This window comes from Eublepharis macularius, chromosome 5 (genome assembly GCF_028583425.1).
Source record: "Eublepharis macularius isolate TG4126 chromosome 5, MPM_Emac_v1.0, whole genome shotgun sequence".
NCBI lineage: Eukaryota > Metazoa > Chordata > Lepidosauria > Squamata > Eublepharidae > Eublepharis > Eublepharis macularius.
In genome coordinates this window covers 134,583,965-134,656,053 of record NC_072794.1, presented here as the reverse complement: position 1 = coordinate 134,656,053, position 72,089 = coordinate 134,583,965, and positions in this window count along the sequence as shown.

The following is a 72,089-nucleotide window of genomic DNA, read 5'->3' as shown; positions in this document are numbered from 1 at the left end:
CGAGCTCTCGCTTGCCGCTTTTGGAGAGAGAAAGTGCAAGAGAGAGAGAGAGGGAGTTTTAGCTTTGGGCTTCAGTGGATAGGGAATTAGGGAATAGGGAGCTATCTCCTCTGGTTCCCCCCCCCGCCCCGTGACAGTACCGGCACACTCCCATGGGGACTGACCCCCCCACCCCCTGAGGGGAGGCAGCTCGCCGCCACCTCCACGGGCCTGCCAGGCCCGGCGGCCACCATCTTCCTCACCTACCATTCCTTTAGCTCTGGAAACCGCGGGGTGCCCTCCCGCGTCGGCCTTCCCGATTCCCAATTTCCAATTCCCGATTCTGTATCGGAAATGGGACTTGATCAGTGAGGTTCAGGTACCTGGGTTCGGCACCACCGCAGAATCACGATCAGCTAAATCGGGATTAATTTTTGGATCGTGCCCATGTCTAGTGGTAAGTATAAATGCAGCTCATGGAATATGTCCATGCTAGCATCTGTTGGTGCTGCTATGAATCTCTAGCAATGGTATAGAGAGACGCATGATGCGGTGTGTAAGATCCATATGTTAAACTGCACTCTGCATCACAGAAGCCAACAAGCAGAAGCAGTTTTGGCACCACAAGGATTACATTTTATGATTTTCAAATCTTCTGCTTCCATTTCCTGACCATTATACAGATAAAACCTACAAAACCAGGATGCATATTTTAACTTTAGCAGTTGTTTAGAATCATATTCCAAAATGTGTGCTAAAAAAAATGAAGATGTATCCTACTGCCATGCTTTAAGGCTGCAGAGCAGATTGTAAGTTATTGTTATATCGTGCTCTATTTATAACTTTTAAAGTAGCAATGTTTTGCTTAGTCTGCTACCAGAGGAGTTAGGGTCAAGAAAAGTAGTCTGCTTGGCAGCTTTTGCATTTTCATTTTAATTAACTTGCAGAGCAGCTGAGGTTCTACAATGTATTTTGAACTTGCAAGCTCAGCTCTTGCAAGGTTTTCTTTAATTTCCAGTGGTGTTGTTTAAAGTAACTTAGTAAGACTTGAAAAGAAGCTACTAGATGAGATTTCAAAGGGGTAGGCAGTGGATTATTTCAGGTAAAATAGCTGCTTCGTGGAGGCTGCTAAAATTGCTCCTGCATGGTAACAACTTCAAGCAATGAATCATTGCAAGCTTCGCTTGCACATCAGTCTCCTGCTGTTGTAGCCTGCAGCAAGAATGCTTGATGGTGATATGGAGACAGTCCACAGGGCAGACATACATGTAAATCACTGTATGTAAAATGGTATGCTTCTGTGTGGAGGCCAGCTTCCATAGCTGTATCATATAAAATGACCCTTAGGGTCACCACATGCCCTGACCTGGATAGCCTGGGAAAGCCCCATATCATCAGATCTGGGAAGCTAAGCAGGATTGGCCTTGGTTAGTAATAGGATATGAGACCTCCAACAAAGACCAAGGTTCCAGAGGCAGGCAATGGTAAACCACCTCTGTTAGTCTCTTGCCTTGAAAACCCCATCGGGGTCACCATAAGTCAGCTATGAGTTGATGGCATTCTCCACCACCAGGGTCACACATATAATGCAGAGGAAAATCCAAGTTTACTATTAACAGTGCAAACCTAAACAAAGTTACAATGTTCAAAATCCATTAAAGTCAATGTCCTTAGAAGGGTGTAACTTTGCTTAGAATTGCACTGTTAATATACACTTGATAAATATCTTGTATCAAATGTGGATTTTGTGCTCTTAATGAGTGTGCATCTAGTACCAAACTTTGGTTTTCCTCTGCATAATGTACACTATGACCCTAACATTTATTTCATGTGAAACAGTGATGGTAGTTGGCCCACATAATAAATCATATCATTCTTCATGCACCCAATAATCATAGTTCCCTGAGAAACATCTTTGTATGACACACATTTACAAACATGGGTTGTTTTATTCACTCTTAAGAGTCCCCTTAGTACCTTTTCGGTGTGCACCAAGACTGCACTATGTGTGAGATGGCCTTTAGTCCTTTCCTGGAAGTTAGACAGTTAATGTTTCTGAAGTTATGTTGTTTATGTCCTACACTGGGCTGAGGATGAAGGAGATAATTTGCTTTGGTGGGGGAGCCAGCATTTGTGTCCTTCTTGATCCAAGCTCTACTAGGCTGTTTAGCTGGACTCCTTCTTGAGACACTGCAGCAGGACTTCATAGTCTCTCATTTAGTTTCCTGAGCTCTATACCAAATAGTTTCAGGTGGGTAGCCGTGTTGGTCTGCAGCAGAAGAGCAAGATTAGAGTTCAGTAGCACCTTAAAGACCAACTAGATTCCAAAATATGAGCTTTCAGGACTCAGGAGTAGAGATGGGCATGATCCGCATTACGAATGTAAAAACCCACAAAAATGGCGATCGCGCAATTGTGACCCGGCGGATCGTGATCGTCCGTGGCCTGCGATCCAGTGGTCAGGAGAGGTCTGGATCGTGGCGTTTGGGCTCGTTTCGGGGATCCAGACACTCAGGCGCCAGCAATCTATTCCCCTGGCAACAGAGCCAGCGGAATGACTGAGCTCCATTTGCCCTCCTTCTGTCGCCCTGGAAACCCGAATGGAAGCCCAGCTTACCTTGATCATCAGGTCTTCCTTCCAACCACAGGGCAGCAAAGCAGTCACAAGTTGAGAGAAGACACCCAGGAGAGGGAGGGGGAAGGCGGTGTTCTGTAGCCATGGGCACTCCAATCTCATCCCTGCAAACCCTGATAGGCAGCTCTGATGGCCAAACACAGACCTCCTGTGTTGCTGAATGGGACCCATGCTTATAAATAGCCATGGGTTCCCAGACTGGGTTTCACGACCCACGATCCACGATACGGGTTCGGGAACGGGACATGTTTGTTGCTGTTCGGGAATTTGGGATCGTGGTCTGCACCGAACCACAATCCTCTGGTTCTGTATTTTTTTTTATTCGTGCCCATGTCTACTCAGGAGTCAACGTGACCTTCTTCAGATACAGCGCACACTCTGGAAATCTAGTTGATCTTTAAGGTAATACTGGACTTGAATCTTGCTCCCATTCTAAATAGTTGAAAAGGCAGAAAACGATCAATTATCTGGGAATTAAATGTAGCAGTAATTCTTAGTTGTGCTACCAACAACCCTGTAACATGATAAACTAAGGGGGGGGGAACCCACCCTATCCAGAAAATAGCTGGGAAATCTAAGAAAGCAATTAACATGCACGCAAAGCCCTGTAATTTTTCTGATACTAGTCTGTCAAGGTAAATGCATAATTCATTGACAGTTGCTTTCTCATTACCATCTGGAAACTGGAATGTAAAATCATGATCAGAATGGTGGCCTTGTGTTCTACCCAGCATGGTGGGTGGTTGCAGCAGACCTTGGCTGAGATTACATGGATCTAGTGATCCATTGCTGTTCATTGCCCTGACATTTTTTCTGAGGGTTAAGGAGATTCTCTTGTGGCTCTTCTTCATTTGTTTTTTAAAAAAGTATTCTCAGCATAGGTATAAAGGAAAACAATAGGAATCAACTTCCTCTGGATTATGAAATTGGTTTGAAATTACATCAAATTTTTTCCTACAGGGATTGTTACCATTTGCTGCCTCCTGCAAACCCATGCTCTCATTTCAAGTTCTCTCTTAGGAGGCTATTAAGAATATACCCATATATGCTTCTCTTGTTACATAAAAAGGTTAAGCAAAGAAACAGTTCAATTTTTCTCATATAGTTGATATGCTCTATAGGAAAGGTCAAAGTCTTTCCTGATACACTTAGTAGTTGTCAGGCTGGTAATAGTGGAACTGTTGTATATAACCTCTGCTCATGGAAGGAGTCCTTCCATCATCAGAACTCTTTCTGTGAGTGGAAGTATACCTTGTGCTAATTTCAGAGCTACAATATGCAAGAATGCTATGATGTTCTTTAGACATTTAGCTGCTATGTATTACACAGAGGTGTAAATGCAAATATATATTGGCCACAATATATATTGTGCCACCTTCATTATGACTTTTGAGAACATGGGTAATGTAGGGCCATCCTAAGCAGAGTATATCCTCCTAAGCCCATTGACTTCAGTCTGTCAATATGAAATGCATATATTTGTGATCTGGTTCTGGTATTGTGGCTTAAAAGTGTCTGGTTTGGTGAGAGGGTGGCACTTTGGTGCCAGAGGTCCTTTATCTTGGACTCACGTCCCTATTTAAAAGATGGATGTAATGGGGAGATTCACTGAGTGACAAACACAGAGCTTGGTAGTAGTTCATCTATGATTGCTCAAAGGTCAATGCCAGCCCCTTCCCAGCCCTATGCTATTAGCAGAAATCCATTGCTGGTTTCTGTGCTTCTCATACCAGAAGCTGCTGCAGCAGTTTGAAAGCAAAGCTGTCTTTGTCTCTGACTGACATATTTTGCTTCAGCTGTCACGATCATAAGGTTATTTCCGTGCCAAAACTGAGAGGCAGTATATGTAATACTGTCAGGCTGATTTACAGTTTGCCCTGCTAGCCTAATATGTACCCATCAATTATTTTAAGTTAAAAGGGGGGGGGACTCAAATGACTCCCACAATAGAACTAGGGAAAATAATATTGAGGAAACTTGGTCAAAAAGTGCAAATTTACCTTGAAGGCTTATTATATAATAGACTTCATTTTCAAATGTATTTCCTGATGTGTCTTGTATTTATATCTCACCTTTCTCCCACTCCCGCAATAAAAACTCAGGGCAACCAGCCAAACCAATGTAAAGTAGAAATGAGACAAAACAGACCCATGAAAGTGTTTCACTGCCTCTCCCTCCTTTGCTTGCACAATGACTGTCCACTAGGAGGTCACAGTGGAAAGATATTCTCCTAATGATTGTAATGCACATGGAATACAGTGGTGAAAATGGCACATAGCTAAATGGGTTCATGAATACCAGCTCGGACTGATCTTCTCTACCACCACTGGGCTCCGGCATCCTCTAGTTCTTCCTTTCTTCTTGGGGGCCCCAAGGCCCCCCAAGTGATTCCTCTGAGCCATCTTCACACTGCTCAGATCCAACAAAAACTTCATGTGAAAGCAAATTATATGACTTTCCTACCTCTATGGCTCCTCAAGGTAGCCAGGAACATCATAATTTTGTCCCCCTAATACTGCTTCTCAGCATCTCTGTCTTCTTGGCTGTTCCGCTTCACCTACAGCTGAGCTGTCTCCTTCCTTGAGGTTCTCCCCTTCACCTCCATTGTTTTGCATCCTCTTTATCATCCTAAGCCACTCCACTGAGGATTTTTTTGGACTATTTTGCCTTCCCCTGCTATTTAGTTAGCCCTCTCACCTGTCTTCTTGGGCTTCTCATTTTAAACTTTATAAATAGTCCAGTGGCACTTTAAAGACTAACAACATTGATTCCAGCATAAGATTTTGTGAGCCAGAGCTCACTTCATCAGAGGCAGATTCATTTTATGCTTCTGGCTCCCTCCCCCCGCCCATCTGATTTATTTAGCTACTGACAGGGATTTTGTTATCCCATGAATATTTTTCAGTGAAGGGATGGGATTGGTCTATCAGTTGCTGGTGTCACACAGGGATTCAAGGCTACTGATTGTGTCTGCCTGGCTCCATTCTTCCCTACTGCTGTTCCTAGTAGACCAGAAGGAACTTCTGATGTGGTTTTCTCCTGGTGAATATTTATAACCTTCCCCTCCATCTCAGCTCTCTGAATGTATTTCTACCACCGATGTCGACCCAAAAGCAGGGATATATGAGCACTGAGCAGACAGAACACATTGATTTCTTTATTATTTTTAAGTGAACAAAATGCCAGTAATAAATTCTATTTTTCTTCATTAGACTCCTATGACCTAAGTTAGACTGTGACATAGTGGACTGCTCATGAGCAGAATGATCTTAATAGATGAACAGAAATTTGATCCTCTCACAGTGAAATCCAACTTTTACATGCTGTCTCTTGCACTCTTCAAAACGACTTTGCACCTGTATTGGAAGAATGCACCATTAATCCCCACCCCCCATAGATTTCATAGATAATTCTTTGCTTTTTTGGTGATATTTTAAGATAGAAGACATGAAAATCAGAATGATGCCTAGCCAGTAAAGTTATAGGGCAGTAAATTGCAGGCCACTTTGTCCGGGGTCTGAGTCCCAGCCCCCAGACTTGCCAGGAGGGAGCAGTGAGAGGCAACCGGGAGGCAGTGGCCCTACCACCCCAGCCAGCAACCAGGTCCAGAACCTGCCCACTCCAGGGGGAAGGGGCGAAAGGCCAAAGCCTCAGAGGGCTGGAGGGAACAGGGAGAGACCAGCCAGTCCCACCCTCCAGGAGGAAGAGAGGGGGCTAAGCAGGACAGAGGAAAAGGGCCAAGGCAGGGGGAATAGGGACCCAGCAGCAGCCCAAACAGAGCCCTTACCAGCCAAGGAGGAGAAGCAGCCACTACAGCCCAGAACCACACCCCGGCTAGAGGACAGCAGTCTGGCTCAGGAGTTGCTAGGAGCCAAGCCCCTCCAGGTGGAGCTGCCACAGGCATTCTGGGGGAGGAGATGGGCAGCCCCACCCAGCATCAATGAGCGGGCAGCCCAGAAGCTGGCCAGGGCAATTCCTCATGAACAAGGCCAGGCAAGCTCAGCAGCGCAGAAGCCGGCTGGGGCAGCTCCTCGCAAGCAAGGCCAGGCATGCTCAGCAGCACAGAAGCCAGCTGGGGCAGTTCCTCATGAGCAAGGCCAGGCAAGCTCAGCAGTTCAAAGGCCTACTGGGGCAGCTCCTCATGAGCAAGGCCAAGAAGACCTCAGTTGGGGATGGCTCACATTCAACCCCACAATTCCAGCAAGGCAAGGAAGCCAAGAAGGGATTAGTGGTAGGAGGGAAACACCTGAGGGAAGGCACAGCTGGGCCAAGTCAGGAGAGGGAACAAGCCTGGAAGGAGGGCGGGGCGAGGAAAGGAAACCCTGTATAAGGTGGCTAGGAAGAGCTCTGAGGTGGTGGGTGTGAGTAAGGAGTGATGGTGTGGAGTGAGAGCAGAGCAGTGCGAGAGCAAAGGGGCGGCGGCGGCGGCGGCGGCGGCGGCGGCGGCGGCGGCGGCGGCGGCGGCGGCGGCGGCGGCGGCGGCGGCGGCGGCGGCGGCGGCGGCGGCGGCGGCGGCCAAAGAGCATGAGTGGCACCGGTTGAGCAGGCCAGCGAGTGGATTGAGAGGGAGTCTGGGTGATGTATATCGCCCCTCCTTCCACAGAGCAGGGTCCTGCAGAATCCCTGGCCCCCCTTTGATGTCAGGAGCAGACCGCCCAGCACCCCGCCCAGCGGCGGCCGCTGCAAGCCCTGACACACTTTTCATATCCGTATAATACAACCCAATGGAGACCCAAAGTAGCTTACAGAATTCGCCTCTATTTTATCCTTGCAACAACCCCATGAGGTAGGTTAGGCTGAGAGTATGTGATGGGCCCAGCAAGCTTCCATGGCAAATTGGGAATTCGAACCTGGGACTCTGAGATCCCATTCCCTCTAACTACTATACTACACGTCAAGAAAGTTAGAGACTGCGGTGTCACATATAGCTTTGGTAGTGCCTGAAACCTTTTCTAGGGAAACCTTGCCCCTTCTTCTATATCTTGACTAGTCAGTGCCACTTGTCAGACTTATTTGCTCCTGCTTCACCCTCTCAGTAGTCTGTCTCATTGAAAGTGGTGTGTGTGCAATTGTTATTCTCGTTTCCCTGTCCCACATCCCTCTAGCATGGTCTGGTGCTTGTTTTCTCTGCATGAACAAGCAGACAGGCACATGAGTAAGAGTTTTTCTCACTAGCATTGACATCATCTTTCTTTTGCCATCATTTCCATATTGTGCTTCTGCTTTTGCTGCTACCTTATTCCTGACTGTGGAATCCTTCCTTGCCTTTAGGTCTTTTTAGATAACTGAAAGGGGGTGATGTAATGGCTCAGTGTTTGAGTATCTACTCTGCATGGAGACAGTTCCTTTTTCAGTCATTGGCACCTCCAGTCAAAAGGATTTGACAGTAGGTGATATGGAAGTCCTCATTGTAAGACATTACTGATCTTGACAGACCAGTGGTCAGACACAGTATAAAGTGTATACTACAAAGGTACAATAAACATCCCAGCCAGTTTGGGCATCTACAAAGGCAGTTCATCATGGCCACAAGGGCTAAGAGCACCTTTAATAGGAAGGAAACAAAAGTTTAGTTTGGATAGTCCACAGCTAGTGGCCTTCCCTCCATTACGGGGAGTCAAGCTCTGTGTTGTGTATGTTATCTGCTTCTGGATGTCTTTTTGGAAGTCCAGGATGGGTAAAGAAACTGTCTATTTGGTGGGAAGAGTTGATGAGATTTGGGAAGAATTTTGTTTCCAGTTGCTCATACACTGTCCATGCTTTCTGCTGATATGTGCCCTGAGCTTGGGGATTTTCTCTTTTTGAATGAGATGCGGAACTCTATTTGCATGTTAGTGTAACCTTTCAATCTTCTTTAATTTGCTGGTTCAACACATACAAAGGGACCCTCAGTCCTGAATTTCCATCAGTTCTATATATATAAAAAGGAGACTCTGTCTGCTTGGCATGGACATGAAAGATTCCAGACTACATTTCATGAAGATTTCATTACAAAAATCTTGTATATTTCTGTGACATTCATCATCTGCTCCCCCACCCTATTCATCTCTCCTTTGTAAGCTCAAGTGTCCTAGTTTTTTGTGTCTCTTCTTATACTTTGACATCCTCTAATCATTTCTTCTGCTCGTTCTGTATCATCTCTAGTATTAATGCAGTTTGGAGGTGGGGTGCCTGAACAAGTACTATGTGCAGCATTCAAAGGGACATTAAAATGTTTTCATTTTTGGCGCTGATGTCAGAAATGAGTGAAACCTACCCATCTCAATTCAAGATGGGCTCCTTCTCTGCTTTTTCTGAGAAGGAAAAGTCAGGCTTTATTCTGAGAATACTCTGAAAGCTTTGACAGAATGGTCCCACTCAGAAGCTGTTTCCCAGCCTTTCCTACAACCAGTTTCCCTCAAACTTGCAAAAAGGATATTTGAAGAAGTAAGCTGTGGCTCACAAAAGCTCATATCCTACACATATTAGTCTTATAGGTGCTACTGGACTTTTGCTCTTTTCTACTGCGAAAGAAAGAAAGAAAGAAAGAAAGAAAGAAAGAAAGAAAGAAAGAAAGAACCAAACCGAGTTCTCATGCCTTATTTAAAATTGGGGCCTGGTACAAAGTTGCACATCAGCCTATTAAGGCTGAGAACTATGTTGAAGTAGGTTAGGTTGCAACAAACTGGCCTGGGTAGTTTTATGTGCCTGAGTAGATTTGAACCTGCGTTTTCCAAGTTCAATGCTCTAGATACTGTGCTATAACAAACACAGAGGTGAGCCATATGTGTGAAAGGGACAAGAACAACATATTTTTCTTCGTATCCTGAGACTACTGTATGATCAGTATCACTTCTTGAAAAGAAGAAGGCCTCTGTAATTTACACCCTGGATTAATTCAGCGATGAAGAATGTACTGTTTGTGATTATTAAGGTGCCTTGGTTTTCTATTTCCTGCTTAATAGGAAGATACTTGCAGCATAGACTGTGCTGCAGATAACTAGGGAGTGCCTGTAATGTTTAATAATGGATTCCAAGGGTAGAGATGAGGATAATATTTTATCCAGCAACGAAGCTATTTTCTTTGCTCTATGTGGGCTTTTCCTTGTATTTTTACATTGTAATTTCCTCATTCTGCAAGTAGCTGGTCCTGTTCTGCATCTCTTTATAGCATTTGGTCACCTAAGTAGCCCAATGGAAGTCACACAGGCTACTCTGCATAAATAACCATTTAGTTTGAGGGGAGGAGGAAAGCTCAGGAATGAGCATCATATTGTGTTCCGCATCTAAAATGCAAGATGCAGGAATTATTATCTTTTAAAGCCGGGATATAGTTTTTTTTCCACCTCTAAATAGACACGAGAGCAGAAATGTCTGAGGTTGCAACAAAAGGGAAGCAGAAATGATATGCAAAATACAAGATGTCAGAGTATGACATTTATCACCACTTTTATGAAGATATCTAATAACTTCTAAGTAGGCGTAAATGTCACATCACAGTGAAAACACTTCCTTGCCATCATCCAATATAATAAATGTTTACAAACACCCCTGCACATAGAATACCAGCAGAAGTGAAATGCAAAATCAAAGAAGTCAGAGAGAACATAAAGATAATACTGCTGTGAACTGCCATGCATTCAGTTTTAGAAGCAAACTTCTAGGGAGATGTCAGTTCAGGTGGGATAAGGGGCTCCAAGATGAAAACCAAAGGAGTTTGAGGGAAAAGGTGTACCACTGCCCCTGCTTTGCTCTGGAGGATTGCATAAACACTGATGTAACAAAATGGTAGAATCCAATCCCCTAAATCTTTATATGCAGAACTTATTCTTTGATGTCTGCTATTCTCACCATCCATCTATGAAGTGGTACAAGAGAGCAGTGTGCCCAAATAAACATATCATGTATCAATATCATAAGTTATAACATACAATGACTCATATTGTATAATACCTTTCTACATAAAATTGAAAGTTTGTTTGAAAACTAAAACATGAGGATGACTAATTATCAAATACTCAATATAAAATCCTGTTTATTGATCTGACAATATCAGATAAATCAGTTTATTCTGAATGGTAGTGCCTGGCAATTTAAAACATCTTGCAGCTTACAAAACTCATGTTGACCTTTTTTCTCTATGTGGAAGGGGAAAAAACAAGATAAGGGGAAAAAACTTTTCTGCATTACAGTTTAAGGTCATACACAAGTATCTTCTGTTAAAAATTGAGATAAACTGTAAAATGCCTGGAAATTGCATACTGTAAGATGACACGCAGTGGCTCTCACGGGAAAAAATGACAAGATGAGACCATGGATAGGAAGGGCAATGTTGATATTTGTTCTGACCCCCAACCAAGTGAATTTCGCAGCAGCTCCTTGAGCTAACGGGCCCAGTGTCTTTCCTGTTGTACTGCTGAGCACCATCATACTGCATCATTGTCATCTCAATATTTTTTCTATAAATGGCATTATTGTTGTTGTTAATAACTATTGTTCCAGCAAGTTACCATCTTTGACCCTGTTTCTGAAAACAATCTTTACAGAATACTGTAATACTGAGATGAAGAAGTACATCTATAACTTTCTGGGGACAATTATGATGCTGGTGAAGAAGACAAATAAGAGGATGAGGTCAAGAGACTGAGAATTTTAGTTACTCCTTATCTATGTATGTTTTATACTGGGTTAAGGTCGGGTTTTTGTGGGCCTGAGAGATGAGACTTGCAATGGATCCAGACAGTCACATGGCACTCAGAGCCTCGCTACAAGTGACATCTTACACGTGAACGGCACTTGATCATTTTCGCAAGTCTTTCTGGGAATTGAAGTCCCTCTCCCCCACCCCTTTTCTTTCTGTTCCTTCCCCTGTCTGTTAGAATGGCTGCCTGAAGAGATGGAGAAAGCCTGCTTTTGCAAATCGCTCCTCCAGTCACAAGCCTGCTCTCAATGATCTTTGGGGGTGGGCAGCTGTGACTTTCTCAGCTTTCTCCAGAGCATCTCCCCCACAGCAAGACGATTAGCAAAGTTGCAGCTGCCCACCCCCAAAGATCACTGAAAGGACACTAGGACTTCACCGACAGTCAGCTTTCTCCAGAGCATCCCCCACCCCCCAGCAAGACGATTTGCAAAAGCTGCTATCATAGGCTTTCTCCGTCTCTTCAGGCAGGCATTCTAACAGAGAGGGGAAGGAACAGAGAGAAAAGGGGTGGGGGAGAGGGACTTCAATTCCCAGAAAGACTTGCAAAAATGATCAAGTGCTGTTCGCGTGTAAGATGTCACTTGTAGCGAGGCTCTTAGACATAGAACAGGAAATATACAGATAATCTCTCTCTCAAGAGAATTAGGGAGATGTGCAGGCAAACCATGATTTCTCCTCACTACTGCTTGCAATTTGCTTGAGCCTCCAGACCAGCACCACTGTGCCTGGCACAAGAAGCTAAGTGCAAGCAGCCGAAGTAGGTTTGTGCTGGGCTGTGAAGCACCTTCTGAGGAGCGGGACCATTTTATGATCACTTTTATTTCTGACGTTGCTCGGGTTGCCAACCTCTTAATGGGAGATCTTTTGGAATTACAACTGATCTCCAGATTACAGAGGTCAATTTCCTTGGAGAAAATGGCTGCTTTGGAAGGTGGAATCTATGGCACTACATCTTGCTGAGGTCTTGCAGATCGTGCTGGGGAAAACGTGAAATATCGTGTTTTCTCGCTTGAGTTTTGTGCGACGTCACGCAAAACTCGCATGAGAAAATGCAATATTTCACATTTTCCCTGGCACGATCTGCAGTGTTGCGGCATGGCACGGCTTCAGGTAAGCCATGTGGAAACGGGTGAGACCAGAGTATGCACTGATGAGTAATAGCACATAGAATGGTTGTCAGATCATTAGCACCATCTGGGTACCTTTTCCCTACCCCACCTTACTTTCTGTTGTTTGTTGTTTGTTGTTTGTTGTTTGTTGTTTGTTGTTTGTTGTTTGTTGTTTGTTGTTTGTTGTTTGTTGTTGTTGTTATGTATCTGATCCTTTCACTTCTTCCTGTACTGGTACTCACTTTTTTTTTCTAAAATCAAATAAATAAAAAATATTAAAGTTTTCACAGGTGATAAACTAACCTTAGAATTGACAAATGAGACTCTGCACATATGATGAGGGGTGGGGGTGAGCTTTATTCACAGCTTTGTTCATGGCTGATACCTCCAAAAATCCATCTGGGAGATTATACCTTTAATAGTAAAGCTCAGGGGAAATCTGCAATTCAACCCCAGATCATTTTAACTCCAGCCAAGAATTCACATTGGGAAAAGAGAGAAACCTTTGAAATCCCCTTGTAGTGTTGCCAAGTAGGCCCCCTCCCCTGCTTTGAAGCCTGCCATGAACTGTGCTAAAGTTTCCTGCGTTGCTGTTTTACTGCTACACCAAAGACTGCTTTGCACGTGTGTGTTCTGGTACACGTGTCAGTTTCCTGCCTGCGTGTCAATTACCTTGCTTCTGCTATAGACTGTGTAGTTTACTGACTCCATGTTTGGGTAACTGCACAAAGGACTCTCTTTCTGGGCAGCCCTGCCCTGACCTGTATCTGGAATTCCCAGTGTGTGTTTGGACTGTGTTCCCCGTGCCTGCATTGCCATCTGCCACGGACCGTGCCTGTTCCCTGCTTTGGACTGTGTTTTAAAGTGTTGTTCCCGCTGCCTCCATGGAAGCCTGCCTCATATGGGCCCAAGCCGCTGCTAGCAGCCGGGCGCCTGCCGGGGAAACCTCCAGCGAGCCTGGCTAGGCGCTCCCTGGTCAGTTCCCGCCTGGAGCCTCCCGCGAGCCGGTCGCCAAGCTTGCCCTCGCTACCGGGCAGCCTGCTATCCAGCCCCAGCTATGCCCAGCCGGCATCCATGTTCCCAGGCAGCCAGAAGACCCTGAGAGGAAGACTGCTTTGAGAAGCCATTTCGGCGAAGCGGGCACACCACGTCCGCAGCGAGAGCACCTCGCCCCGCTCTGCATATCTTAGGAGCCGCCCCGGAGAAGAACTAAGTGCCGACCATCCCAAGCACTTAGAGAATGCATCTCAAAGAAACCTCCGCATTCCAGAGCTGATGACATCAGGACAAGCCCTGTCCGCTGGAACATCCTTTCAGCCCACTTGGATTTCCCCCTCCCTCTTTTGTCCCCTCTTCCTGAGGTGTCACTTATCACAATCTGATTACCAAAGTGGCCCATCCAAGCCATTCAGTAGCCCATTAGAACCTTTGTTTTAATCTGTGAGAACCACCAAGTACAGCACCAGCCCCAGGGTACGTTTTGGGGTATTTAAGCTGGTCTCCCAGACCACTCGGTGCCTCGGCCATTCCCTATCCAGACCTCCTTGCTGTCCGTCTGTGGTTCCAGTGCTGGCACTGGGCCACCCTCGCTGCTGTGTCTCTGCTTCGCTCCAGGATTGTGAGTATTTCCCTTATCATCGTTGGGAACCAGCTAATGCGAACGTCTCTGTATTTCATACTCTATGTTTCTTAGACCTTGTATGTTCTTTGTATGATTGTGCAAGCTAGGCTTACGCTACACTCAATACACGTGTTTGGACCTTACTCCTTGTCTGCCTCTTTTTCACTAGAGTGTCTGGGATCGGGACCTCCGTAAACATAGGTTATGATCCTCGCTTAATATTAATAGTTACAGACTGCTACAGCTAATTCCCCATTATAATAAAAGAGCAGTTCTGGTAACAGTTTACTGGTGGAGAATGCGGGCAGAACCCAGTTCGTGTGAATACACGTGAGTCGACACGCGTGTCTTCGGCGATCTGACTTAGAGGAAAATTTTCCAGACCTCTGTGTAAAGAGTGCAATTTAGCTCAGGGAATTAAAAGTGTGAGTGTGTGTGGCTCCAGCGAGCATTTCTATCTTGTGGGTTGGCTTTTCCCCATTTCCTCCTTCAGCCAGCTTTGGACTACTTGCCTTTTGTGGTGCACCGCGAGGCCCTCCAGCCGTTATAACCGGTGTACTGTGGGTGAGGACCTCTGAACTGGTGAAGTTCCTGGCCACCTTCCGGGCCGCCTAAACGCGTCTATGTGGGTGGGATCCCAGAAGTAGGCTCTATAGATATATATATATATCCTGAAGCAGCACATATAAAATCTTTTCCGCCCTCCCCCGTCTCTCCTAAGTCCGTCCAAACCCCGTTCCTGCCAGCACTTAGGCTTCAATCCCCGCTCCGGAGGAAACGTGAAGGGATTGTTAGTCCGTTTGGTTGTTCAGTCAGTTAGCTTTGGGAATCTAAAGCCAGGTTCCTGAAGCCCCGCGGCAGCCGGCCGCACCGTGCTTGAGAGTTTTAAGTTAGACTCTTGAGCGCTTTTTGCCTGAGAGTTTTAAAGTAGACTCTTGGGCGCCTTTCCGCTTGCGAGTTTTAAGTTAGACTCGTGAGCGCACCTCGCTTGGGAGTCAGTGGGACTCTTGGGCACACTTTTGCTTGGGAGTTGTTAGAACTCTTGAGCGCACCTCGCTTGGGAGTACAGTAAGCTTTACTCCTGGGCACTTTTGCTTGGGGACTTGCAGAGGCAGTCCTTGAGCGCGTTAGTCTTTTGGTCTTGGCTTGGAGACAGTTTAATCGTTTGTCTCTGAGCACGAGGCCTGGGGACACTTTGAGCACAGTTCTTGGGCAGAGAGCTTGAGAGCATTTGTGGCTTCTGAGCAGAGGCTTGGGAGCATTTCTGGTTGCCTAAGCAGAGGCTTGGGAGACCCCTTAGTTGCAGTTTCCAGGCAGAGGCTTGGGAACACTTTTTGGTTTTCTGAGCAATAGGCTTGGGAGACCCCTGAGCTTTGGTTTTCCGAGTATAGGCTTGGGAGACCCCTGAGCTTTGGTTTTCCGAGTATAGGCTTGGGAGACCCCTGAGCTTTGGCTTCTAGGCAGAGGCTTGGAAGCACTGAGCGTTTTTGGTTCTTGGGCTTAGAGAGCTTGAGAGCACCTTCTGAGCCAGTAAACTTTTTCTGGTCCCGTGGCTTGTAGGCAAGCTTGAAACGGGAATAGGAATTTTCCCCTCTCCCCCGGAGGAGAAGAATTGAGTGTAGAACCCTTAGAAATACCCTTGTGAACCTAAAAGTAGAACCTTAAAACCCCCTGGTAAAAACCCTTGAGGACCTAAGGGAAGGATAAACCTCCCAAAAGGAACATAGAGAGGAAGAAGTTGTTAAAACCCTTGAGCAGCTTTAATCGCCCCACCCCTGGTATCGCTGATCCACTCTTTAACCTCCCCCGAGATCAGCCTTAAACGAAAGTAAAAATGTACCGGGCAAACCCCACCGTGCCCCGCCTGGAGAAGTGGCTAGTTAAGAAGGGAGATTGCCCTTGGGAAGCAGGTTCCTTCAAGGGACCCGACCCACTCCAGATAGTTAGAAGTGCCTTCCAAGATTTTTGTGAGAAAGAGAAGCCCAAGTCGAGCAAGAAGGACAGATACGGAGCTTGGGCACTTTTTACTGCCTTACAGGACAGCGTGTCCCTGATAAATAAATTACATATTGCGCAGGAAGATAGTGAGCAGGAAACAGAGAGGCTCAGATTAGCCCAAGACAAAGAAAGGAAGGAGCTAGAGGAAAAAGCAAAGAGAGAACAGGACGCCTTGCACCTAGAAATCCAGAGTCTCAGGGCCAAACTAGTCGAACAGGAGAGAGACCATGAGGAAAAAGCAGTTGAGTGGCGCGCTGAACGCGTCAATTTCATATTGGAAAAACAAGGATTAACCACTGCCCTTCAGGACGCCCAGCACAAGGCTGAAGCGGCCTCCGCTCGTGCCGATATGGCTGAGCATGCAGTAATCGAGGGACAGGAAAGAATTGCTAAGCTAACCCATGCCGCCCAGTTCATGGCAGAACACAATCACTCCAAGGTAGCTTCTGCGGACCACTCCGCTTGTAAGAGGGAGCTAGAGGCCCTAAAGCAGCACCTGGGGATGCAGCAGGCCGTAATTTCCGCCGTGCATCCCGCAGCCCTCTTGGCCCTCCCCGAAGGTAGTACCGACAGTTGGTCACCTCCTTCGCCCCAGCCCGAGGAAGCTCCACAGCCCCTCCATCCGATAGCTACCAAAGAAATTGTCACCACAGACGATGATGGCAGGAAGACAGACCGAATAGTTAAGGAGACCCGCAATTGGAGGCCCGATGAGCTCCAAGCCATAGCGGACCGCATGGGACCCCTGAACCGAGACTCAGCTATACAATGGTTTGCACACGTGACCATGTCCCAGCCCTCCGCCAGTGGCTCCGATGTAGCTCAGCTGGCTCGCCATTGTGCCAGCCCCGAAATAGTCACCTCCCTCAACGCATATATTTCTAACCGGAGACTAGCCACTCGAAGTCAGTATGGTGCCATGAAAGAGTTGTGCGCCTTCCTGTGGCCCACCAAGAGTTTAAAAGCCCTGTATATTGCAGAGTCTCAAAAACCCGGAGAGGATCCAGAGGCATATTTAGCCAGGAAACAGCTCCTAGCCGAACTAGCAGACGAGGTAGATTTAGATTTGAGCGACATGCCGGACTTCGACGACTTAGAATTCAGGAGGGCAGTCATAGATGGACTCAACAGCACCACTCGCCTAGCCCTAGCAGGAGTCGAGCCCGGGAGCATTACATGGGGAGAGCTGGAATCCCGCATCAGGAGTATTGCTGGCCTGTTGCGAGAGACCGGCGCCATCCGCCATGTGAAGTCCCCGGCCTCTCGTAGAAAGGAAAGCGAGCTGATAAGTGCAGTCACCTATGCCAATCATGGCCCCCACTCTCAATACCGACCGCAGGGACGCAGCCCGTACCCGGAGGCAAGGGGAGGGATCCTGAGGGGAAGGAGCAGTAGCTTTAACCGGGGAAGAGGACCAAGGGACTACCGCCCGGGAGTTTCCTTTGTGCCCACCCCGAGTTACAGTTCCTCCTCCCAGCAGGGACCCCACGAGCCCCGATTACAGGAGGCACCCCTAGCCCCTTCTCACTCGCGAGCATCACACCCGTACAATCATCAGGTCTACCCGCCTCCAGATCAGTCTAACACTTGGGGAGCATCGCAGGGCGACCACGAGGGCTACCGGGACCGCGGCAGCACGCCCCAGTCCAGGGACTCCCTCCGTTGGGAGCTATGGATGCGCCTCAAAAACATTGGAGCGAACATGGAGCTATTCGATGGAAAGCCCACGTCCGTTCTAATGAAAGCGATCATGGAGTGGGAAGACCAGCAACAGCCCCCAGTACCTCCGTCAGCGCCCCCTTTACCGCCGGACCCTCCCTTCTCGAGTCCCCCGATAGCTGCGGTCCGGGAACGACCGAGCCCCAACAACCCCTTTAGAGGAAGCGCCGCTTCCACCGACCAGTGTGCAGGATCAGAATAGGGTTGCCCCGAGTCCCAGTCTCCCTCCGTGGGCATAGTTGCCAAACTAAAGCCGGACACATGGGGGAGACCGACAGTGAAGGCAGGGATCGGGACTCCCGGGGAAAAGAAGAAGCCTGCCACTCTCCTCATAGATACCGGAGCTTCACTTAACATACTCCGGCCCACCTTAGTCACGAAGGGCACCCAGACCCCCACAACCATGCAACTCGCCGGTTTTGGAGGCGGCATGCAGGAATCCCAGGTCTGGCAGGATATCCCCCTCTCCGTTGGGAACCTGGCCACCAGGATTTCGGCATGCGCAAACCGGGGAGAAGATGATGGACTTTTGGGCATGCCATTTTTCCGTGCCGAGGGACTGACCATTGACCTAGCAAATGGGCTCCTGTGGCGCATCCCAGGAGGCCCAGACTTCGTCAATGCAATCCATCGGTGCGCAGCCCTTAAGGCCCCCCTCCCTCTCGCCCCCATCACAGGAGACCCCTGGGTTCAGGACTTTCCCGAAGTGTGGGTGACAGATAAGGCCGAGTGTGGGATAGTGAAGGGCGCCTGCGTCCTGATTGAAGGAAAGGACCCCCCTCCCCAACGACAGTACAAGTACCCAGCGGAAGCTGAGGCAGGGATAGCCAAAACTATAGAAGGACTCCTTGAGTGGGACGTCATACTCCCGATGCAGTCCATCTGCAACGCCCCATTGTGGCCAGTTCTAAAAGCAGATGGAGTGACCTGGAGAATGACGGTCGACTTCCGTGCCCTGAATGCCACCACCCCTCCAGTTGCCCCGGTTGTGGCCAAGTACAATGAGATCCTAACGGCCATTGCCGCTGGGTCCCGGTTCTACTCGGTCATAGACCTGGCCAACGCTTTCCACTCCATCCGGTTGCATGAGTCTTGCTGGTACAAGTTCGCGTTCACTTTCCGCGGCCAGCAATACGCATTCAAACGGACACCCCAGGGATTCCACTCCAGCCCCAGTATTTGTCATGCCCATGTAGTCCAGATGTGGGAACGCCTCCAACCCTCCTCGAGGCCCCACGTACTGAGCTACGTGGATGACATTTTGGTCCACGCCCCCACGGAAGAATTAGCCCGCCAAATCACCAGGGAAGTCCTGGAACTCCTCCGCGAGACTGGGTTCAAGGCAAGCAGGGAAAAGGCCCAATTGGTTCAGACCAGCGTCAAGTACCTGGGTCTGACCCTGGGACCCGAGGGTCGCACCCCGGATGCCCAGCGAATGGAGGTCATTTCCAAGCTGCCTGCACCCACCGATGTCCCCTCCCTCAGAGCCCTTCTAGGAACTTTTAACTTTTCCCGAGACTTCATCGAGTCCTTTGCAGACAAGGCTCGCCCCCTTTATGCTCTCCTCAAGAAGAACACCCCCTGGGAGTGGGGACCGGAGCAACAGACAGCCTTAGCCGAGCTAAAGCGCAGTCTGGCTGCAGCCCCGGCCCTAGCCCATCCAGATGTCACCCAGCCATTCTTTATTCAGTTAGCAGTATCAGACAAGAGCATAGGAGCCACGCTCACCCAGCAGCAAGCGGGAACCGCTAGAGTAGTAGCCTATGCCTCTCGCAATCTAACTTCAGTAGAGACCAAGTTCAGCCCATGCGAAAAGACTTGCCTTGCTCTAGTTTGGAGTCTGACCCATTGGGAATTTATCATAGGAGGGTCACGTACAATAGTTCAAACCACTCACACGCCTCTCAAATATATCCTGTCGGGAAAAATACAAGACGGACAAGTCTCAAACGCCCGCATAGCGCAGTGGACCCTGGCCCTAGTCAACCGCGGAGTGGAATTTAAAAAGGAGACCACCGAGCCTCCAGCCCCCTATGGCCTATTGGTAACCGGGACCGAGCACGAGTGCCCCCTGGACCCGCCACCGCAGGTTGTCTGGCCAGTCACTTGGGGAGTCCCGCTAGAGGAAGCCCGACAGAACGGCTTCACATGCTGGTTCTGTGACGGCTCCTCCTTTCACGTTGGAGGCTCTCCTCGGACAGGCTACGGCGCCGTGCGAGTGAGTGACGCCCATACTCTCAAAGGTCCAGCCCGCCCCCATTCCAGCCAAGCGGCTGAGGTGCAAGCACTTCTGGCAGTGCTTGAGTTTGAGCCCCCAGAAAGCCCGCTTGCCATTTACACAGACTCGGATTGGACGGCCAAAGCCGCCACGGTCTGGCTCCCGGTATGGCAGAATCAGGGGTGGAGAGCTAGCGATGGGAAACCCGTAGCCCACCTACAGCTATGGCAGCAAGTAGCAGCACTCCTTCAGTCCCGCTCAGGCCCAACGCAGGTTACCCATGTCAAGGGACACCAGAAGACAAACTCAGAGACCGCTTATTGGAATGACCAGGCAGACCTCGCAGCCAAGGCAGCCGCCACTGAAAATGCTCCCCTACCGGAACCAGCCACCGATTGCCCCTTACACCCTGTCACCACTCGCGCACAAGCCCGCAGCCAGGCTCAGGGAACTACGGGAACACTAGACCTAGCGCAACTGCAGCTATCCGACCCAGAAATAACTGACCTCCTAACCGCAGGGAGAGACCAGACAGGAAGACTAATGATCCGAGAAGAGGAAGGCATAGTTTGGGCAGTAGATGCAGCCGGTGAACGCCACTGGGTAGTGCCATTAGAAGTTAGGGCTGATTTAATTCAGTTTGTCCACGAGCAGGGACACCGAGGCAAGGACCTGACTCTGGAAAGGGTAAAAGAGGTTGGATGGTGGCCTGGCATGCGCACCGAAGTAGCGCAATGGGTGGACAACTGTCTGTCCTGCGCTATGGTCAATGCAGACCCCACCGGACCTAGAGCTCCCCTCCAGCATCAGAGAATTAACGGACCCTGGGCTCGCATACAGATTGACTTTATCGGCCCCCTTCCCCCCACACCACGCGGCAATCGCTACTGTCTCACTGTCATAGACCCCTTTAGCAAATGGGTCGAAGCGTTTCCGTGCAAGCGCAACAATGCAGCCACCACAGCCAAACTATTGTTCAACAATGTCTTTTCAAGATGGGGCATCGTGAGAGTCATGGACTCCGATTTAGGCTCACACTTCATCGGAGAAGTCACCCAGGAGCTTTGCAAGGCGCTAGGCATCCAGCAGCGCTTCCACATAGCCGGCCACCCTCAAGCCTCGGGCGCCATAGAAAGAACCAATCGGACCCTCAAGGAGGCTCTCCGCAAAATGGTTCGCTCCTCCGGGAGAGACTGGGATGAAAAACTCCCCATAATCCTAATGGCCATCAGAGGCACCACCGCAGTTCACGGGCTCACCCCCCATATGGTAATGACAGGGCGAAGAATGCAGCTCCCGGAAGCCTTCTGGCTAGATACGCAGCTCCCTTCTGATATGCAGCCCGTAGTGATTAATGACGCCTGGGTCCAGGATCTGCTCTCATCCATACACGCTGTCCACATGCAAGTGGCCCAGAAGTTGGGCACCGCTCAGAAAGATATGGACCGCAAATTAGGATGGGTCAGGAACCCCAGGCAGTGGGAGGAAGGACAGCTCGTTCTGTACAGGAAGTTCTCGCAAAAGGCGCATTCACTAGCAGCCAAATGGCAGGGCCCAGTCCCCATCACGAAAAGAGTCTCCCCAGCCGTCTATCAGGTAGCTATCCAGAGAAAGACAGGAGGCACTTGGTTAAAATACTTTCACGCCTCTCAGTTAAAAGAATGGAAAGGGAAGCCGCTGCAAACTGCCCCTCCTGTGTATGACCCTGGGGGAGCCGCCACCAGCCCAGCCCCCCTCTGCCCAGTGATTCGCCAGATATCCCTTCACCCTGGGCCAGAGATACCCTGTGTTCCCTTAGACCAGACCTTTGTAGCCTTAGTATAAAAGAAACAGTAGAATATGTAGATATAGGTGTGAATGTCCAAAGTTTTTCCAATTCTATTCTTTAACTTCGTTAGGCGGGCCCCACAGTTGGGACCCTTGGGGAAGACACGGCAACCAAAGCCAAATAGGACCACCACCGAGAGTGATTCTTAATTGGATTGTAAGCCGCATGTTCGGGAAAAAATTGCACAGGCAAAAGAGATTTGCTGTGTGTGAAAGTGTTTGGAGAGGCTTTAGCCCAAGAGTGAATGCATTTCCAATATTGGAGACACACCAATGAAGGTGATCTCTGTATTTGAAAACATTTCACCCGCCGTGCTGGTGAAGATCCCGCATCTACGTAGATTCGGGGTCTCACCTGCCAGACCCACGCTTTCGCATGATGGTCGGCTTTGGCTTTGAGGGCCGTGCCTCCCCTGGAAAAGGACCCCCAGATAGCCCAACATCCCTCTTTTACTAATGTTCATATTCGTCATGGTGAGTTGCTATACGGCGCCACCAGTTAGTACGCTTTAGTGCAAAAGTAAAAGACCCGCCAGTATTTTGTAAATATGTGCCCTCTGGAATATGTTATTGGGGTGCGTTCGCCACGCACAAGGGGCAGCGTGCCTCATTTACATAGCCAGGATCCCCCGCGCCAAGATGACCCCCGAATAACCCAGACCCAGTGGCGCCGGCAGATCGCGGCCGCCTCCGCCGCTTTTCGATAGACGCCGCCGAGCGCCCTCGGCTCCACTTCGGCCCTTTCCGCCAGCAGCCGCCCGCCCCACGTAATCTTTTCCCTTGCCCGTACCGCACAAGGGAAAAGAAGGGGGGGAGACATATTGAAGATATAATGAAGCCCTGCCAGGCCTTCCAAGTGAGGCCAACCCGAAAGTACCCCACACCCGTGTGCTTTTGCTTTGTGTGTTTCTTTCTTTTAACATGAAATTGGGGCCTCCCGAGGGAGTCCCTCCAAAAATTGATCCTAGGAAAAAATATGGTCCGCCGAAATACATACATGAGGTCCTGCAAAAAAGCAGAGGGAAAAAGGCAAAGCAAAAGCAAACCATCATAAAACATACCTTTAACCCTAACCACCCCTACTTGAAAATTATTTTAGAAAAATAGAACGAAGGTCTCCTTTAGCAGTAACCCTTATAGTTAATAGAAACTGCTCTTTAGGTTTTTCTTTTTTAAAACGGCAAGGACAGGCCGAGCTGGACCGATAGCTCTCAGCCCGCAAAATAAAAGCAGCCCGCCACCAGGCCAGGGGCACCTGAAGGCCACATAGTCCAGGCACCCAGGGACCCCTGGGGCGAGTTTGCATAATCCCGCCTAACGCACAGCCGACCCTTGCTCAACGTAAAGACGTCCCCCCTGAAATATACATGCTATAGGAAGAAGCCCCCGCGCAGGAGTTCCCCAGAGCAACAAGCTGGAAGGCTCGCTTAGTGCCCCTGGGACTTCTCGTTCGAGTCCCGCCTAACAGACAGTGCTGGCAGAAAAACGCTCTCCCTTTTCTTTTTCCCCTACTTCTCTTCATTTATTTTGCTGCAAGAAACTCAGGGAACCTGTACTTATATTCGCAGGTTTCCCCAGGATATTTTCACTACAAAAAGGAAAAAGAAGGCCAGGAGATGAGGCACCTGGCTACTCTGTGTTTGCTCGTGCTGGCAGGCACCCTAATAGAGGGACGCCCGTCCAAATTAATGCCCTACCCCCACTGGAGATGTATCAATACACTAGCAGAAAATGAAATGATGGTCTGCAAGGTTGTGCAGCAGAGCAACATGACCACCCCCACGGATCGCACTAACTTCCGCAGTTGCGAAGAGCAGTGGATCCGACCCCCAGAGCTTGTTATTTTATGTGTGGGAGTAAAAACTCTGTCTCAAGAATTAGTATGTTATTCACCTACTGACACAGTGTCACCACTTGCTCCGATTCCATGTATGTTTCTTCCCCGTATAAGGCCAGCTCCCACCGCAGTCCCGGTGGTAGACAAATATACCACCCCTGCCAACTTCGAAACCTCGCCATTTGTCACTGAGGCTTTCGGACCATACTGTGAAGTTATTTTAGTGTCGGCCGCAGTATGGAAGGCAGGAGACCCCTTTAGAATGACCATCCTACTAGGCACCACCGCCACTGAATCTGCATCAGTCACCATCACGCCCCCTTCAGGCGCAGTCCTCTCCTTTGCTATAGAGCGCTGGGAGAACCTGACCTGGATTGTAAAAGAGGAAGACCTAGCCAAACATGGCCCACCCGATTGGATACTGGTTCAACAGACGCCCGAATGCCAAACCAAGCCCCTAGTAGAGAAATTTCACCGGCTTGGGCTGCTCTTTGTAAATTTGACTCACGAACCAGGCAATTATTCCCTGCTGATCCGGACCCAGGAGACCCACACCATCCAAATTGACCCTTTGATTGCTAGCAATGAACAATTAAGCCAAGGCGGCACGCATATAGTGGGCTCCCATGTTTTGAAAACTGACATTCGAGAGAGAGTTCTAGTCCGCCCGCAAATGTCTTTAAAGGAGATCCGCATAGACTTAGCTGAGCTGAATGTAACCCAGAGGCTGCCGCAGTGCGCTCCCTATCTGGAGGCCGGTAGCAAGGGTTGGAATGCATGGCTACAACTGTGGATCGATCCCTCCCCCTCTCTCTCGCGTGCCAGACGAAGCATTGCCGACTGGACTGCTCCTGCAGCCGGAGGCTTAGCAATCATGGATTCGGTCAACATTGAGACTCTCGCTAATAAGTTTGCCCATGTCACAACTAGCATCTCCGACTTAGGTAAACCGGTGGTGCAGTCCCTAAATTCCATTTCCAATGGGCAACACGAGATCAGCTCCATTTTAGTTAACTGGGAGAGTCAAATTGAAAGAGATTTTTCTCTGCTGCTCAAAGGGACGCAGTCTTTTGAACGCAACGTGTCAATAGCCATGGCATGTATGCAAGCCCAACAATTAAATCAGGCTGTGGCCATGGGGCTAATTCGGCAAGCCACGGACGGGCACTTGCCCCTGGAAATTAAAAGATTGATTATGCCCAAATTGTCACCTATAGAACTGGAGCTTGAATCCTGGTGGTCTCTCGTAAATTCCTCATTCTCACCGACCACCCAGGAGCTTAAATTATTTTTATTAACGGCCAGTGCGCACGAGTCATTCCACGTGTATCCAGTCGTGCCTCTGGGACTCCAAGTCAGCGACACCGAGGTTCTCTACGCTCGCCACCCCGACCATTGGGCCCGCTTCACCCCGACCGGATGGCAGCTAGTCAGCCTCCAAGGGTGCCAGCATCGAGACCAGACCGGCTTCATTTGCCAAGACCAAGCCTTTGCACCGCACCACCCCTGTGTAGCCCCGCAAGTCGACGCCCTCAACGAGTGCTCTTTCGAGGTCGTCCGGGAGAACAGCTCCGCTGTGGTCTACCTTGGGAAAGGATGTGCCTGCGTGCGAACGGCCTGCGACTTTGTGATCCTGAACTCGTTCCAGCTCAAGCCCGTGATCCCGGGAGTCAACCGCTGCTTCTGCAACCTGTCTTCGGTGGCAGCCTGCGACTTCACCTACACGGTACCGGTCTGGACCCAAGAAGAGATCCTGGTGGCACCCTCCATCTATCGCTATGTGAAGCCAGTTTCCCTCGGCATCGGTCTGGAACTAATCCACGAGCTCCTGGCCCACCCGCAGCTCCACCGCACCCTCCAGAGCATCCAGAGGGGCGGGGACACCACAGCTTTGGTTGTGTCCCACAACGGAAAGGAGATTTTGGATCTTGTCCAGCGGATTAAGACCACCGGCGAGCATTCCTGGTGGGAGACCCTCTTTGGCTGGAGCCCCACTGCCACTGGAATTTACAATTTGGCGTTGCACCCGATCGTTGTCATTTTGGCCTTTCAAGTTTTATTATGTGCCTCACTACTTTATTTGGGCTGTTGGAGCCGCCGACAGCTCCAGCAACTCCAGCTGTCTTACCGTTTGGATCATTACAACCCCGACCTCCTCTTGCCCTAATGGTTGTTCTTGGCGCCCTCCTTTAACCCTTGTTTATTTGCTTACGTTGTTATGAACTATGACTATATTTTATTATGTGTATGGATCCTGCACCAGCCCCATGGACGCTTTGCTGCCGGACACCGCTCCGAGGCCCTCTTGTGGACTAGGGGGGGACATATCTCTCTGCCTCCCAACCCACGGCCCGTCTCCAAACGACCGCCAGCAGCGCCACCTCCATGAGGACTAGAACTGTGTGCCCGAAGCCCTTCTTGCCGCCAGCCGACCCTGCTCTGCGGATTGACGCAGACAGCAAGGGGGGGTGGAAGTGTGTTTTGGAACACATGGACTAAGCTTGCTTGTTCTTGTAAATATGCAACCCAGTCTAGCAGCTGTACTGCGGACTGAGCCGTCTGTGATCTGTATTGCTCTATTGTTTTATGAATTTCTTGCCATTGTTTCTTATGAATTTTAACTCCCATGAATTTAGCCCCGAACTAGCCCCTCCCTCTATCTATCGCAAGTGCGCCCATGATCTTCCCATGAACTGGGACCCTTTTTATCACCCCCTATTAACTTTATCCCTATGAATTTGATTTTAACCTTATGAATTGCCTTTTTAACCTGACTCCCTCCGCCGAGGCAGTTCTAGTCTATGAATTTGATTTTAATCCAGCCATATTGATTTGGTTTTTAATTGCGAAGTTTATTTTTCCGACCCCCTATGAACCCTTCCGCCGCTTACCCCCCCCTCATGAATTGTTTCCACGCACTTGCTTTTATTCTTGCTGCTTTAACCTCATGAACTATTGCTTTTAATCACATATATGTATTTATGATTTTAACCATGTATGAATTAGCCTACCCTCAATGAATTATGCCATGCTTGCACATTTCACTTTACCCTGTATGAATTGCTTTTAATTGTCCCTGCTTTTAATCCTATGTATCTATTTATGATTTTAACTATCCATGAATTGATCCATGTATATTAATTGCTCCTGGTTTTTAGTGCTTTTAACCCATCATGAATTCCGTATGAATTACCTTCAATCATGAATTAATCAATGTACACAATTATGAATTATTGCTATTTATATGCATGAATTGATCATTGCTGCCTACTACTATGAATTACTATTGCTATGAATTATTACTATTTATTCTGACGATTGCACTTAGCACACCCCCTGGTGTGAACCCAGAGACCTGCAGCCCATTGGCTGATCTAAATTGCACTTATTCGGTTAGGTGGTTCTCCAAACTAAATTTTTGAGTGACGCCTCCCCCTCCTTCCCTTCCCACTCCTTCTTCGCTCGAAGCTCGACCACCGGACATTGCCGACCACCTCGCCTTTGAAGTCAAGTTCGGAGACCCGCGCGCCTGACGTCCCGGGGTCTCCGAGGGGGGGAATTGTTGCCAAGTAGGCCCCCTCCCCTGCTTTGAAGCCTGCCATGAACTGTGCTAAAGTTTCCTGCGTTGCTGTTTTACTGCTACACCAAAGACTGCTTTGCACGTGTGTGTTCTGGTACACGTGTCAGTTTCCTGCCTGCGTGTCAATTACCTTGCTTCTGCTATAGACTGTGTAGTTTACTGACTCCATGTTTGGGTAACTGCACAAAGGACTCTCTTTCTGGGCAGCCCTGCCCTGACCTGTATCTGGAATTCCCAGTGTGTGTTTGGACTGTGTTCCCCGTGCCTGCATTGCCATCTGCCACGGACCGTGCCTGTTCCCTGCTTTGGACTGTGTTTTAAAGTGTTGTTCCCGCTGCCTCCATGGAAGCCTGCCTCATATGGGCCCAAGCCGCTGCTAGCAGCCGGGCGCCTGCCGGGGAAACCTCCAGCGAGCCTGGCTAGGCGCTCCCTGGTCAGTTCCCGCCTGGAGCCTCCCGCGAGCCGGTCGCCAAGCTTGCCCTCGCTACCGGGCAGCCTGCTATCCAGCCCCAGCTATGCCCAGCCGGCATCCATGTTCCCAGGCAGCCAGAAGACCCTGAGAGGAAGACTGCTTTGAGAAGCCATTTCGGCGAAGCGGGCACACCACGTCCGCAGCGAGAGCACCTCGCCCCGCTCTGCATATCTTAGGAGCCGCCCCGGAGAAGAACTAAGTGCCGACCATCCCAAGCACTTAGAGAATGCATCTCAAAGAAACCTCCGCATTCCAGAGCTGATGACATCAGGACAAGCCCTGTCCGCTGGAACATCCTTTCAGCCCACTTGGATTTCCCCCTCCCTCTTTTGTCCCCTCTTCCTGAGGTGTCACTTATCACAATCTGATTACCAAAGTGGCCCATCCAAGCCATTCAGTAGCCCATTAGAACCTTTGTTTTAATCTGTGAGAACCACCAAGTACAGCACCAGCCCCAGGGTACGTTTTGGGGTATTTAAGCTGGTCTCCCAGACCACTCGGTGCCTCGGCCATTCCCTATCCAGACCTCCTTGCTGTCCGTCTGTGGTTCCAGTGCTGGCACTGGGCCACCCTCGCTGCTGTGTCTCTGCTTCGCTCCAGGATTGTGAGTATTTCCCTTATCATCGTTGGGAACCAGCTAATGCGAACGTCTCTGTATTTCATACTCTATGTTTCTTAGACCTTGTATGTTCTTTGTATGATTGTGCAAGCTAGGCTTACGCTACACTCAATACACGTGTTTGGACCTTACTCCTTGTCTGCCTCTTTTTCACTAGAGTGTCTGGGATCGGGACCTCCATAAACATAGGTTATGATCCTCGCTTAATATTAATAGTTACAGACTGCTACAGCTAATTCCCCATTATAATAAAAGAGCAGTTCTGGTAACAGTAGTGAGGACAGTTTAAATAGAAGTTTGGCATTTCATGACACTTCAGTGAAAGCCACAGAGGAGATGATATAATCTCAGTTGTGAGAAAAACCTCAGTCAAGAGTAACAGGCTAAGAGCTGAAGGATCCATAAGAGAGTGGCATTTTCTTTTAAATAATTGCTCAAACTGTAGATGAAACTTCAGTGGTAGTTTATGAATTATTATAAAATTGTAATTTCATCCAGTAATGAAAAATAACTTATCTTGAAGTTATTTGCAGACACTTTGTGTTTCAGAAGCAATACCCTCACAGAGGAAACCAAACAAAGTATAAAATTTCATGACCCTCCTCTCGTGTTGTCCAACTTCCCAGCTATGTTTCTTATCTCAAGCCTTGCTGTCTGTGTCCCTGACCATGGAAATGAGATGGGTGTCAACTACATACAGAGGGTTCTCAGTGGTGGCACCCTATCTCTAGAATGCCCTCTTTTGAGGCTCAGCTGGTGCCTACCCTATTATGGCATGCTCGATTGATGTTTTTTTTATTTGGTTTTAAGATTATTTGATACTGCTGAGACAATAGGTTTTATTGACTATTGGTGTTTTGACTGCTAAGACTGGAATTCTTTTAATCTGGTGGGGATAATTTTACCAGCAATGGCTCAGTGGTTGTTGTGGGTTTTCCGGGCTGTATTGCCGTGGTCTTGGCATTGTAGTTCGCCAGCAGCTGTGGCTGGCATCTTCAGAGGTGTAGCACCAAAATGGCTCAGTGTCTTCCTTATATCTTACATTTATCTCAACTATTTTTCCCTCATCAATTTAGTATTGGACAGCAACCATCAGCTTTTGCAGGTTTTCATTTGGTGAATTTCTTTTTGCATGTCTCCATTTTCTAAGTGTTTCAGGTCTGGACTATTATTACTCTTATATTTCCTTTTCACGGATGAGAAAACAGAGACTGATAGTTACTTGCCAAAGGTCTTTCAGTTAATTCATGGTTGAACAGAAATTTGAACCTTAATCTCTTAAATATTATTCAAAGTCTGTTGCTCCAGTCCAAACAATACTTTGATCATGTAGGGCTATGTATGTGTTGCCTTCTTTTAAAAAGTGGAATGTCCACTGATTAGGTGTCTGGTAAAGAAGGCAGGAAAGTGAGAGAGGTCTACAGCTAGCACTTCCCACTTGCCTTCTCAAGTAACTTGTAGGTAGGATTTCTGTGTAGACATGGACACGAAATGGGAAAAAAACAAAATGAGAGTTTCGTGTTTCATTGCGATCCATGAATCATAAATCACAAAATTTCACAAAATTGACACATTTGCTGAAACAATTCATTAGTTTTCTGATTTGTCAGAACCCGGGGCATTTCAACAGCTCCCTTCATACCCAGAGATGCCAAACTCTCAGGGAGACTTCAGCAGGCACTCCTCCACCCACCCTCCCAGTTTGCAATATGTTGATTGGGAAGGTCAATGGGAAGGGTGGGAAGGGAAGTGCTGCCAGAATGCATGACTGAAATGGGCCGGGAGTTGCTGCATCAGAGAAGGAAGAAGGACTGGCTGTGGTGTGGAGCTGAGCCAGGAAGATGGAGTGAGGGGTGGATGGCAGGCAGGGACAGTCCCAAGAGTTTGAGATTTGGAGGACGAGCTGGATGTTTCTCCAAAACCCTGCCATTCATCCCGAGAACAGGAGGTCTGTGGTTGGCTGACAGACCTGCCTAACAGGGTTTGGACGGGTGAGATTGGTGTGCCAATGGCTAGAGAAGGCCCACCTCCTTGGTTGCCTAGGGGATTGATCCCCAGCTCCTGGCTGCATAGGGCAGAATGGAAGCTCTCTAGGTGGCTAGGAGAGCTGCCAATCAAGGGTAAGTGGGCTATGATTGGGTTTTCCAATGGAAACAAAAGGTCTGGACCCATTGTTGCCTAGGCAATCAATGGATCAGTGCCAGCCTGTCTGCAATTATGAATTGTTCACAAAGCTAACAAAACAGGCCCAAAAGTCGTCAATTTCATAACCGTGGCCCCACAAAATACTGTTTCATGATACATGAAACGGCTCATTTCATGACCTAATTTGCTTCATATTTCGATTCATGCCCATGTCTATTTCTGTGTTCTGTTAAAAGAGCTGCTAATGTGCAGCCTTGGCTGCAGGCTGAGCAGGGAAATTGCACATGTGACTTCTGTTTGTACAGTTCGCAATCCCTATTCAACTTGGGGCAGTCACAGTCCATTAGGCCAGATCTGCACTCTGTAAACTACCAAATTCTTGAAAGTACCAGTATCAATTAATTGTGTAGAACTATATTTCAAAAATCCTTTCAAATGGTAACTTTACCAAAAGAAATCCTTCAACTTAAAAACATGCTTTTAAAATCTGCTTTTCTTAGCAGGCATTTTATTCATGACATGTACCAAGTTAAGACGACTTCAAGGACCCTGGATAATGATTATCCCGTCCTTAGCTAGACACACATTTCCTGCTATGCTCTGAACCATATCATACATTTTTGGAGTTACTGTATTCTGGGTCACTGGCCAATGAGTTCTGCAGACCTGATGGTATATTTAGAATGCACCAACTAGTACGGATCCCTCATGAATGATTCATTGGGCAGTTATCACACATCAGCAATCACTGCAAGGGCCGCTACTTCGTTCCCAAGCTGTATTCATGTTACGCGTTCACAAGCCAGGCAGGCGAGTCAAAGCTAGGAGAATGTTCCTGCCTCTCAATGAAACAGATTTTTAAAGGAGATATCAGGGTTGAAAAGGAGCTCTTGAGTCAACTTTAATGACCTGCCTGTAGCTGCCTCCAGGGCCATAGAGGAGTGAGTGGTGTTAATAAAACTGACAAGATCAGCTGTTCCCTTGTGATGCCAGGTGGGGCATGGTGTATGATAGAACACAGCAGTAAAGAATTGATGAGAAGCAATTAGAGGTGTGCAATCCAGGTCCGGGAACCAGGAAAAAAGCCATATTTATACCAATCCAGCTAAAACCAGCTTTCCCGGTTCCCATTGAAGGACCCCAGATCCAGTCTAGGCACCTGGATTCTGATGGGCTGGATTATTCAGCTGCAGCAGGGAACCACAGGTAGCTGCCACAGGCATGAGCAAGAGGGCAGTGGCACAAATGTAGCCAAGCCAAGCTCTGTGGCACAGCAGGGGAGTGGTATGAGGCTGGCAGGGTGCAGAAGAAGGCAGCAGGCAGAATGAATTCCCATCCCATTATGCCCCTCCCTCCACCTCAGCACCAAAAGAGCTCCTTCATGCTGCTTCCACTACCAGTGGTTGCCTTTTCAACTCTGCAGCTTGACTTAGCTTCCACCCTTGCTTCAATAAAGGGATTCTCCTTAGGGATTCTCTAGTTTGATATTGGGATGCTCTGATTTGACAATAAGGTTGCAGGGGAGTTGAATTGGAGAATCCAAAGTGGGGGGGGGGAGCTGCAGAGTTTAAAATCCTCCTGAAATTTGGGAGATCTTTAGGGACAGTCAGGAGTAGGTTCCCTGCAAATCTGGTGGAGATTTCTTTAAAAATCTACTCCCAGTCCCTTGGACATTTTTCCTCATGGGGAATAATGGAAAGTTAAATCTGGGATTCTCTAACCTGGATCACAGAATCTGACTCAGATTTCCATAATCCCCAATTTAAAACAAAACAAAACATAAAACTGGATCCAGATTACTTGGATTTTTTTTCATGCACACCCCTAGAAGCAAAACTCTTTTCCAATGTGGAAATCCTATGATTTCCTTCCCAGTGCTCCCACATCTTTTCATGCATCCACACAAGTCAGATTTTCTCCCAATGCTTTTAGACTACAATATATTTAGTCAGTAGTATGGTATCATGATATTCTTATTTTGTCTGCAATCTATAAACCACTGAAGCGAGACTGTCCCTTAACAACAAATTCAGCAGCAACAACAACACTGGCCCAACTTACAGGACTGTTGTAAGGGTTATCTCATGAAGTACTTTTTCACTCAGAGAGCATAATATAAATGCTAGCACTGGTGATAAGAAAGCATGAGTTGAAATCACTAATTTAATTTTTTAAAGAATTTTTCTATCCTGTTATTATAGCAGCCCAAATAGCTCAGACTAGATATGGGCACGAACAGCATTACGAACGGAAAAAAAACCCGAACAGCCTAATCTGCTGTTCACGAGCAAGCTGTTCGTGAGGCCGCATCCTAAACGAACAGGTGGTCGTTAAAAGCCTTGTTCATTGCCTTCGGTAGCTGTTCAGCAAGCCAGACAGTCTGGAGCCTGCTGCAATCAATCTCCTTGGCAACTGGAGGGAGGAAGGGACTGAACTCTGTCTGAACTCCTTCTGGCTTTAACCCTTCAAAGTACTTCCAGCAGAGAGTCCCGTTTTTGCCACCATGAAGAGAAAATGACAACAAAGGGGGAGACCCATGCTTCATGCCTTTTCTGGGATGCAATCTTTCTGAAACTTGGGGGGGGGGTCTTCGGAGGACAGTGAGGACTATGTTCCCTGCTAATTTGGTGGGTATTGGACATTGGGAAGGTCAGTTTGTAACCCCTCAAAGTAGTTTCCACCAGAGAGTCCCATTTTTGCCACTGTGAACAGAAAATGACAACAAAGGGAAGGACCCATGGATCATGCCTTTTCTGGGCTGCAATCTCTCTGAAACTGGGGGGGGGTCTTCAGAGAACAGTGGGGACTAAAGGGGGAGAGCCATGGATCATGCCTTTCCCAGGGTGCAATCTCTCTGAAACTCGGGGGGAGGGGTCTTCAGAGGACAGTAGGGACCTGTGTTGCTAAACATTGTTTGGCAGCTAATCACATACATGAATGGAGTAAATCAATCAATCAATTATCCAGTAATTATGAATAAACACTCATTTTTTTAAAATTCTTACCATTTGGTAGTCAATCTGTGTTATTGAGATTATCTACTATGCAAATTTTTCACAACCTTATTAGGATTATAGTTCTTCACCACATGATCGACTGACCTGACTTGACTATACATGACCCTGGAGGACAAGTGATTATACCTATCGCACAGATACAGAAGTGTCTCCAAGGCAGAAGGAAATTAAACTCTACCACCACAGCTACTGCACAGCCACAAAGCTGTTTGGCATGAGTCAGGCAAGAAGATCCATTAGTGATCACAAGTACCAAACATTGTATATTTGCCAAACATTTCTGCCATGATGTGTGCTGCCATCCATTTCAGTTCACTCCACTATTGATGATTCTTTTGTTTAATTTACCCAATTTTATCTCATTTATATGTTATTGATGAAAAATAACATTGCAAAGAGTTATTTTTTATCTGGAAAAATTTAATATGAGAAAAGTGGAACTGGTGTCAACTTAAAGACTTGTGGTTTTTTCACACAGGAGAAATGTAATGAAAAGTGGATATTTTAGTCAAACTAGAGACAACTTTTGAAATTCAGTCTCTTCTACTAACAACAACAATAACATATCTTTCTCCATGAAGCTTGGGAGAGAGCCATTAGCCCAAGATCACCCAGCGAAGTTGATGGGTGTGGTTTGTACAGAACCTCCAAATGTGCCAGATTCAGAAGTTATATTTGAAAAAGGATTCCCTTTAAAGCTGTATTTAGTGAAAGGCTCAGACTTTATAATGAGCACAAGCATTTTCAAATAGACCTTTGCTAATATTACAGAAATAGATTCTGTGGCTTGGATCTTATAAATGAGAATTCTGTGCCCACTGTATTTCAGAAAAAGAATCCTGTTACTCTAAAACTTCAATTTGTGCAAGGACCCATTGATCTTGTGCAAATGGAAGTTTTAGAGGAAGAGAAAGCAAGCTTGCAGGCTCACCGCGGGCAACATTGCCACCGAGGGCCAGGCTGTGGTGGAAGTAGACGTAGTCTGCAGGAGGAAGAGGAGGAGCAGAAGGAGTCCTCTTTCATGAGGACAATTTGCTGGTGTCATTCCAGTGCAGCACCAACAGAAGCAGGACGCTTTCCCACCCACCACGTTCCAGGCGGCTAGTCACACCCACTGCGTTCCAGGCGGCTAGTCACAACTTTAGGGGTTTGGCAGGCGGTTTTGAGGCATTGAGCTGGATCCTCAAGGGTTGAGCACAGCATATCAGGTGGCTCACCCCTGCAGAATAGGGAGAAAAGGGCTGGATAGCATGGCTGGGGCCAAACACCACTTGCTCCCATGGGGCCAGCATTGGGCTGGGGTGTCATGCATCAAACAGCAGAGGTCCTTCAATGCCAGAGGATCCACTGCCCAGATGCCTGGCCAATGCTCCAACCTGGCTGTAATCAATAATGTTGTGGCCATTCCAACCAAATGAAGGTATCTTTGTATGATTGCTGGAACCCAGCCGAAACTTAGCACATAGGTGGCAACTATGCTCTGAGGTAGAAAATCTGTAATGTGCATGAAACTTGTTCAGAGGATCCAAGCCTATACGTTCCTTCTGTCCAGTTCTAGTGGTGTTATGAAGTTGCAAACTGAGGAACCAGCATAAAAGAAATCATAAGCGGCCTGTGTGTAAAGTGGTTCCCCCCTCTTCCTTCGAGCATCTTTCATGGCTACAATAGACAGTTCTCTACTTTGCCACATAGAGGAACAGATAAAAACATTCCAAGGATGACTTTCTCTTCAGAAGTTATAAGAAATGAGCACACACACACACCCTCCTCTCTTGAAAGATATGTGTTTGGCACTGTGTAGATCATGGTGTTGGAAAGGGGGTTGGTGATAAACCAAATAAGGCAAAATATGCAATTTAGTAATTTAATAGGCTGCACAATGCTTGCAGAAATCTCATGAGAATAACTGTGTGAATTGAGCAAAACTAATCAGTGGGTATATAGGTGGTCAAGTGTATGTGAAAATCAATAATTAAACACTGTAAAATAATGCTCTTAGTGATGTAAGCAAAAGGCATAAAAGATCAGGTATTTCTTTGTCTTACTAGAACACATGGAGGCCAGTTTTGAGGTCGTGTTCTCTATATTGCAATATATAAATCAACTTTTCCAGCCCTTGTTCATCTCATTCCTTTGTCTCAAATTGGGTTGGGGGCAAAGGTGCACAGTTCTGTGTAACAAAACTATTCTACTTGGTCCTGAATCGTTCACTTCAGGATTCCCCTCCAAGATTAGGAAAGACCACATGGCTTTACTGATGATTTTATCTTTTTTTTTTTTAATCACACTCCTGCCTGTAATGTTATCTTCAATTATAGAGGAGGCAGATCAGGCATGGAAAGGCAAAGTGAATTCCCCAAGGATGCACACAGTTAATCTTGTCTCCCTGCTCAGATGTATTTCCTCCTTTCAGCACACTTGTAACATACTCACAATATATTTGTTCTTAATAATGCATCAATACCTAACCCCTGGAGGAGAGCCAATATTAAAACAATGTGTAAAGTGACCTGCAAAGACTTCAGTGTTGTTCATTTTTTCATGAGAGTTTAGAGCTCATACTGACACCCCTGCTGACTGATTCTTCTTTTCGTTCAGTATAACTGGCTGAGCAACACAATTTCAGGACTACCTTCTTTCTGTGCTTGAGAACAATCCCGTATTCAGAGAATGGAGGCATCTAGAATGAAAAGATTAAATCCATCTCCAGCAGTGAATCGATGGGGCAGTCTCTATCTATGGTAAAAAAACTGGATTGTGTGTGTAAATTGCCTTAGAGGAGTGATGGACAAACAGCTTTCTACCCAAATTGCGATCTGATTGCAAACAGTAAGCAAGCAACCAATAAAGTCCACTTTATCTAAGCATTCCAAATTGTATGAAATTTTATTGGAAATGTTTTGCATACCTTTTAACGCTGCTTTCCTTCAGCTGTCCCTGTCTACGTTCCTATCTGCTGCCTGCATAGTTAATACAATGTAAACAAATAACTTACAAAAAGGGGTTGTTCTTGATTGCATTGATTCTGCGGGACTAGGGTGAGGAGGTGAGGAAAGTGTTTAGTTTTCTTTCTGGTATTTCAGCCTTGCCCAATTTGCCTGCTTGCCTCCTCAAACTGAATGTGATTAACAGTTGTTCTAAACTGGATCAAAAATGTTGAATTTCCACACACTGTGCCTAGGAATTGCCAAGCACTCCAGATAGTTATGAACTTGTGCCAAAATGATGGGTGCTGATTGGTGTCATTGACTGCACAGGTGCCAAAGCAGCACATACATTTGAAATGTGGCTGGATTTAGATGATGCATGGCCTGCCCTTGATGACCCTGGGCATCCATCATCTCAGCAGGTCTTATATTAACAGCATACATGAACAGTGGCTACCTGGCTGATCACCATATCGAGTGCAGCCCTGCTAACCCCAAATGCAAAAGACCATGAGATACTGCTCATTTTTTAAACTGTAAACAAATCACAGGTGCAATCATAAGGGGGTGATTAACTTAGAGGAACTGATCATTGTGAGCAAGGGAAGTTTGATTTTCAGACATGTTCTTTGCAAAAACCATGTAGTTTCGAGTAGACATGGGCGCGAACAGCATTACAAACAGGAAAAGGCCACGAACAGCTGGTTCGTTTGTTTGCAAACAAGCCATCTGTGACGCTCCATTCTAAATGAACAAGTGGTCGTTACAAGCTTCGTTCATTGTCTTCATCAGCCATTCGTCAAGCCAGGAAAAAGACAAAGGTTGCCCCTGTCACGAACCAGCAGGGAAGGAGAGGAAAAATTCCACGGGAAGCACAACACAATTAATTATACCAATTATCAATCATTTACAAAAGTGTATTGAAAGTGCAAGTGCTACAAATAATTCATGAATGTTTCATACATTCTCATTCCATACATAAATATAAATAGACCATACAGGGAACTCTTCTTGGGTACATAGTACAACCAACCGGGTACAATACAAAGTCTCTTCTAATATAATCCTCCCAAGTCCTTCTTGATAATAACAAGCGGAAAAAGTGAAGCCGAGAGATGAAGTTCCAGACCACGCCCAATCTGGGGCCGGCTACATGCTGCAGATTTCATATCAACTTCGTCAGGAGTGTGTGGTCCGTTTCAATACAGGAGGCATAAACATGATTCGAAAGGACCCGGAATGAGGCAGCATTGCTATCTCTCTTGCGCCAGACAGTCTGGGGCCTTTCAATCAATTCCCCTGGCAACGGCAGGGACTGAACTCCTTCTGGCTTTCCTTCTGGCTTTAACCCTTCAAAGTACTTCCAGCAGAGAGTCCCGTTTTTGCCACTGTGAAGAGAAAATGACAACAAAGGAAAGGACCCATGGATCACGCCTTTTCCAGGATGCAATCTTTCTGAAACTTGGGGGGGGGGTCTTTGGAGGACAGTGAGGATTATGTCCCCTGCAAATTTGGTGGGTATTGGACATTGGGAAGATGAGTTTGTAACCCCTCAAAGTAGCTTCCAGCAGAGAGTCCCGTTTTTGCCACTTTGAAGAGAAAATGACAACAAAGGGAAGGACCCATGGATCATGCCTTTCCCAGAGTGCAATCTCTCTGAAACTTGGGGGGGGGGGTCCTTGGAGGACAGTGAGGACTATGTCCCCTGCAAATTTGGTGGGTGTTGGACATTGGGAAGGTCAGTTTGTAACCCTCAAATTAGCTGCCTTCCAACAGGCAGTCCCATTTTTGCCACTGTGAAGAGAAAATAACAGTAAAGGGGGGCACATGGATCATGCCTTTTCCAGGGTGCAATCTCTCTGAAACTTGGGGAGTCTTTGGAGGACAGTGAGGACTATGTCCCCTGCAAATTTGGTGGGTATTGGACATTCCCCTTGCCACCTGCCAGCTGATAGTTTAAAGGGATCTTTAAGGGGCCATGAACAATGAACATGTTTGTGAACAGGATCATGTTCGTTACTGTTTGTTGTTCATTGTTTGTGGATGGCAATGAACAACGAACAGCTTGTTCAGGGTTTTTTTGTTCGTGCCCATATCTATTTTAGAGTAATGGACACATTCACTCTGCAATCATATGCAGAGTCTAAGCCCATTGACTGTTAGAGAAGTAAATAAACCATTCTGTTAGAGGATGGTACATAGTACTCAATGACACATAAAGATAATGTAATAGCTAAGAGTGTGAGCTAAGTCTTGGAAAATCTTTGGTTCAAATCTTACGTCACCATGAAATCAAAAGCAGGACCTCAGGAAGTGATTACTTCTTAGCCTTTGCCCCCCACTTCATGATTTGCAATAGTGACATACTTAATGGGCAACCATTTTAAAACATTGTCCTCCCCATCTGCTCTCTGAAGTGGAGGGCAAAGGCTAAGAAGTTCATTCTACCACAGAATTCCACTGCAGGTAGAGTCTAGGCCTAAGATAATGTATAAAGTGCCTCTGAGATGCTAACGCATTTATATAAAGTGCCTCTGGGAACAACTGAAGGCTGGCCAAGTAGGACTAACTATAGATGAGGCACCTGCCAAGCTAACATGCTATTGAGTTTTCAAAGGCAAGTGAAGATTTGAAACATTTCACCTGGCTTGTGAGTCAATGATTTTTCTGCTGTTGTTTTATTCTTTTCATTGCTGTAGTATGTGTCACTAACTTGCAGTTTGAGATTTTGCATGATTTAATGGTATTTTTAATTGTTCTCTCAAGTTGACCTGGATTGATATAAAATGAGCACCTCAGGCAGAAAATGTTAAATAAGTAAATTGTTTATACTCCGAACCACTGCAACTGACCTGGTTACAGAGGGACAAACCTTCACCTGAACTCCTTTGACCTTGATTTTTTAAAATGCACAACAAATACAAAGAAAGCCCAAGAGGGCATCATTTCCCAGTCCTCCAATATGCGAATGGCACAGACTGTCAATAGATTGAAGCATCCAAATGATGTAACTTGCCCTTTTCTCTATCTGTACTTTATCCGTAGATCTCTCTAGTGTATGACAAGTTTGATTTTTTTTTTACAAAGTGATTTTAATCCTTGATGTTTTTCCCCCCTCTCCAAACAAGAAAGGGGAAAAACAAACCCTTCGTCTTTCTGTTGTGCTCAAGAGAGTTGATGGGGTCTTATCACATCACCACAGGGGGCTTCTCCTCTTTGCTGCCTCTGCAGCCCATCCAATCTGCAGGTTGCTTTGAGTATTTATGCCATTTTGAAAAAGAAGAAACAAAAGTTTCTTACTTGTCTTTTTAAAAATGTTATCAGAAATAATATAAAGTTTTGCTCGGAGTTGAATCTGAAAAATATGTTATTAAATATCTTACCAGGTAATGTTACCAAAGCACTTGGTGAACCTTTTAAGTATATGCTGCAAGAGTTGCATATGCAGCAAAATAGAAGACAGAAATTTGTCCAGATGTGATTGAATGGATGTATAAATTGTATGAATATGCCTCTCTGGCTAAATTAACTTCTTATAATTACAAAAGACCAACACAGGAATTCCAGGAAAAATGGAGAGATTTCTTTGAATATATAGCTGGAAATTTTTAAAAAATCAAGAATAGTGAACATGGATATAGATCAATTATAAAACTAAGATCTTTAAAATGTTGAATATAAAATGAGATGTACATGATTGAATATAGAATGATGAGTATAAAACTTTGGGTATAAGTAATTGCGGAGAGGGAGGGAAGTAATAGGAAACCTGGCTGTGCCATTATATATCTTGCTTATATTTTTTGTTGTAGCTTAAATCTATTATTCTATATTCTGTTCAAGATTCTTTATGCATTTTAAAATGTCTTTTCCCCCTCTTTTAAATAAAGTTTATATTTTTTTTAAAAAAGAAACAATAGCTATATTAAGGTAAGTGAAAGACAATATGTGAATACTTTCCCCTTTGTTACCCAAGGATTTTTCTACAACACGACTCTAAACAGCAGTGGAATGGCTTGCTGGATAACATTCTGGTCTCTTTGAGTCTGTCCTATAAGGCAGCCAAATGCAGTAATAAAAGTCAATCCCCATTTCTTCATTTTTGTTTCTGTCCTTAATAATCTCTTGCTTCTTTGACACATTTTTAACACAATTTGTTGTACCATTTAGACTCCTTCTGCCCAAACTTTTCCTACACTGCATTTTTTTTGCTTCCATAGAGCATCATGCTCACTCCAAGAATGACGTGCAATTTCCAGGGATTTTCCAGGGAATTTCCAGGGAACACCCCTGACAACCTGCCCCCCACACACCTTTGCTCTGCCAGCATTTTGTGGGAAATAGGGTGGTGAGAGCAGGGAGCAGTATGGGGGTGGTGTGCTAAGGCCATCCCAGGACGTCTCCACCCTGCATGTTCTTGCTTTCTGCTTCTACAGTGAGAGTAGCTTTTCCTCTTCCCATGGAGAATGAACCTTATAGGCAATCAATATACTAGTAGCATTGAATAATGTGTTAATTTTAATAGGGATAGCTGTCTAGGCTGAAGTGTTCCCATCGAGAGGACTAGAATAAGATGCTTAAAAGCAGGCTGAGCTTTCCTGGTGTAGGCATTTGTTGCATACTTATGACTACCAACAAATTATGGTCAGCATGGAACTAGCCCATCACTTTTGGGACCTTAGCAGCAATTTTGGATCTCCTCAAAGGGTTACATGGTGCCCTGGGCCACTGGCCCACCAGGACTATTACTGGTGGCCTAAAGGGCCAATGTGTACCTGAGGATGAGGTGTGGCACCTCTCTGCATAATTAATGTGGAGGCTAGGATCAATCAAGTTGGGGGGGGGAACCTCCTGACTAGATAATCTTTCTGGCTTGAGAATCTGAGATGCTTACTGTCACCTGCTGACAATTACAGAATATTTACAATGACAACTACAAAAAAGACTCAGCATGGGTCTATAGATTTTCCAGAAATGGAACAGTTTCAGAAATATTTCCAGCAAATGGCTGATATGATGGATGAGTTGGGGAAGAATCTGGGGGTGGGGAATGGACTCTCTTGAGAAACAAATAGATAAAAGGATTGTTGCTCTGAGAGATCAAATGACAGAGCAAATTCAAAAATTGGACCAATCTGTGAAACAAATGTCTGCAGAAGTGAATCAAATCAATGAGAAGGTTGGGCTAATAGAAAACAAAGTAGACTCCAATGATAAGCAGATGTAAAAATAATTGGATAACCTTGCACTGCTAGAAATACAAGAAAAAGAATTTGCTTTGAGGTTTAGATCCATTCCAGAAGATGGTGAGGACATTACAGATAAAATGACTGTGGCCTTGGCAGAGTTTTTGGATTGGGATCAGGAGACAATGCAAACAGAAATTGACCGAGTATATAGAATTAACTCTAAATATGCCAAAACAAGGAAGGTCCCAAGGGATGTACTGGTCTATTTTGTAAGAAGAAGGGTGAAGGAGCAAATTTTACAACAGCATTATATCACAAAATTAACAATTGGTGGTGCCCAGATCATTGTTTTGAAAGAAATTCTCACACTTTTTTTGCATGAACACAAGGATTATACCTTTCTGGTGGAAAAACTAAAACAGAAGATCATTGCTTTTTGGTGGGATACTCCGGAAGGTGTGGTCTTTATATTTCATGGACAAAGATTTAGGCTGAAATTGGTATATAAAGCCAGAGAATTTTGGAAAAACACAGAAATGTGGATGACATTTTGACAAAAAGTTTAACAGAAGTATCAACAGGACAACAATTGGACCAGAGCAAGGAGGAGGAGGAAGTAGAGGTTCATATTTAATTATTTTTTCTACCTTCCCATATATATTCCTCTGACTTTTTTCTCCCATTTTATTAACTTTAAAAATCTGATTGCATGATTGATTACAAAAGTTTAACATGGAACATTAATGGGGCAAATTCAGCTCAAAAAAGGAAGAAAATATTTCACTATTTGAAGAACCTAAAACATGATATGATTTGTTTGCAAGAAACCCATATTAGAAAAAAATATATACAATTTCTGACTTATAAAGTTCTGGGTGAAGAATTTATAGCAGCAGATACGAAAAAGAAGACTGGAATTGCTTTGTATATTAAATCACACTTACAGCCTAAATTGATATTGAGTGATGAACATGGAAGATATGTGGCAGTAGTAATCGATGTACAGGGGTCAAAAATGGTGGTGGGACTCTATGCTCCAAATGAGAATAAAACTGGATTTTTTTAAAAAAATGGGAAATGTTTAACAGATTTAACATATGAATATTATTGCTTGATGGGGGATTGGAACGGAGTGATTGACCCGAAGATAGACAGATGTTCTGAGAAACATATTAAGACACTCCAGGGTAAATTGCCCAAAGCTTTCTTTGATTTAATGGACAATTTGGGTTTGATTGATCTGTGGAGACAGAAAAATGGCAATGCAAGAGAGTATACCTTTTTTCAGAAAAACATAAATCTTTCTCAAGAATAGATATGATTTTGATATCAAGAGACATTGCCACTAGGGTGGTTAAAATAGAGGTCCTACCCAAGACCTTCTCAGAAAATAATCCTGTATCTATGACTTATAGGGGAAAATGGGGTATCTTTAGATGGAGATTAAATGAAGCTGTGTTACAAAATGAAGGGATTATTAAAGACTGTAAAAATAAACTAAATTTTTTTTTGAATTAAATCTAAATAAAGGCACAGGCATGAGAATGGTCTGGGATGCAAATAAGACATTTAGAGGTTATTTAATCCAACATAATGCTCAACTGAAGAAAAAGAATCAAGAGAAAAAGCAATGTATTTTGGAGGAGATAAAAAGCAAAGAGGAAGAACTAAAGTGAGCTCCAGGAAATACAAACATATTGCAACATATCAAGATCTTACAACAACTATCAATGTTAATGTCAAGAGAAATCAAAATAAAATTGAATTATGCCAAACAAAGAACATTTGAATATGCAAATAAGCCAGGGAAATGGTTGGCATATAAACTGAGAAAGGAGAGAGAAAAAAGAATGATATTGAAAATACAAGAGGTGGACAAGGTATTAACAGATACTTCAGAAATACAAAAGGCATTCTATCAACATTATGCAAATCTCTATATGAATTGTGATGTATCCGTGGAAAAAATAGATGAATAGGCAGAAATATTAATAGGCAGAAATTACCTAAGATCACAGAACAACAAAGACAAATTATGAATGGACCTATAACAGTAAGAGAAGTGGGAGATGCCTGGACCAGATGGACTCCCAAGTAGTTACTATAAGTGTTTTGACGATGAACTCCTCCAGCCTTTACAAAAGACAATGAACTCTATCTTAGAGGGAGGTAAAATGCCAGAGATGTGGAAGGAAGCCAACATAACACTTATACCAAAAGAAGTTCAAGACCAGACACTAACAAGAAATTACAGGCCAATATCATTATTAAACAATGACTATAAGCTGTTTGCCATGATTTTGGCGGGAAGACTTAAAAGTATCCTACAGGACATTATTCATGAAGACCAAAGTGGATTTTTACACTAACAAGAAATTACAGGCCAATATCATTATTAAACAATGACTATAAGCTGTTTGCCATGATTTTGGCGGGAAGACTTAAAAGTATCCTACAGGACATTATTCATGAAGACCAAAGTGGATTTTTACCTAAGAAGCAGCTGAATGACAATGTAAGAATAGTACTAGATATTTTGGAGTACTTGGAAAAACATAATGAAAGACAAGCCGCTTTGATCTTCCTAGATGCCGAGAAGGCCTTTGATAATTTAAATTGGAAATTTTTGTTTGAGATCTTGAAAGATATGGATTTTGGAGACAATTTTATAAAATGGACTAAGTCGATTTATACATCCCAGACAGCACGGATAGTCGTTAATGGAGAGTTAACCAAACTATGTGGGATATAAAGAGGTACAAGACAAGGTTGCCCATTGTCACCCTTGTTATTTATACTGGTACTTGAAGTTCTGAACAGGGGCACAAAACAAGATGAAAGAATTCATGGTTTAAAGGTGAAACAAGAGAATTATAAATTAAGAGCCTTTGCAGATGATTTGGTGTTGGTTTTGGAGGACCCTCTAAAGGGAATTGACCCCTTAATGACAAGATTGAAAGAATTTGGTGTAGTGGCGAGTTTTAAGGTTAATAAACAGAAAACCAGTGTTAACTAAAAATATGAAAATACAGGACCAAATGAAGCTGGAGAGCAAAACAGGGTTTAAAATTGAGAAAAAAGTAAAATACTTGGGTATTACTCTGTCAAATATTAATTGTATGTTATTCCAAAATAATTATATTAAGACTTGAAATGAAATTAAAAGGGATATGTTAAGATGGGATAAGATTAAATTATCATTGTTGGGAAGAATAGCTACAATTAAAATGAATGTTTCACCTAGAATGTTATTCCCATTTCAGACAATTCCAGTATTGACAACTGAGGCACTGTTTATGCAATGGCAGAAGGATATATCGAGATTTATATGGCAAGGCAAAAAACCAAGGTTAAACTTAAGGTTCTACAGGATACAAAGGAAAGAGGAAGTTTGGGTCTACCAGATTTGAGAGTATATTTTGCGGCCAACTGTTTGGTTTGGATGAAGGAATGGATAATGTTAAAAATTAGAAGACTATTGGACCTTGAAGGGCATGACTTAAAATTTGGGTGGCACGGGTATCTATGGTATGACAAAGTTAAGGCCAATGCAGAGTTTAATAATCATTATGTAAGGCATGCCATTTTGAAAGGATGGAATAGTTACAAACCTAGGTTGTGCTCGAAAATACCTCTCTGGTTGTCACTGCAAGAAGCTCATTTTAGGTGAGTCCACCTAAATGGTTAACTTATCATGATTTATTGGAATTTTCTTAAGGCCAAGTTAAAATTAAATCAAGAGAGGACTTAGCAGCAGAAGGGCATGCTTGCCAGTGTTTTCCCTATGTGCAAATCTCAGAGAGATTTAAATTAGACAAGAGTCACTATGACTTTGAGCAATCTAAAACTGAATTTGAAATTGCCCTCTGTACAAATGATGAACATGTTATTTCTAAAATGTATAAACTTTTGTTGAGGTTTGAGACGGAAGAAGAACAAGTAAAAGAATGTATGATTAAATGGGCAAAAAAAATGTGGACATGACATATTAATGGAGCAATGGGAAAATATGTGGAAAAGGGGGTCGAAATTTACAATAAGCTCTAGTATCAAATAAAATTTTTATAAAATGATGTATCGTTGGTATATGACTCCTGAAAAATTGGCGAGAATGTATAAGGGTGCTTCAAATGTATGTTGGAAATGTGCTAAACAAGAAGGGACATTTTTTCATATGTGGTGAACATGTAAGAAAGCAAAGAGTTTCTGGTTACAGATACAATCATTGATTCAGAAGATTTTGATTAGAATCCAGTTGAAACCAGAGATTTTTTTGTTGGGAATAATGGACAGCCAGTTGGAAAGAAGCTTTGGAACTTTGTTTTTATATTTGATTATGGCAGCAAGAGTACTCTATGCACAAAAGTGGAAAACTCCAACATTGCCTACAATGGAGGGATGGTGGATAAAAGTATTGGAGTTTGCATCAATGGCAAAAACTTACTTCATTGATTAGGGAAAAGACATTAGTTACATTTTTGACTGAATGGAAACCGTTTATAAACTTTTTACGTGAAATGGATAATAAGGATTTGATGACATCTGGATTTATGGATTAAGAACCATGAACAATAGAAAAAGAGGGCTTTTGTGTTTAACTTAGAAAAAGTGAGATTCTGAAAATGATCTATATTTGTGGCGGAGAAAATCAGAACTCAATCTGTAGTTTAGTTTAAGGGTTTCTTTTTCTTTTTTCTTTTTTCTTTTTTCACCTGTCTATATATTGTTAGTGTGTCTTCTTTTTAGAATGTTTTTTATCCTTTGTGTTTGTTGTCTATAGTTTTTATGTTATTGTTTATAGTTTAAATAAAGAAAAATTATAATGATTAAAAAATGCTGGCCAAGTTTGGAGCCAGAGGGGTGCCTGAAAGACGGTAGCCAGTTGACTATCTAGGGGCAACCCGCTCTTAAAAGATGAGGTGTATAATTTGATGGTGTAGATCAGCCATTTAAGTAATGAAATCATATATTGTTGTTCTGTGTTTTGGGGTGGGAATTTTGCTGGTACCAAAAGATACTGCTGAGGAAAAAAAGACTTGTGAATTCATTTCTCATAAAGGAGAAATAAAATTGAAATGTTTCAAGTTGAACCTGCCTGCTCTGGAAATCCAGTCTACTTCCTAAGTCATATTAGACTCTGTGAGACAGATTGTGCTGCACAGGACCTCATCCCGACCAGCCTTAAACATTTTGCAAACTCATTCTGCATGTGTTTAAAGCATAATCTCTGCTCAGATGACCCATCTAGAAGGCAAGAACCTGCAGAAGGATGGAATGCCATGTCCCCAACCTTTGCATATTTACTGGAACTTCTGCCTAAAGCTTACACATGTAGCCCTGTTTGCAAGTTACAGTGAACACATATACTATCCATGTGCAGTACTCTTGGCTTTTTTTCCTACATGTATTGGCTAATTGTCATATTACATTCGACAGATGCACAGGTGAACATGTAATTGAAACTGCAATTTTTTTTACAGGTGCTGGTCCTTTTGTAGAGCAATTGCACACTGGTTGTTTCTTACAACAGATGTACACATGTACATATGGGATGTACGTGTGTTCACTATCACATGAACAGGGCTACAGAGAGCTTCACATAGACAATTGTAGGCTGCATGCAGATGTTTAACTAAATGTATGTAGGTATCCTGGGAGGGGAGGTGGTATGGCTTTGCCTCATGTGCTTTCAGCATTTTTCTCCAAGCCCAACTGATACTAGAACTGAGCCTGGATAGAAGTAAAATGCTGAAAGAAATGGCACGCAGAGAGGTAAGATGCTGGAGGGATTAGAGTTTAGCTCTCCTTGATTATGCCCTCACTTTTAGTTTAAAACCAGATCTCCAACTCCGGCTTTCTTTACCCATGAATGGGCAGACACGGATTCCCATATTTATTTGATATGTATAGTCTGAGCCTATTACCTGATTTTCTGGGCTGCCAAATGCTTCCCCATGCCAGTTCTGTAAGCAAGAATTTTAATTGCTTCTTAGAGACTGAAATTTGGGAGGGATAGTCTGCTGGGACAGGGATACAGTCTCTGAGAATTGTATTCTTGTTGGATAGGGAAGAAGTCACAGATGGAAAATGTGCTTCCAGCTGAAACTAAAGTAAAAGAAAACAGAATTAACTAAAAACAAATAGCTTTAATTGCTAATTTAATGAAACCAAATCACTTTTTTTTAAAAAGAAAAATAATAATAAAAGAAATGTTTTTGGTGTGCAATCCTCACCTAGCCACACCTCAGCAAAGACTTAAACGCACTTTTAGCCTATTTAATGCCATGTTGCATTCTTCTCAATCTTTGAATTGTGCTGTTTGAATGACCCATTGCAAACAAGCCTGCAGTCTTGGGTATGTTGAAACAAAGGTTGTAGTCCTTCACAATCACTATAAATAATACCAGAAAGACAGGGAAGATAAAAGGACCCATTTATAAACAGTCTGATTTCAGTTCTGGAAGTCAATCTTCCCATTGTAAGCTAATGCTGTTTCTCTTACCACAAATATCTATAAGATGACCAAATACAGTCTACTTGTAAAGCAAAGGGAAAATAACTCCATTTTTGAAGTAAATCAAGAAGGCAACAGTTACAGTTACTTACCTTGAAATGTTTCCTTGCTCCAGGCATGAATATTTGTGGGTCTAATAAGTTTTTTCCCCTCCTGTTGATGAAATGAAGCTTAGAAACAATTGACTATTTACAATGTTTTGGCTCCCAGAAGGTCCTCTGGAAGTGGGCCTTGCCGACATGCAAACAAGCTGCATAACAAAAGCATAAACAGCCTGCAGATAACTGCATCCTCTCCCAGTGTCCTTCCAGACTTCAAGCACATGTGGTTTATTTGTCAGTATCACATGTATCCCCCCCCCTTTATTTCTCAACTCTGTTTTTTAAAGTTGGATGTCAGCCACATGGCAAGGTTATTCTGTTAGACAAGCTGGCAAATGCCAGTGACAGGATTATAATTAAGTGCCAGGACATGCAGCCAACACAATTACCGTGCTGTTATTACGCTGTATGATGTGCTAAAGAAGCTCATAAAAATGCCGTAAAGCATATAAATCAAGGAGCATGTGTACAATCAGGGGAAGAAAAACCCTTCCTCCCATTTAGAGTTGACATCCAAGAAAGAAGAGATAACTTTAATGAAAAAGATGCTTTCCCACATTGACAGGGAGTCTAGTCTTTGGGCACACTGCTTCTATTTCATCTGGAACATTGCAAAATTCAAGAAATGTGAGCATTGCTTATATCTTCCTCCGACTCTTTGCCACATGTCTGTCTGTCTGTCTGTCTGTCTGTCTGTCTTTCTTTCTTTCTTTTGCATGCTAGTTTAGGTCCAAAGAGGATGCTTACTGTCTCTCATGTTAATTTTTAAGGCGATGTTTTCCTGACATTTTTGTGTGTGGTGAAACTTTCTTCTGAAAAAAGGTAAGGCCTAATATTTCTTTTTCAAGTCAAGAGGCCATACTTTTGCTTGCTTTCAACTTTTATAGTTCTAGATAGATGAATATGATAACCTATATGCATAAATACATTCAAACTGTAGGGATGGGTCCAGTTTAGGGGCCATTCTGCTGTTAAAAGGTACTTTCACTTCTGTAAAGGAGGCCTGTGTTTTTTGTGGATTTTTTCACTCAAACTTTAGCCCCCTTCTCTAGTGCAGCCAGCAGAGTTACTGATGATCTTCTGAATGGGGGAGGGGCTTATTTCTGCTGACACTGAGGTAATCAAGAAGAGGTGGAAATGATCTTTTTTTTGCCTTCCAAGCTCTGCTTATGTTTCTTTGGACCCAAATAACAGGCAATGTTTTGTATCACAACAAATATACCTGAGCACAGGCATGTAACTGAAACAGTTCGGAATAACTGTGGATCATACAAAGAAAATCTCCTTCACTATTTCCTTACACTTTTGTAACCACTATTCTGCTTTACACTACCTCTGTTTGTTTAAATGCAGACATTCTTGTTGAGCTGTCCATCCTGATGTATACTTAGTATAGTGTACAAATGGTATCCAGGTAAATAAAAAGGTAAGACATGCCTTGATGGGTACACTTTCCAGAAATGGGTAACGTTGAATGTTGTTAAAATCCACTAATATTTAGATGTTGTTTGAGGCCCCTCTGGCAGTTGTGTCATTAGTCATTTGTGGCTTTGCCACCAACAGATGATGAACTGTGAGTTTATCATGTTTTCAAGGGTGGATTTTGGGTATCATTCACATTTAAGAGTATAGAAATAGGGCTAAAAGAAAGTTCTTTGTTCTTTTTGTAATTTTCTTCCATATGACAACCCAGAAGTTTTTGTTTGGAGGCAGGATCACCACATGTGTAAGTTATTCGCCATCAGACCACAATCTTTCTGACTAGATTCTTTCCATGTGTTTTAATTTCGTGGGTGTGAAATATCATCATTTTACAATCTTATAATTCAATTATTATTTGTTAATAGCACAGATTTTTTTTCTGCTCTGTTACCCGTATTACTTTGCATCAATCTAGTTTCCAACTCTTTGTGTATAATATCTTGTTTTAGGAATGCCCGAGAATTGAATATCTTCTAGATAACAGCAATTGTTTTCTTTGATCTGACTGAAATGTAATTATTAAAAACTAACCAATCTTATACTGACTTTATTAAACAGGAGTTTATCTCTGATAAACAGTTGTCACTGCCAAATGTTATATCTTGGGAAGATTTTCAGATCTGATTTTTGCATTTATTTCATTGCAGTACTTGGACAGTGTCTATAATATAAACCAAATGCTACATTTTGCCTGCCTGTGTAAGGATTTTAATTCTCATTGGGGCATCCTGACAGCTACCATGTCCAAATAACTATACAAGTAGTTTGGTGTGCCCAGGGGGCTTTGAGCTTCTGTGCCTTTGAACTATTGGGCTTTAGTTAAGGCACATTAACTAAACAAACTGCATGCAGAAAACTCTCATCCAAGTTAGAGAACCAATAACTTTATTTATCTAAAGAAATATATTTACATAAGTTTAGTGGAGAGAAAGAACTAGTAAGTGATCTAACAAGCTAGGATGGCTTTAGATTGAAAGTAGGTCATCTTTCTCAGGAGGAGACACCATGCTGCCTCTCCTGGTGCATGCAGGGAAGAAGAGAGAGAGAGGAGGAGAGAAGAGAAGGACGGAAGTTCCCCTGGCAGGAAGGAGACTAATAGCAGCCTATCTATCTAACTGACTCTATGGTTGTTGCCTTCCTTTTTCGCTGCTGGCAGTCCTAAGGCCTGAGCAAGAGACTTGGCCAGTCCCTTCTTCTAACATGAACACCAACCCCTACCCCATGCAAAATAGAAAACTGCCTCTGAAAATTTCAAAAACAGTTTGTGAAGTGTTATGGGAGTAGACTTTTTAAAAGATCCCCAAGAAGCATTTTGAGTCCCAAGTAAAAACCTAGAAAGACCAAATCTAGGTTCCAACACTATGTCGAATTTTACTTGTTGAAAATTCTTTACTGTAGTAGCCCACTGGTTTTTATGACACCTTGTCATTGGAATACCCCAAACCCACATTATGAAGATGCATTTAGGAGAAAAGTTCACCCTGTAGAACATATGATTAAGTTGCAGAGTATTTACCACCTGTCTAGTTTCTATTTATCAGACAGAGAGTCCTAATTCAAATGCACACAGGGTCCCTCTCTCTTCTTCTCAAAGACTTCACCAGACAGAATAGCCAATTCCCTAAGTTTACTACCCCTCACTCAGCTAAATGCCCAGGGCTACTGCAATAAGGGAACTCAATGTTTACGTGTTTACTTCCTCAGCCTGCAATTCAATTAATTTAGGCCCATTGGTGATGACCAAAATGATTTTTGTGTGTGTGTTTTATTTCTCCTCAGCCAACAATGTACAGCCAGCTGAGGTTAGAACAGAAAAAAAGTGTTAAACTTTATTTACAACTTCAAAAACATTTAAATAACTCAAACACAGACATGCATTGTTTCTAATATATTAACTTTCAGTCCCAGTTCATTCTGGTAGTCAATAATAGACATGGGCACAAACAGAAAAAAACCCCGAACACCCTGTTTGTTGTTTGGTGCTGTCCATGAACAACAAACAACAAACATGGATGAACATGAACTGTTCCTGGACATGTTCATTGTTTGTTGTTCATGGGGGCCAGAATCACCCCCCCAAACCACCCCACTTAGCCCCCCTCCCCTCAAACCCACTTACCTGGCCCTTTAAAGATCCCTTTAAACTATCAGCTGTCAGGCGGCAGGGGGGAATCCGCTGATAGTTTACAGGGCCCTGTCCTGGCAAAAACAGCAGTGTCTGCTAGTTTGAGGGGTTACAAAAGTGACCTTCCCAATGTCCAATACCCACCAAATTTGCAGGGGACATAGTCCTCACTGTCCTCTGAAGACCCCCCAAGTTTCAGAGAGATTGCACCCCAGGAAAGCATGATCCACGGGTCTCCCTGTTGGCTGTCATTTTTTGTTCACAGTGGCAAAAACAGGACTCTCTGCTGGAAGTACTTTGAATGGTTAAAACCAGAAGGAAAGCCAGAAGGAGTTCAGACAGAGTTCAGTCCCTTCCTGCCTCCAGTTGCCAAGGGGATTGATTGCAGCAGGTGCCAGACTGTCTGGCTTGCTGAACAGGTTTGCAATGACCACCTGTTTGTTTAGGATGGGGCCTTACGAACAGCTTGTTCGAGAACAGCAGATTAGGCTGTTCATTGTTTTTTTTCTGTTCGTAATGCTGTTCGTGCCCATGTCTAGTCAATAATCAGGAAGTATCAGTTCCCAGAAGTCAGCACTGTTCAGGCTGCTCCCTATTCAGCATCGAAATCCTTCTCCCACTCTCACTCATTTCCCTAATGAATTTCAACTAATTCAAGCCCAAGCATTCCATTAACTCTGATTGGCTGTTCCCCAGGAGAGGAAGAGCTAGAAGTTGTCCTGTTCATCATGTATGACTTGGTGTCTTTGCATTGGAACAGCAGGGGCTCCTCCCATTTGTGGAGGAGGAGAGAGTGATTTCTGCTGATTCCCACCTCCTGCTGCAGACTCGAAATTTGCTTTTTCACTGTTTCTTCATGTCCATGAATCCAAAGGAGTATGCTTTTGGGAAGCAAAGAAGACTGCAATGAGTGGGGGCAGGCTAGAAAGTTGCCTTTCTCTAATGCAATTCTGCTTGTGCTGAAATGCTATTTTGCAATTTATCAATATAAATATAGCAACAACCCCTTCCTCAGCTGCTGGTGAAAGTGTATAAAAATGTTCTTGATAATTGAAATCTTAACAACAACCCAATGAGCCCTGAAAGTGTTGGTATGGAACTTTGTATTTCTTTGGGGGAAAGAAATCTGTCTCCTTCCAGATTTATCCTGAAATGTGCTCCTTTGATTTTTGAAAGCAATTTCGTACGTGGTGGAGGAAGGCAGTTAGAAGAACAAATAAATTCACCTAATATATAAATGCACTCAATAGCAACATATCTTGATGATACCTCTTTGCTCCAATCCATAAACAATTTACGTGTGCAACAATCTTGGAGACATTGGAGAGCCACTGCCAGTGAGTAGACAATACTGACCTTGATAAACCAATGCTCTACTTCAGTATAAGGCAACATAATGTACATGTGTGCATGAAAACTCGCACTGGATTCCACATCATTTGGTTGCATTCCACTTATGCAGTGTTCTGGATGACTCTGGTCAAGCCTGATTCAGATACAGGTGTTTCCTTAAGAAGCCCTAGAATCTAGTAATTTTTTCATAGCAAATCATTTAGCTCATGGCAACAGGTAGATTACAAATAATACTTTAGGTTCATTTCCATGTATAGTACACAAGTAAATACAACTATATCTGCTTCCATTCTAAGCCTTTATTTAAAACTTTTATTCGGAATTCTTAATATTAGTTCAGCCAAAAGAACTTGAACCATCCATACCATCCATCAAAGCTCCATAGATCATTAAAGGAGAACAATTACATGAGTTCAAGAAAGTATTCTACCCAAAGATTAGACATGGGCACCAACAGCATTATGAACAGAAAAAACCCACGGACAGCCCAATCTGCTGTTTGCAAGCAAGCTGTTCAGGAGGCCCCATCCTAAACGAACAGGTGGTCGTTAAAAGCCTTGGTTGTTGTGGATTTTCCGGGCTGTATAGCCGTGGTCTTGGCATTGTAGTTCCTGACATTTCGTCAGCAGCTGTAACTGGCATCTTCAGAGGTGTAGCACCAAAAGACAGAGATCTCCCGGAAAATCCACAACAACCATCGTTCTTCGGCTGTGAAAGCATTCGACAATACACTGTTAAAAGCCTTGTTTGTTGCCTTCAGCAGCCGTTTGGCAAGCCAGACAGTCTGGCACCTGCTGCAATCAATCCCCTTGACAACAGGAGAGGAAGGGACTGAACTCTGTCTGAACTCCTTCTGGCTTTCCTTCTGGCTTTAACCCTTCAAAGTACTTCCAGCAAAGAGTCCCGTTTTTGCCATTGTGAAGAGAAAATGACAACATTCCTGGGGTGCAATCTCTCTGAAACTTGGGGGGTCTTCAGAGGACACTGAGGACTATGTCCTCTGCAGATTTGGTCAGTTTGGGAAGGTCAGTTTGTAACCCCTCAAAGTAGCTTCCACCAGAGCATCCCATTTTTGCCACTGTGAACAGAAAATGACAACAAAGGGAAGGATGCATGGATCATGCCTTTCCTAGGGTGCAATCTCTCTGAAACTTGGGGGGTCTTTGGAGGACAGTGAGGACTATGTCCCCTGCAAATTTGATGGGTATTGGTCATTGGGAAGGGCAGTTTGTAACCACTCAAAGTAGCTGCCTTCCAACAGGCAGTTCCGTTTTTGCCACCGTGAACAGAAAATAACAGCAAAGGGTGGAGGGGACACATGGATCATGCCTTTCTCAGGGTGCAATCTCTCTGAAACTGGGGGAGTCTCCAGAGGACAGTGGGGACTCAATGGGGAGAGCCATGGATCATGCCTTTCCTGGGGTGCAATCTCTCTGAAACTGGGGGAGTCTTCAGAGGATAGTGGGGACTAAAGGGGGAGAGCCATGGATCATGCCTTTCCCAGGGTGCAATCTCTCTGAAACTGGGGGAATCTGCAGAGGACTGTGGGGACTAAAGGGGGAGAGCCATGGATTATGCCTTTCCTGGGGTGCAATCTCTCTGAAACTGGGGGGTCTTCAGAGGACAGTGGGGACTAAAAGGGGGGGGAGAGCCATGGATCAAGACTTTCCTGGGGTGCAATCTCTCTGAAACTGGGGGGGGGGTCTTCACAGGACAGTGAGGACTAAAGAGGGAGAGCCGTGGATCAAGCTTTTCCGGGGTGCAATCTCTCTGAAACTGGGGGGGAGGGGGTCTTCAGAAGACAGTGACGACTATATCCCCTGCAAATTTGGTGGGTATTGGACATTGGGAAGATTCTCCCGGGTGCAAGAGGGACTGGGAGAATCTCCCCACCGCTCTCGCACTGGGCGGGCAGGCTGCCTGTGCGACTGCTCTCCCGGCCCTTTAAACTATCAGCTGGCAGTCAGCAGGGGGAATTCCCCCCCACTGCCTGCCAGCTGATAGTTTAAAGGGATCTTTAAAGGGCCAGGTAAGTGGGTTTGAGGGGAGGGGGCTAAATGGGGGTTGTTGGGGGTGGGGGTGGTTCTGGCCTCTACGAACAACGAAGAATGAACATGTCCGGGAACAGTTCATGTTCATCCATGTTTGTTTTTCGTTGTTTGTGGACAGCACTGAACGTTGAACAGGGTGTTCGGGGTTTTTTTTCCGTTTGTGCTCATGTCTACCAAAGACAAGCAGTTCCCAGGTCAGGAGCTCTTTCTAAGAAGCTTCTCATATTTATAGGGTTTCAGAAGCATCTCATGGCTCACATTCTTGGCTCTCTACTTACCTTCTAACATCATCAAGATTATCTATAGTTGAAACATCTTCTCCAAGTATATCAAAATTGTTCATTCATTCTTGCTCCATTTTATCTTAACAAAGTCTATGTACAATTAGTGATTATGAGTTTCCTACATATGAATATCTTTTGATCCTCAACCAATACACCCATTCTTGAAAGATATCTTCAACTTCTATGAAGCTGGACATTCCTATCATTCTCAGAAGCTCTCTGCAACTGCACCACAACACACAGTACCTATTGATATGGGTTAGACTGTTCTTCTATCTAATCTACACAAGACCATACCTCTCCAAATATGTTGCATTCTAGGCCCCCAGATTCCTTTCTTGGCATGTCTAGCTGAGGGGCCAGGCTAGCCCTGTTTCTGTATGCAAAGACATCTTCTATGATCTTCTTAGTCAAATCCAGCAACCGTTTCCCTATGTTTCAAGCTATATCTGCAAAAAGAGATTGGTGTTAAGATGCTGAAGTATGCAGCAAAAAATGCAAAATACTTCTGAATCAAGCTCCTAGAAGGGAGCAATATCAAGTGAGCTGCATCATCTTTTGTAAAGAAAACACCTAGTCATCTTTTGTGCCATTTTTTTTACTAATTTCTATGGAGAGGAAAATGGTAGTCAAGTGACAGCCTAGCAGAAGAGTACTGGCTGACAACTAGCATTTACAAAAACACTCATTGGCATTAATTTCATTTTCCTACTCCTACAGTGACTGACTTTTTTTTGGTTTCCCTTTCAGCTGAAAACTCTATGTTTGCCATCCTTACTTGTTGTGGTCTGTTTTGTGTTTCCTTTCACAAAGTGAGAAAGGCTTCCTTTGCAGACTACCTCCGTTCCATCCCATTTCGTCTCTACAGCTCTGCCTCATGGTAGGCTTTGGGTGTGCCGGAATGGCTGTTTTTCAACTCAAAGTACCAAAATTGCAAGGGAGCTGGTGCTGTCTGTCCACTAAAGACCCTTTAAGTTTCAAGGGGATTGGATAAACGGGTCAAATTCTACAGATCCATGAACAGGCCCTCCTACTTGCAGAGTTAAAAAGAGCCCCACCTGTACAAAAGAGGGAGGGAAGGAGAAAAAGTGAGCCAGAACCACAGCTCTGCTGGGAATGTGGCTGGCTTTCACTGTCTGGCAGCTATCTTCCCAAGGCCACTGCCTGGACAATAAGAATCAAAGAAAAAGAAGATACCTGCACCACTGCTAACAGTAAGCACCAGAACATGAAAAACAACGGCTTTCCCATACTCTTACTTATAGCGGGTTTTCTGGATATTCAGCCCATTAGGATCAATTTTGCACTTGAGCAAGTTGAACTGAAGTACTATTTCATTTTTATTTCTGCACTTAGAAAAATGTCTCATTTCTGTTGCAGGCTTTCTGGGGGGTGGGAGATAACATCACTGATTTTGTTAGTGTATCTGTGTGTGTCTGGTGGGGGGGTTTGCATGCATTACAATGTTGTAATGTTTGAACATTAGAGATGGTTGTAGTTAACCTATACCTCACCCTGTACTTGTCTGTCAGTGACTAGACAGTGTTATTTGAACTGCAAATTTAACAACGTTTCTGTATGTTGATTGGCTGAGACATTCTGGAGGGAAACTTAAAAAAATTAAATGGGATTTATTATTTTTTTTTAAAAAAAACCAACATTGCAATGTTATTGTTTTAAAAACGACGGAGGAGTACTAGACCAAAAAATATAGGAAATATAGAGATCCCTGCACAAAATGTCATCCTAATAGCTTGTGCTGGTGAGAAAACAATTCACTTCATACTGCTGAGGTTAGCGTGCACACACAGCAATGCACACCCTCAGTGAGATATTAATGTGATAAAAAGTAAGTAAATATTTGATAGCCCTTAGATTTTATATGTAAAGACATCACTGATGTTGAGAGGGAGGAAAAGTCTCCCATGGAATCAATGGCAAGAACGGCTGGCTGGACTTTGTCAGCTTGGGTTTATGATGTCATTGGTTCTCACTGTTATTCTTGGAGTCAGTTAACCTACAGGAAAACCCAATGCTTATTGGACTCAGATCTATAGTGGTTTCCTTTAAGTCCGTATACCAAAATTCAGGAGCAAAGCTTATAGTTTGTTATGAGATTCTACATAATCCTGAAATTTAGTGGCAATCTTGCCCTCTCTGGTCTGAATTCTGGGCTCTCTGCTCGGCACTCAGCTGGACCAATTCAGGGCAACATACATGATTCTTCCTTCCTCATTTTATTCTCACAGCCAACAAGAATATAAGAACTCATGAAGAGCCTTGCTGGATTAGATTGGTGGTTCATCCAGTCCAGCATCTTTTTTCACATAGTGGCCAGCCACTTTCTGTCATGTATGTCTGTACCCATTCATCCATGCCAATTTTGATTCTAATGCTCAGTGCTTGATGCTTCGTCCAGTATTTGTAAACATGATCTTGATGTAACTTAATTTCCTTTTTTCTAGTGTTCTAACTGTTTCTCAGGCTTTCACAGGTGGTTATCTGTTGGACTCTAATGTTTATGACCTTGTACTTCCTCTCAGACTATATGTCTTTCTCCCTAGCAACGCAGCATGATAGCACAAATATGTAAAATGTTCTCACAAAGAAAGTGTGGCAAAAGATTGTTTAGAATTGGGAGGGGGGGGGAAAGTGGATTAGAAAAGAGATGTATCTGTCACATGTTGTCATTCCTGTCAATCTCTAGTCGAGCTGCTTAGATGTTTGTCTTACTCCTAAGTAGACCTATGGACCTGAATATGGAAATGACCTGATTTCTGAATAAACTCCATTTGACTAAGTACTTGTGTCTTACTGAAAATGGGACAGAGATCTGTCTGCTATATCCTGTCACCCATAGCCTGACACTTTCTCTGCCTCCTAACAGGTTTACTGCCTCTGGATGTGGAGGTTCTCTTTAATCATCGTAGCTAGTAGCTATTGATGAATGTATCCTCTACCAGTCTATTTCCCTTTTAAAACTGTCTACGCCCAAGTCCATCACTGTATCCGCTGGCAATGAGTTACACAATTTAGTTAGTTGTTGAGTAATTAAATTGCCCTGTGAGGAATCTTAGGCAGAGCAGCTGGCCCAAATCACCCAATGGGATTCATTGCCATGAAGATTTGAACCCAGGATTCCTAGAATGACACTCTAATCACTACACCACACCAGCTCTCTAGATGGAGAACACCTGTACAAGAAGCAGCAGTTCAGCAGATGTAACTTCCTCTGTAAATCAATGCAGCTCCCTCAATCATGCAGTGCCATCACGCACCTCCTAAAGACAGGCAGCCTCTGTTAGGAAACAGGGTGGCAACCCCAGCCTTGACCTTGTGGATGGAATCCCTAGAGGGTTTCTTTCTTTGTGATAATAGACTATCAAGGGCTAGTGCTAACACTGCCCTATGATGACCTGGCCTTTTCCTTATGCACATTCTAATCATATGTAGACCAGAGGTTGACTAAAGCCTGCAGAGTTATCTAGCTTTTATTCTTTTAAAACTTTTCCTTGCTCTTTCATACAAAAGGAAAAAAAAGGTGATGTGGCTTGACATTTCCATCAGTTCACCCTTCACCCTCTTCCCCATTTACAACTTAATGAGGAATGTGACATGCTGACCTGCAACTACAGGCAGAATCCTTGCACATTCAAAGATCATACTTTGAAGCACCTCCGTTCATTCAATGCAGACCTTATGCACATGCTGGCAAGCTGTGAAACAAATATGGAGCATGATCATGGAGACAGTTTGAAGCTCTTATTTGCCAAGGGGAGGGGGAGGAATTCAGGTTCACCACGAGAGTTTTCTCATCTGCATCTTGATGGATATCCCATAATCAAAGGGAAGTTCTTGGTACAGGCCTTACAAAGGAAAAGAATTTAAGACGATGATAGGGGTGTGCAGGTTGGGGGAGGGGCGGAATCTGGGATCCTTGAAATCTGGATCAGTTTGTCTGATCAGCATTAGAGAATCCTGGATTTAACCATCCATTATTCCCTATGGGAAAAATGTCAGGGGAGATGGGGGGAATCTACTCATGACTGTCCCCCAAAGACCCCCCAAAGGATTGATCCCTGGGGTCCAATTCTATTCTGTTCCAATTCTGTTCCCAGCCATTCTCCATTGTTTCCTATGGAGAAAACATTTCCAAGGTCTTTAAACTCAACAGCTAGCCCTGTCCCTGCTTGAAATTCTCTGGTTCGACATACAGCCTTGCAAGTTTATTGTCAGAGAATCCCAATGTCAAACCAGAGAATTCCATTGCCAAGCCAATCCATGGAGTTTAAAAGGTGAGTGGTGGTGGTGGCTTGGAGGGGCTCATTTGGAGCTCAGGTGGGGGGAAGGCAGAATGGGCTGGGAATCCACTCTGTCTGCTGCCCCCCTGTGCAACTGTCCTGCAGCGGTATGGAGCCTGGCTCAGCTATATTCACACCGCTGCCTGCCCTCTTGCCATGCTGCCCTCTCACTCACTGTTGCAGTTGCTGGCTGCCTGAGGCTCCTTGCTGTGGCTGGATAATCCAGCCCAGTAGAGTTCAGCCCCAGCTGGTTGGATCTGAGGGTTTGACATGCGGCATAAATTGGCATAAATCTGGCTTTTTTACCTGTTCCCAGAGCCAAATGGCACAGACCTAGTTGGTGATACTCTTTCTCAAGTGGGCCAGGGCATTGAACTTGCGGGACCTTTTAATGTTTGTAAACAGATGCATAAATATAAAGGGGCTTCCTTGAACATCAGTTGAACTAGCAGTGAACACACAGACAGCTGTGCATGTACCTTTTTCCAGTTCCTTGTGGACAGAGTACTAACAAGGGCAAAATGTTTGCCAATCTTGCCTGCAGTCACAGTTCTGATAGCAGTGGTCATGTTTCACCAATGATGTTCAGCAACATTTATTCCTTTGCAAGGCTAGACTGAAGGCAGGAAGCATAGGCTCCATTCTGATTTTGTGCCAACAGCATCTAGCTAATCAGACTTAGCTATGTGATTAGGACAACATTTTTGCTCTCTCTTGCTCAGATTAACAAAAATGGGATGCCGAGAAGAAACAGGGAATCATTTCAGGATCCTAGAAAGCCCCTTGACCCCTTGATACCAAAATATCCTCTTGGTGCAATTGTGGAAATCATATTGTTTTCAACATGGGAACTGCAGAAGGGTGCAAGCTGAGAACAGTTTCTTTCTGCCTGATCCAGTGTATGTTCTAAGGGCTGTCAATATAGCGTTCAGACCACACTTGGGGCTCATGGTTATTTGTGACTGACACTACTTCTGTTTTGAAAACAAAGAAAGAGCAGGAATGAAAATAGGGAAAGATCAATGGCTGTGATTCAAATATATTATTCAGACTAGAAAGTTTTCATCTACTTAGAGAGAAAAAAAAACATTCCCAGATGAGTGGCACCAGCTCTGTGTATGCAGCAATCACATCGTCTGACCTTGTTCTCAACCTGTCAGTTGTCCTGCAAAGCATTAAGCATGAAAGACAGGAGGCCTTGTAAAGAATTATACTATCTGAGGGGGAAGTTCTACCTTGGAAATGTTCAAGGAGTTTTCCCCCTTCACATCTCCTGCCACCAACTGAGTCACAAGCAAGTTTGCATTCGCTTAATCCTGATGTCTAATAGCATCAGAAATAATAAGGAGATAAGCAATGCCAGTGGGAATTATGGTCTGCTTTTGTCAACTGGAAGCCACAGTCAATCATACACCCTTGGCATGTGTACTGGTAAAGCAGAAATTGTTCAGCAGGCTTTTAACCAGCTATGATGCAGCATTTGGAATTTTTGCCATCTGGCTGCTCAATTTAGGGTTGTCCCAGTTATGGGGATTACGTTGTTTTACTGGCTGTATTCTGGTGGGATCTTCCCAATTTTAATATATATTATTTGCTGTGAAGATCTTTAGAGGAGTAGGTTCTCTGCAAACTTGGTGGAGCTTGGCTGAAAAATGACCCTCCCTCCCCCTCTGCAAAAAAGGCAGGAACTGCTGTTTCTTTGCAGGGAAACAGCCCCTTAATGAGTTCCAAATTTTCCTGAATTAATCCAAACTTATTCAGGTTAAAATTTGGGTACCCAAATCAAATCCAGGAATCTCTAATGTGATCAAGGAAAGCTGAATTTTTCCAAATCGGCAAAAATTCAGCTTTCCCCCCAAATCTCAGAAATGAATTGCATTCCCTTAGTGGTGGAATCATTATCACAGATCCTCCCTGCCACTGCAGATGCCAATGTTGTGCCAAACTCTGTTCCTGGAGGCTTCTGGACTACTTCAGGGGCATAGTGGGCTATATCTGGAAGGAGAGGGCAAAAATGGTCCATTCTGCAAGCAGAGCTCCTCTTGTGGTTTTTTGGAACCAATTCTAGATATGAAGAGATCCCCAAATTTGACTTGAAAATGATGAAAAGAAACTATAGTTCAACCCAAATAAAGTACCCAACTACAAAACACTATAAATTCTGAAATTCCAAATGAGTTCCAACCCATCAATCTTTCCATGTTTTTATTTTCAAGTGGTAAGTTAATTAACTCAATACCATAGCATATTCTTGGCTCATGTTAATTCTCTATAGCCTCTTTATTGGATATAATCAGCCATTCAACTGCTGAAAGAGGGAGAAGGGGGTTCCCGTTGACTACCAAAAGAGCTATGCTGGGGATTATGAGACCTGCCTGAACAAAAGCTATGTTGGGCAGAAGCTGTAGTAAGGAGGGGAATTAGGGAAGACTGAGTGAAGAAGGTCCATATTTGTTTCAATAGCATGTGACTGAGTTTGTGCATACTGTGAGTGTTCTTTTTGTTGCTCCAGTGTTTTTACATGCTTGTCTATATTTTACCATAGTACTGCTGGTTAATTTTCCTTTGTGACCAAACACTAAAATGCCATCATGAAATGAAGAATCTGTCCATTGGCATGTAGTAAAGCAGTCTCATGATGACCATAGATGTTATTATGAGTATGAGAACTAGTGTGGTGAAGACTTATTTTTAATGCTGGGTTTTGATTAGTACCTTTTAATGTTTCATTTTCATTATTTTTATTTTGTAAGCTGCCTAGGGCAGGTTCCTGGAGAGGCAGCATAAAATGATACGGCTAAGTATAAAGAGGCTGAAGTCTGAGTTCAAGTCCCCACTCATCCATGGAGTACGTCGCATGATCTTGGCTAGTGAAACTTACCAAATAACAGTGGTGGGGGCAATGGAAGAAGGAAGGGTTATGTATACCATCCTCAGCTCTTGGGAGGAAAGTGTGTGTGTGGGGGTAAAATGCTACTATATAAAAGGCTAACTGTGTTCTGGACAACTCACTTCCTACCCTGATGGGCCTCCAGAGGGCACTGCCGTGGAGGGAAACCCAGAAGAGGCAGCCCGACCATCAGAGAGTGCACTGCAGTGGGAAGCCCAGGCTGGGATCAGGCACAGAGCAGGCAGCAGTGCCCACTACCCACCTTCATCCCGGCTGGGATCAGGAGCAGAGCAGGTGGCAATGCCCGTTGTCTGCCTTCACCCAGCTGGGATCGGGCATGGAGCAGGTGGCGATGCCAGCCCCCCCCCATCTTTACCCTGCTGTGATCAGGAGTGGAGCAGTTTGTGATACCCACCCCGTCCATCACCCAGCTGGGACCAGGAGTGCAGCAGGTGGCAATGCCTGCTCTCCCTTCACGCAGCTGGGATCAGGTACTGAGCAGGTGGCAATGCCACCCCTTGCCTTCATCCAGCTGGGATCAAATGCAGAATGCAACCCAAAAATGGCTGTTCCTGCAACAATACCGGTTGGAAAGAAGAAGGGAAAATTCCCTGCAGGAAGCAACGACACTCAATGTGCAAAATCTCTCTTATAATAATAAATATTTGATTTACAAAGTGCACGTGCCTTTTACTTCTTCAAACAGTGTTACAAATCCATTCATAACTACAATTCCTAAACATACAATAATCCAAAGACGGCGTGTGACGCAAGAGAGCGCAGATCTAGCCATTGTCCAGGACGGGAGAGATATGAAGTGGTGATGGTTCCTCGGACGGGAAGTGTGACACGCTCCTGAAGAAGGTGGCACGAAATCTGTGTTCGTAGCCGGCCCCAGATTGAGCGTGGCGGTCCTTCTTTCCCCTTAACATTGAGAACGGTATCACCTACCTGGAAGAACCTGGGATTGAAATAACAACATGAGAAGAATGAACAAACTAACTAAAGGAAGTATTTGAAGGACTGGAGCTGGACTGAGTTTCTACCAAACCTAAGTCCATTTGTATACTGCGCCGTCTTTGGATTATTGTATGTTTAGGAATTGTAGTTATGAATGGATTTGTAACACTGTTTGAAGAAGTAAGAGGCACGTGCACTTTGTAAATCAAATATTTATTATTATAAGAGAGATTTTGCACATTGAGTGTCATTGCTTCCTGCAGGGAATTTTCCCTTCTTCTTTCCAACCGGGATCAAATGCAGAGCAGGTGGCAATGCCAACCCCCCCCTTCACCCAGTTGGGATCAGGAGTGCAGAGCAGGTGGTAATGCCTGCTTCCTGCCTTCACTCAGCTGGCATCAGGCACAGAGCAGGGGGTGATGCCTGCCTCTTCCTTCACTCAGTTGGGATCAGGAGCTGAGCAGGTGGAAATGCCCACCCCCGTCTTCACCTAGTTGGGATCAGGTGCAGAACAGGTGTCAATGCCCGCCCCCACCATCACCCACCACCATCACCCAGCCAGGATCAGGTCTGGAGACGGAGGCAGTGTCCGCCCCCCCTTCACCCAGCTGGAATCAGATGTGGAGCAGATGACAATGCCTGCCCCCACCTTCACATGGCTGGGATCAGGCCCAAAGCAGGAGGCAATGTCCAACCCCTCTTCACCCAGCCAGGATCAGGAGTGGAGCAGCTGGAAATGCCTGCTCCCCCCTTCACCCAGTCAGGATGAGATGTGGAGCAGGAGGCAATGCCCACCCCCTGCCTTCACCTGGCTGGGAGCCGGCATGGAGCAGGTGGTAATGCCCCCCCTTCACCCTGCCTGGATAAGGATCAGATTAGGTGGCAATGCCCACTCCCCCTTCAACTGGCCAGAATAAGGCACTGAGCAGGCAACAATGCCCACTCCCCTTCACCTAGATGGAATCAGGCTGTCCTGCTTCAGGCAGCAGCCAGGTCTTCAGAGCACTGCTGTCAGGTAACGAGAACCAGCTGGCAAGGCTAGGAATGAACAAAGTCCATAAATCAAGGGAATAGTCAAAGACAGGCCGGGTCAAAGGTCAGAGAAATAGTTCCAAGGAGCAAGTGCAGGCAACACAGTAGCAGTTCAGAGAACTCGTTGAAGCCACACTGAAAGGGCCCCTCCCTCATGCTCTTATACTCTGGGAGCATTATATCAGCTAGCACAGCTGCTTCAAGTCTCCTCCTCTGAAGCCCCTCCTTCCTCTGAGAAGGCTGGCCTGTTCAGAGCCTGGAGGTGTGCTGATTGATGTCGGGTCTGTAAGTCTCTTCTGTGCCTGCTGCGCCGACGTTGCTCTCGGGGGTCTGGAGATGTTGGAGGGGATAAGGAAGCTGGCTACATCTGGGCTGATGGCTCTGGGTGGGGAAGGGGAGCTTCTGGCTGGGATTCAACATCTGACAGTTCAGCTGTGGTCGGCTGATGGGAGACAGGCTGCTCCTCCTCAGGAGGAGCAAGGCTGTCAGCAAGCCTCGGCTGTTCCAGCTGCTCCTCCTCTGAGGAATCATCAAGCCCCGGCTGTACTATGACACAGGCACAGAGCAGGAGACAATGCCCGCTCCCTCCCTCCTTCACTTGGCTGGGATCAGGTGTGGAGCAGGTGGCAATGTCTGCCTCCCTTCTTCACCTGGCCATGATCAGTCATGGAGAGGGAGGCAATGCCCTTCTGCCTGCCCTCCCCTTTCTAGAACCCGTTGTATTTTTTCCCACTTTGTTACTAGTATAATTAATAGATGTGAACTGCTGTTTAAGATTCAACCCACATGGTTAGCAAATGCTGATGATGGTAGGCATGCAACCTGTTGATAAGCAAGATTTTGGGACCAGTAGCACCTTAAAGACCAACCAGGTTTCCAGGGTATGAGCTTTCCAGCATCAGAGCTCCCTTCATCAGATTTTCTGGAAGGCCTAGAAATCTACTCGGTCTTTAAAGTGGTATTGGATCTGAATCTTGCTCTTTTACTACAGACCAACAAGGCTACCCATCTGAAACAACTTTTAATAAGATGATCTTCTCAAACATGTTCCCGTGTGTGGAAGAGACTTCTATACACATCTAAACTGAATCAGAAATCCAAGAAGAAGAGGTAAAACTGTCATTTTTTGTGAGTTTATATTAGATGACTCATGTATATCAAGTGCTTATATCCATTGTGAAAAGCTGGAAACAGTTGTGAATTGCATGATTGCATGCATGTTCTAGTTAGGATTTTGATCCACATTTGGTCCTATGATTTTAGTAATTGTCATACACCCCCAAATCTATGGTGGAGTGAGTGTGGTGTTGAATCAGAGTGGTCAGGCTAGGATATGAGAGACTCCTCAGATTTAATCAATCAAAGTATCTTGGAAGTAAGAGTTTGATGAAAAACTTTTCTACTATAATCTTGCCAGTGTGATGTTGGTGCAATAAACATAAATAATTTATCAAAATATGCAACAAAATATGCGCTATACACTTTCAGCTGTGAATGCCACTTTCTGTACACATTCTTTGAAACAAAGAAGAAATGATAAGGCCTGAGCCCTTTGTGAGGTGCAGGTAGTAGTAAGACAGCAGAATTTGAGTCCGATGGCACCTTAGAGATGAACAAAATTTTCAGGTTGTAAGATTTTGAGAGTCAGAGCTCTCTTCTTCAGGTGGTAGTAAGGTGTGCCTGGGATGGAGGAAGATGACAGCTGCCTGTGCAATGCTGCCAAGGGTAGCCAAAGTCTGTACTGATAGACTCCTTTTATACAAGTGGTACTCCCATGACTCACAGAGAACCACATTCGCAATTATCATCAACCACTGTACATCTATGCACCGCTCCATCCATACAATAGAAATACAAATATTAAATGGTTTAAATTGTTTCTCCTGGGACGGACTCAAAGGGTTGCTGTCAGAGATCAACTATCTCCAGAATGGGAGCTATCTTGCGGGGTTCTGCAGGATGATAAGTTTACTCCATGTTATTCAACCTTTATGTAAAGCCTTTAGGAGAACACATTAGGAGCTATGGAGTTGGATGTCACCTCACCAATACGCAGATAACACCCAACTCTATATCTCGCTATCCAGGTCCCCTCAGGATGGATCTCTGCCTGACAGCCTGATGAACAAATTGAAATTGAACCCAGATGAGACGGAAGTGATGCTTGTTGAGAAGGCAGAGATCTTGAAGGACATTGTACTCCCCACTTTTGATGGAGTTCATGACCCTTGCAAACATGGTTAAGAGCCTAGGGGTTATATTGGATCCAGTGCTACTACTAGAAAAACAAGTTAAGGCAGCTGCAAAAATGCCTTTTACAATCTCACTCTAGCCTGGAAGATGGCTTCTTCTCTCGACACAGCCGACCTAGCCACCTGGATCCATACCATGGTAACATCAAAACTTGACTATTGTAATGCACTATACATAGGTCTCCCATCCAAGTTAACTAGAAGACTCCAATTGGTGCAATTGCTATCAGAAGCAAGCAGGAGCAGGAGCATCACCCCCATTCTGCAGTCACTCCATTGGTTACCTACCAGCTACTGTGCTCAGTTCAAGGTATTTGGTTATCATATGCAAAGCTCTTCACAGCCTTGGTCCGGCATACCTATGGGACTGCCTCCCTCCCTATGTTCCTCTTCAGCAACTTTGCTCATCTGAACAGGGTCTCCTGCAGGTGCCATCCTGCACATGGCTGAAATCAACAACACCCCATACACGGCTTTCTCTGTGGTGGTCCCTACCTTGTGGAACAGCCTACCCAAGGAAGTCAGGAGAGCCCCCACTCTCCTAGCTTTCTGCAAAAGATGCAAAACTGAATTATTCAAAAAGACTTTTGTATTAGGGAGGGGCTCTCAGATGCTTCACTAATGAGTTAAGGATCATAGACTTCACCCTATTGTTGCCTTACGTATTACCTATTGTCTTAAATATGTGCTCCTATGAGCTACTTGTGCTTCATGTGGTCTAATGTCAGCCCTAGAATTGCTTATGTTCTGTTTCAGTATTTCTTCAACTCTGTATTGGACTCTTACTAATGCTGTGTCTTGGTACAATTGTGTTTATTTACCCTATGGCATTGTTATGGATATCCTTGAAATTGACTGTACTGGTCTCACACTGTGCCTTGAATCTCAGTGACAAAGGCGGACTATAAGTAAGTAAGTAAGTAAGTAAGTAAGTAAGTAAGTAAGTAAGTAAGTAAGTAAGTAAGTAAGTAAGTAAGTAAGTAAGTAAGTAAGTAAGTAAGTAAGTAAATGTAGGACTATAATCTTTTTAATAACCAGAATACCTCTGAGCATGTATGCTTGTCTCTCCTTATCTCTGTTGAACCTTAACCATCTGGCATGAGGGAACAGGCTTGCACGAGGACTTTATAATGTGTAGTGCAATGGCTTATGTTCTTCCCTGTGTCAGGGCTAGGATTCTTATAACAGGCTTGGTATGCAACCATCATAGGGCATTCCCGAACAGAACTGGGGAATGAATTGTTGAATGTATAAAACATAGAATAGATGGCTACTTGCATATACCTACCATTTTTCAGCCAGGGTCTGTAACTGCTTAATTTTTCTCATTAGAGCCTAACTAGATGTTTCGTGTAGCCCAAGTCAGAACACAGCTTCCCTCCCATGCCCTTTTCACCAGTGGAAATGGCTGGGGGACTGTTTGCCCCTTTTATTGACTCCACAAAGGGGCAAGCAAGGCCCCGTCGTGGCCATTTTTGCCAGTAAGAGGGAAACCAGAAGTCCCTCCACATCCCTTGCAGCACTCTGGAGCTGATCAGAGCACTTTCCAGTTGAGTTACCCAATTCACATGCACAACAGAAAATTGGGATGGGCACTTGTATGCCAAATTGTGTCATGTGGAACATCTAGTTTGGCTTTCAGTATGGCTAACAATGAAAGTTTGCAAATGAAACCACAGAAAAGGGGCAGGAAAGATGATAATTTCCTTAACAGACCACAATCAAAAGTCATGTAATATGATTTATTAAGACCAAGCCTTTGAATACTCCAGAGTTCCTCATCAGACTGGCCTCTGTCTGTAATCTGTAGAATGTTTAAAGGATGCTTAGCTGACTTCACTGGGCACATGGTGGGGCTGTGTGACATCACATTTCACCTCTGCATGTTGGGAAGAGGGGGGGGAAGAAAATCATCCAGCAGAACATAAAACAACCAATAGTTGATCAATTTATCAAATAGTTTATCACAGGGACTTCAATTCCCTACCACCACCACCACCATTACATTCCAAAATGTCTAAGAAAACTGAATTAGCAAGTGTAATGTGTTTGGTGTAGCTTTCTCAATTACAGTTAATGGCTTATTAAAATATTTAAAAGCTTGATAAGTGTAGTTTGATGAGTTCTGTGCTAATTCATTGATGCAAAGTAACACAGCCTTACTGTTCAGAGTCAATTCTAATTTCACTGTGCTCTATGAGTATGGAATTGTGATTTTTGTGTTAATAAAGTGGCTGTCTGTATTATGAATGGCTGCTTTAGGTCAGGTCTGTCATACAGATATATCACTTTGGGCTTAATGTTTGCTCCAGTTATTCCAAGACCAGCTACCAGTTACAATGCAGTGTTTCCCTCCTATTTTCTGCTGTCTTATTTCTCTTGCCTCCATCAAGCATCATAAGTGCATCTTACTTAGAAAGTTCACAGAACGACAACATGGAACAAAACCTTGAAATACAAATACAGTTTGATTTTCCTAGTTGACAAAGAAGCTGATGTTTCCAAATCCTGCTCTTCCAAGCAAATGACAAGTTAATGTAATATTGGTCACAGTCTAGATAACAGTTGTCACTGTAGTTGGCCTTTACTAACTCTCATATTCAGCAGATTGATCTGTTGGGAAAGGGCTTGCATGATCTTGCATGGCTTTTGGGAAAAACCAGTTACCCATGTGTAGGTGTTATGACACTCACCAAATGTCCTAGGCTTATTTCTTTCTAGTCCATTGAACATCTTCTAATCTGACATCTCATGTGGCTGAAACCCTCCCTGTGTATTAGTTTATTATTTATACCACTTATGAAGCCGTTCTCAGACACAGTCCAGGGAACTGCAGTTGAGATCTATATGACAGCTTGCTTTAGAAATTCAAGGGAGTTACCAAAAGCAGCTTGTTATTTTTGTATATTGCTGCTCTTCTAAAGGATGCATTTGCTGTGGCATTTACCACTGGCTTATTTGTTTATTTAGATTATTATTTTTTATTTAGGAGATTTCTGTGCCACCTCTAGAGAGACACTTCCTTGAAGCTGTAACTACTACTGGATGTGCTTCTCCAATAGAATAATTCAGTCTTGACCACAGGTAACAACTTGGTTTTAAAGTACTGCCAGAGGATCCAGACACAATTTGTTGCTATTTGGGGCATTTAATTGACGCTGTGCAGGTGGTTGTGGGATAGAATGTAACAATTTCATTCTCCCTGAGCAAAAATAGTTGGGTTGTGTGTAGAGATGTGCATTCAGATATTAGTGGTGGAAAGCGCCCTCAAGTCATAGCTGACTTATGGCAACCCCTGGTGGGGTTTTCATGGCAAGAGACTAACAGATGTGGTTTGCCATTGCCTGTCTCTGCAACCCTGGTCTTTGCTGGAGGTCTCCCATCCAATTACCAACCAAGGCTGACCCTGCTTAGCTGCTGAGATCTGATGAGATCAGGCTCACCTGGGTTATCCAGGGCAGGGTCACAATCAGATATTAGCAACTTGATAAAATGTCCAATGTTGAAAATAATTGATGGTAGACCTGGCCTTTGGAATCTACAGGCCAGGACTACCACCCAATGAAACAGTGGCCCTTTACACTTTGAAAGGCCAATGCACCACTAATCAGCTGAGACACCAATGCTTTTTAACTCAATATTTTGTTCTTGGGCCTGGTTTACAAACACAGCAAAGTGAGGTGGGAATAGGTAGTAAAGGTCCAAATAGTAGAAGAGATTGTACCACTTCATTCAGGCAACAAGTCCAATCTAGGGATGCTGTGAATTTTGCCATGGGCAGATTGGCTAGCAAGCATGCCAAGTTCAGTTACCATGACCGCCTGTGGGTTGCACCTCACATCTCCCTGCTTCACCCTGGTTGACATTGAATGGATGACTAACAGTGACCCGGAAGGCTTTTTTTTAATAAATAGCATGGTGCAGTGCACAGCAATTATGCTGCACTGTACTATGTGACACATGGCCCAATGAATAGTGTCAGGCCCATCACAGGCAGCTCAGAAACCATCAAGGGATTGACTGCATGCTTATGACCAGTGGGCAAAAGTGAGTTGAGCCAGTGGGTGTTTGAGAACCCCAGTCCAATCTGGGATAATTAAAAAAAGTCTCTCCAAGCAAATGATGGCACAATATCCATTGACAGGTAGGAGCAGCCCAAGAGAGAAGTGTTTAGTCCTTACTGAACTGATGGTTCTCATCATTTTCACGTAAACATGCCAAAAGCTATAAGGGGCACTTCATGATGGTTATGTGCATGGTTTCAGACTTGGATAGTACCATCTTCTCACCATCATGTTACACTATATGGCAAACTATTGTGGATCCTCATTTAATTTTCCTTGTGCATAAATTATATATCTTCACCACTTTCCTCTCTCTTCAGAGGGCCAAAATCAGTCTGTACACTATAGAATCAGATTTCCTATTTTGCAACATGTCTTGTATTTTGGCACATTATATTTGTATATAATATATCATATATTTATTGTATTGACCCTTGTTTTTCAGCCCAAAACTTGCTCCTGTAACAGCTTGCAGCAATTTAGAAGCAATACATAATAAAAATATATGCAGGGAAGGGCTCCTCAGTGATGACTGGATCCAAGCACAGCAGTGGCTTTCTTTTCTTCCTCTGGCCTCAGTTATGACCATTGAGTGTTGAGAGGAGGAATGCTCTTTGCTAAAGCAGGATGGAAGGCTCTCTGGCTATTTTCTCCCTCTGGCATATATTTTATACCTAGATCACTACTGAGCTGAAATTATTCAGTTCATCACAAATATTTTTGACAGGCAGAGCCCGGCTCAAACCCTTGCCCTTTTGCTGGGGTATCAGCAGCCCCTGCAAAAAATGTTTGCTTAGTCATTCAAATTGTGCTATCTTACTATCAGTGACATCCAGCAGCAATACATAGATACAAGGATCATGGATCTTCCCCATGTTCTCTCTTCCCTCCCTTTCCAATTCTAGAAATGTTGGTTTATAGGATTGTAGGACCCAAGTGCACATAGATTGGAGGGCTGTACTGTGGAGAGACATCAGGGGGCAAAATTGCCCTCTATTTTCCATCAGTGGTGGAAGAGGCCAGAAAGGTGATTTTATCCCCTTCCCCTTCTGCACTGCAGCCCTGAAACCCACATCTCTGTCAATCTACAAGTGTCCCTTGACCTGCG